At 40.8% G+C, this 72,089-nt stretch overlaps 2 protein-coding genes and 1 long non-coding RNA gene across 5 annotated transcripts; 2 read left to right on the top strand and 1 right to left on the bottom strand.

The window, feature by feature from the left end:
* Positions 1-22,452: 22,452 nt before the first annotated feature.
* Positions 22,453-27,526, top strand: selenow2a (selenoprotein W, 2a). The gene is made up of 4 exons (XM_069185729.1): positions 22,453-22,576; positions 23,802-23,899; positions 25,572-25,648; positions 26,280-27,526. Exons 1-4 carry the CDS (start codon positions 22,548-22,550, stop codon positions 26,361-26,363), a joined length of 288 nt encoding a protein of 95 aa, XP_069041830.1. The 5' UTR covers positions 22,453-22,547; the 3' UTR covers positions 26,364-27,526.
* A 2,898-nt stretch (positions 27,527-30,424) lies between these two features.
* LOC102689627 (MAGUK p55 subfamily member 3) lies at positions 30,425-71,871 on the bottom strand. Of its 3 annotated transcripts, XM_006638096.3 has the most exons (19): positions 71,574-71,871; positions 59,930-60,040; positions 59,367-59,485; positions 58,239-58,316; positions 55,006-55,086; positions 54,039-54,176; positions 52,644-52,725; positions 50,670-50,755; positions 49,187-49,261; positions 48,561-48,757; positions 47,933-47,997; positions 46,470-46,490; positions 44,312-44,353; positions 41,338-41,493; positions 40,660-40,740; positions 37,353-37,446; positions 35,984-36,092; positions 34,452-34,577; positions 30,425-33,950 (listed from the first exon to the last, which is right to left on the bottom strand). In XM_006638096.3, the coding sequence occupies exons 2-19, from the start codon at positions 59,964-59,966 to the stop codon at positions 33,771-33,773; spliced, it is 1,767 nt and encodes a 588-aa protein (XP_006638159.1). In that variant the 5' UTR covers positions 59,967-60,040; positions 71,574-71,871; the 3' UTR covers positions 30,425-33,770. The 3 variants fall into 3 exon arrangements, with proteins under 3 accessions (XP_006638159.1, XP_015217493.1, XP_015217494.1); XM_015362007.2 differs by lacking the exon at positions 44,312-44,353; XM_015362008.2 differs by lacking the exons at positions 44,312-44,353; positions 46,470-46,490.
* On the top strand, positions 47,678-48,610 carry LOC138225483 (uncharacterized). Its single transcript, XR_011183914.1, has 3 exons — positions 47,678-47,763; positions 47,845-47,984; positions 48,528-48,610. It is a non-coding gene; the product is annotated as an uncharacterized lncRNA (long non-coding RNA).
* Positions 71,872-72,089: the final 218 nt, after the last annotated feature.

Below are 72,089 nucleotides of genomic sequence, written 5' to 3'. Positions count from 1 at the left end.
CTATTACAGTAGCCCACACCACATCACAGTTTCTCTTCTCTAGACCACACTGCCCTTTCCTGCTCTTTCCAAATAGATTGAGCCCATTAATTTATAAAAGGCTGCTCTGAACAAATGTGCTACTGTTAGGGATAAGAAGTAAGGCAGCAGATCCTTTGGTTTATTGGGGTTATATTTTGCTGGAGAAAAGCAATCAAATAAATGTCACTGCAGAAGGAATTGAAGTGCTCAGAAAATTGTGATATCTCGGTCATTTCATCCCCTTTCAGAAGACTACTGCTTTTCCGAGAGATAATTTAGTTTAGGCCACGTATGACCTATCACTTCTTAGACAAATAGGAAGTAACCTTAAACTACTACAGTGAAAATGGTAGACGAAAGAGAACAGAAGAAAAGCAACACTGAGAGTTCTATAATACATTTCCTGATAATAAGTATTAAATTTATTTAGCAGTCTAATAGTACATAGAAATCTCTTAATACATGCATTGAATTTGTTGGTATAGTCTGAGAATCTTGTTCTTAATGAAAAATGCAATTCTGCCAATAAGAATTGGGATAAACATGAAATACTGTAGTGTTTCAGATGAGGAAAGGAAAACAATGACTTAGCTTTTTCTTCAATAAAACAACTTCTGTTTTTAAACAATACTCACCAATGCAATTACACCCACCAGTGTCATCATTATCAATTGTCAGTGTATTCCTGTATTCCTTATATTACTACTGTGCTTTGTGAAAAAAGAGCTCCGGCCAGGAGCTGGGCTGAATGACAGCACTGTGTCTGTGTCTGTCTGGCGAGGGGTGTTCCAGCACTCAGAAGCCCTGCGGACGGATGACAGCCTGTCTGCTGCCCTGCCTGTCAGGGGCTGATGGCTCACTGACAGGGATCAAGGCCTCTCCGTCTGGTGAGCAGAGGAAGGTTGAGACAGTGCTCCACTTGACACACATGGTTGGCAGTCAATGCCCTGGAAATCCCCTCTCAAAGCCTCAGAAAGTATTTCACACCAGACGACCCTCTCAGCAGGGAGCGTTGTGGATGCATCGGCCCTGGTTCTGGCATCGGGGTCCCTGAGCTGACGCAGTTGCCAGACCTCTGAGTTTCACATGAGCTTAGAAATGTGAGGAGTCTTATTGGCCTGTCTTGCTCATCTACTCATTTAGCAGCTGAACAATCTGAAACCTTGTCCAGCTGTCCAGCCGTTTCTGCAAAGGAACTCTGTTGAGATAGCTACAGTATTTCTTAGTTTGAAGAAGTGTTACCTATTCACCATCCTAGATGTATTCTAGATGTAACCTTCTTCCCCCTTTTCACTACTGACCTTAATTTCTTCCATGTCATTTATATCATTCAGCTCAATTTTCAGATGCAGATCCATTAGAGCATGCACTACATTTATTCTCCTTTTTCTGAAAGGACTGGTAATTGTGAAAGCAATAAAAAGACAAATGCAGCTAAAGACAGTACGGAAATGAATAACCCTATATTTCACCTCCAATAGCCATTCATTTCAGATCATGCTGTCTTGTTGTTTATTTGCAACATTTGTAAGTAGCACAGGAGTTAGCACTGGTCTCTTGGGTCCTGGACTGGCTTCTAGCCTGGGACACATATTGCAAATCCCCTTCCTGCAACTGCCTGGGTTTTTAATGGGTGCTCTGGTTTTTTGCTCCATTAACAGGAGGTGGCACAGTAGTACAGTGGTTAGCATTGCTGTCTTGCAGTACTATGACCCTGGGTTTCCTCCAGGTGCTCCAGTGTCCTCCCACAGTAATAAAAAAACCATACTGGTAGGTTAATTGGCTCCTGGGAAAATTGGGTTTGGTGTGTGTGTGTTTGTGCCTGTGTGTGCCCTGAGACACACTGGCGTCCCTTCCAGAGTCTATCCCACCTTGCGCTTGTTGCTTGTCATATAGGCTCTGGCTCCTTGGTGACCCTGAGTTGAATGAAGTGGTTGGAAAATGTTTGCTTGGTGTGTCTAACTAGTCACTATGTCTGTGAGTGTCCTGCAAAGCACAGGCATCCCATGCAGGGTATACTATTGCCCTTTTCTGCCAGGAGAGACTCCGGGTTTCTGTGGTCCATCCAGGAATAGGCAGCTTTCAGATATCGGAGGGACAGAATTAATGTTACTAGTCATATAAGACATCTAACATAAAGCTATTAACATACAATAGGACATATAATAAATAAATCTTCAGTTTTTCACATCATGATAAGGAAGAAATGGTACTCTTGAAGTGAATACTTCTTTCTTACTATCTTTCAAAATGGGGGGTAGACTTTAACCTGGAGCAAAAAGGCTTTGAAAGATCACTCAAATTTTTGCTGTTTTGTGATTAAACAAATCTGTAATAAACACATATTCATCTTACAGTACATCTAATTTATTCATACATCTAACTTCTGGAACTGTAGAAGTGGTCAAGTGCAAATTTAAATCTCAATTTGCATTGAGCCTGTTTCCATTTTAGAACTGCTGTCCGATTATTTATTGAACGTTGGTGACTGTGGGACTGCTGGGTGCATTTTATGCAGTATTTGTACTTTAACCTTGACCCTGATTTGCAAAGTTAACAGTTCTACTTCAATCAGAGATGTTAAAAGCAGTGGCTTTTTGGGTCACAATGGAGCATATGTGGAGTAGCAGGGAGCTCAATGCCATCTGTTATGGTTCCTGTGTCAGCTGGCAAAAGAGGCCATGTCTAGAATACCCAGTCCTTCCCAGTTTCCTTACACTTCTCCAAGCTTCTGGAAATTTACTCAACATTCCAGCACCAAAGGCTATTGCATTTACATTTGAATTTTCAGATATTTTTATACCAGTTAAAAGATGCTTTTTTTAATTAGAAAGTAATTATATAGTCACAGGATGGGCTCTGATAACAGGTGGTTAAAATAATCTAGTATTTCTAGTAATCTAGTATCTCTGGTTGAATCCATGCCAGCAGATAGCAATCTTGTCAGTTCGTGGACGTGTGGTCTTATCCTGTTTTTGATGAGCAAAAAAGGAATTCACCCCCAGGTTGTAGGACAGTAATGCACCCAAACAGTTTTGGATTTTGGACCAATTTATGAAGCACATAATAATTAATTTTGCTCTTCATGAATAACAAACACATGCCCTCATGTATTTCAGATGCTAAGGCAAGTGAGCTTTTTATGTTTAAATATATTAGCATATTATATTTTAAGGAAACAGATTAACACCATGTCTGGAGGACACAAATGGACACAAATGTCAACTCACACTTCAGTATAAGAAATACTACAATTGGATTACACATAACACAGTTAGTAGCGATACACTTTACCTCATGTTTTGATTTACCCTCATAAAGGATAGCGAGCTGGTAGGATTAGGTGATTTTAGGTGACAGGGGTCCTATTAGGCCTGGAATTTAGAGATGCTGACCTAGAAATCCGAATGGAAAACTTAGACCCTTTCCCTGTGCTGGACTATGTCCATCGTCCCTCTCCGAACATCCTTAGGTCCCAGGCATTCAGGAGCTGTACTTGAAGTGACCTGGGTGTGCTGATCACAGTGCCTCACTGAGCTCTTGATTTCAAAGCGGTCCGGGTCTCCACAGGTCACTCACACTGTAAATCCTGCTGCCTGTCCCTCGTGCTGCAACTAAATCAACTGAACAGCCATCTGCTAACAGGAGGCACTTCAAATAACCCCAGAACCATGTCCAGATCCTGATGTGTATGCACGCTTCCTGAAAGAAAGCAAGCTCCAAATAAAAAATCCTTGTAAAATGTCTTTCAGAATAGAATAGTGTGCCTGCTTATTGCTTTCAATGCACAGACGTTTTCTGTTCTCATGTCAAAGCTTATTACCCTAGAGTGACCTGAAATAAACATCACAGTTTAGAACAGTGAAGAATATTTCTGATCCTCCAATTTTATTTACAGAAATGATAGAAATCAGACTGATGTCTCTGAGACAAAGGTAAAATTATGAAAATAGTGATGGCAGAAACATGCCAGACATCAAAAATACATTATAATACCTGTCCTCAGGATAGGGGACAACACTGTGAACCAGAAAATTACAGATCAACCAGGTCAATATGTATTGTAATATACTAATCATAAGAGGATTTGCCATAGTACAGTATGTCTATATAGGACTTGCTACAGTATTGTTTTTGTGAAATCTTAAACTTTGCACACAAAGGTACAGTATGCTACCTACTGTCCATCATATTGCGTTGTTGTATAGAGTTCTACAACACTGCAACACTATAGGAGAGTATAGAATGCAACATAAAAGGATACTAATGGATAATACAGTATGCAGTGAAATTGGTATGCTTTACTATGGTGTTATTCATAGCTTTAAGATTTTCACAAAAAAACTGTAGTACAGTATAAAATCTTGAATAAGCTATTTATTATTTTTAATATACTACAAAATATCAGTCAGTCTGATTACTATTACATGTAATAGTTTCAAGTGTAGCAGTAAAAGCATCACAGGATACAGTGAGCACAAATTGAGACAATGCAGGATATGATAGAAAGCAGTAAAGCAGCAGGAAAAGGCAGCAGATTGATCGTCTGCCTTCTGATGATTTAGAAACCTGTCAGAGCCACACAGTTGACCGTACTTTTCAGGATAATAGTATATCTCTTTCTCAGCCCAGTGAGGCTCAGAAAGGAGAGCGTCCTGACCCCACTTCCTCCTCCATACACAGCCTTCCTACTCCGAGGTGACTAACCAAATTAGGGCTCCAATTATGTTGCTGTTGCCTTCAAACTGAGCTTTGCCACATAATGAAAATGTGTTGGTATAGCTGGCGATCATTTTCTGACATCACTGGGAACAATAAAGAAAAGACGTGTTTTGGAGGCTAGGTCTCAATTCCTGTTTATCTAAGGTTCCTAATTAATTTAATTTGGAACAGAGTGAGAGAGCATCATTGCCTCTTTTCTTTTTTTCACAGCTGCTATGACAACCAGCCTGCAGTGCTGGGACTGATGCAGTACACAGCTCTCTGAGTTTGTATGTGTATCTCATTCTTTACCTAACACATCAGGTCAGGCTCTGGCTGGCTCTTAGAAAGGTGGGACAGGAGCAAACAAATACTACGCTGTGCTTAGGGACTGATCACTTAGGGGCTGATCACCAGATGAGCGCCCATAAACACTGGATGAGGTTTATCACCAGGTAATGTGCTTATCACTAGGCAAGCTTAATGGCCTTCCTCAATGTTCAGCACCTGAAGCCCTTTTGAATGGTCATATCTACTGTTCATTCACAAGTGAACTCAGTTTGCTGAGCTTTTGCAATGCACAACTTATCCAGAGCCTCTAAATAACTTAGAATTACAGAAAAAGATGTAGAGCATTTAAATGCAGACTGATGTGCTTCGTTGATTCGTTGTTTCTGTGACAAAAATGGGTTTGAATGTCACCAGTGAAAGATCATCAAATGTGAAGGGAAAATCTTTTTGAAGGAAATAGCCACATCTATTTTAACAGGCACAGTTGTTTTTTTTTAAGTATGGCTTGGAAGACTTTGGTAATATAAAATAAAATGCACGAGTCTGCTTTATACAATATTGTGATCACTGTAAGGGCATTGATTATGGAAAAAATGTCCGACTTCTGTATAAACAAATCCAAGAAACCCAAACACTAGAATAGGCCATTAAACATATCCTAGTTACCACTGGTTTTATGACATTAAATTATGCTGCTCTTATTTTATTTTTTAATATGAATCTAATCTTCATATTATACTTGAATCTTTACCTTTATAGGAATCTTTATATTATTCTTTAGTGTTGCTACATGAGTGGTTCAGACCTTTAATATTATGAAAGGGGGCAGAATAGGGTGAAACAGGAAAACATGCAGAGCAGTTTTATTCCAGGACACTATTTAATAGTCTGTCTTGTTCCTTGCGTTTTGTACAATGGGGAGCATCACCATCTCGACCTCCAGCTGTAACATTATTCCATGCACAGTTCTGCAGCTGTGCCATGGCAGGGCTTGGCTAATGTCTTGTGATTTGTTCGGATGTCACTCACTTGCTGAATGAGTTCAGCGGCCATGGTGAGGGCTGTGCTCACTTAATCTGCAATTTTATTGTTTTTAGTCATTATCTCAATCAAGCAGATGAAAATGATGTCATCGTATCATCAGATCAACAGCATAATGAAAATAATACAAGACAAAATCCCCAGTGTGGAATTTTATTTTGGGGGAGGTAGTTGAATTGAGTTTTGGAAATGATTTCCTTCAATCCACAGACACAAGACACTCAAATTGTTCAACAGTTGGACCCAAGCAGTAGCCATCCTACAATAAATATGTTCTTAAGTGAAGATTAAAGGATCTACTTCACAGGAGCTACAGTCAATCTTTCAATAATCTGATCTGCAATGTTCTACATACTCTACTGTTCTATAGTAGATACATGTTCTACTGTTTGTAATGGTCTGATACTTAAGGCAGTATAAGCAGTGGTATGTTTTCGCAAGATAAACCCAAGAGTTGACAGCAAGGTGTGTGCAGCAAGCAGGGGAGAGCAGGCGAAACAGCGGAGGGAAACAGGCAGAGGCCATAAAATTAAGAGACACAACACAAAGCACAGGAGAAGAATCCAAAAACACCTAGCCAGCATGTAGTGAGGGTAAAAAATCCAGGAAACAAACAGCGAGAACTAGTAACTCAGAGCAAAGCAAAAACCGTAGCAAACTCCATGACCGTTCCTGAGCACTAACAGATTAAAGTTTAAGTAGCCTGAACTACCTGAGGCGGGCGCAATAGTAAGGTGCTTCCAGGTGGCACAAGACTCTTGTTAGATTAGTGAGTGTAAGAATTCCTGGCTGCCATGTAAATACTATCTGTCCCGCAGAGCACCAGCACCCACCAGAGCACCAGAGACGATCATTACACTTTTGCTAGAGGATTGAATCCCAGTATTCTGCCTTCTTAAGCATTAAAATAAGATGTCAATTGAAATGTCTCTTGCCCACCTGTTTTCTCATGTCAGTTTTTTAGATCTAGCTTTTTAGTGAATTGTTCATTCCCTCTTCAGCTTCTTCTATTATAGAACTATTACAGAACTCCTCAGTCTTGAATCTTACGTAAGCTTATCATTATGAATTTATCATAGTAATATCAATGCTTACATCTCAGTTTCCTCATTTGGTTTCATTTTGCTCGGCTTTGAACAAATCCAGCCCAGTAAATGATTCCATCCCCCCTACCAAACACACAAACGCAGAGAAAATCTGGGTTATGTTGTGTCAATTCTGTTTTTTTGAGCACAGGCGCTATCCAGATGTAAGATACATCACATTCCCAAATACTTTGTGTTTAACAACTTTTTTTCTCATATGTCTAACCTAAACCAGAACAATGGAAATATACATATTTAAATAAATTATTTTCCTAAGGAAAACTGAAAGACTTCAAAAGCTCTGATCCCTCAGTTCTATTTTGCAAAGTCAACACAAACTTCCAATCTGGCAGCACACGTTCCAGAATATGATTCATCACAGTCTTGCACCCCTGATGCTGAAGATGTGTCATTAAAAAATACACATTAATTACACATGAACTACCTCTTCTAAATATCTGATGATACTATTAATACTGATTTGCAAGAGAGCAATGTATTAATAATATCACATGAAATCTGGAAATATTCTGACAATTGAAAATGCAGGAAATCACTTTGCCTATCAGGCTAGTTATTCTTGTGAAAGAATGTTGATCTAAGAATACCACCCAGGCATGAAAGATTAAAAAAAATCAACTTCAACGATGTGGTTGGGCATTGTATTGTATTGCAGAAAACTGTGACTCCAGGCATAAAGAAGTGCCTAAAGTGGATTATATCATAATAATGATAATGAATAATAATTTCGGATGTCAGTGTACAGTATGTAGACAGTGGAGAAAGAAAGACTTCCCATTCTCTGTTTCCATAAATGATGAAGCACTTTCTTAGGGAAAAACATTCTCCTTTTTAAGCATCTGTTCTCAATGTAAACTGTCTTTGCCAGCTTCTGACTTTAGCTGTTTGTAAACCACAGGTCCTTTTCGACAGCCACTATACTGGTCTTTATCTGGCTTTACCTGCTGCTGGTTCTTACACAAGCTCTACTGAATGCACAGGTAAAGCCATAGTCTTATTTTTTTATATTCATGCCTGTATATTCAAATCTACTAGTAAAAGACAAGAGAGTACCATCCAGTTCCAATTGGAGAGCACTCAGAGAGGATTAATTTTATGGACAAGATGCAGCCTTTCAGTGAAGCTGTCTGGGAAGCGACTCTCCTGCAGGAGGAGCCTGTAAGTGGCTGTGTTGATATCCAATTTCAGAGCTACAGGTACAGGGTACATCCCATCATGCTTAGGGTCCTGTGCAGCCTACGCATGCTGATGCAGCTACCCACCTGAACTATTAATCAGATAGGCACCTTTAGCAGTTGAGCTACAGTTACACTTTTAAAGGGCTTCCTTTAATGGATGGAAGTTTAAAATCTCAAGAATGACAAGCATTTTTAGCCTGGTCCAAGCTCATTAATGACGACACAAATCAGTATGCACATTAGCCTCAATGTCCAAGAGCACTGCTGTAAACTGCTGTAAAGGGGGATGTAAACTGCATTATTCAAATGCAGTAATTCATTATTAATTATGATTTTCCAAGGCAGTTTGTCCAGAAGCCCTGATCGAATAAATATGGTCTCACAACCTCTAATTGATTCAAATTATTGGGAGGTCTTGGCAGTGGACAGTGAGTGCACTGTCTGGAATGGAATCCAACATCATGATTGAAACCAGCTTCTGCAACTGCACCAAAAAAGGACCAGCACATAATAGCAGAGAAGAGATATTGCATCCTCATCTGTTTCAATATACATCTATGATATTTATCTTAAGTGTAAATCTAGAATTGGATGACACAACCATCACAGGAAATATAGTACATTCCTCTAAATTGTACATTTGAAAAGAAACATATCACAATATCCACTTCTCTATTATCAAATACTGGTCCCCCAATAAAACCCTTGGTATAGAGACATTTGCTGGAAGCCTGCATTCCATAACTCATCTCTTCACGAAATTAGATCAATTTATCAGAGCCTTGAGTCTGTGCTGCAGATGGAATTTCCCCTGTTCACATACTGTATTCCATCATAATTGCCTCTTTGGCAGAACATCTTGTTCTGTATAAAATGTTCACTTTCTATCCTGAGAAACGGGAGCAGAAGTAATAGAAATTCAACCTCCTTTTATTCTACTCTCACCCCCTGTTTCCGGTTGATCTATTATACAACCTGACACCAGTGGTCCTTCTTAAAATGCCTTCCCAGAACTTCACCACCAGCTAGTAGGCCAGTCACTCTCTTCCTTTTAAGATGCAATCTGCAATTCTATCGATTTTAATTTTCAATTGCTAACCATCCTGACACAGCTTTCTGAAGAAAAAATGTGTAGCTTGATTGCATCAGGAAATTAAGAAGTGCAGAAAGCAAAGTGCAGAAAGCAAGATCCTGACATTGAAATTAATGATTACATAAAAAACTGTTATGAAGCCATTTGAAGCTTATGAAACTTGTTACACTCAGTTCTGGAACAAGCAGTCATTCAATAATTTCGAACTCTTTTATGCCTTGTTTGAACAGAGCCATATTAAACTGGATCTGTTCCAGGTAGTGGTAGGAGCTTTTATTCCAGGGAAGGATTTACTCCTCTATTTCAGAAAATTTGGCTACAAAATTGTTAAAACTTCCATTCCAGAATGTTTCAGATAAAGACTGAATGAGGTTCTGGGGTCATTTAGCTACCAGCCAACAAACGAACAAGGCATAGGGTTTCCTTCTCAGATTTATGAACAGTTTGTGTGTGTTTTTCTGATCCTGCATTTACATTTTTAAATAAGAAGATATCACTGATGTCACACCATGTTGTGTTGTAAATTGATATATTTAATTACACCACACAGATGCACAGGGACACCATTTTTATTTTTCTAAATAATTGATTGACACTAAATATTTTGTGCAGTGCAAAATTGGTGCTTTGTTTCCAAATCCAGTGACTGATTGCAGAGTTATCATCCTATTACAGTTTCAACTTACTTCAAGCAATTTCAAACAGATAACAGATTCAGCTTGATGTTGAATATGCAATTAAACAAGTTGTTTTGTGTACTTTTGAATTAGTTCATCTTAAATATTTTAAATCTGGAATGAGGAACACGTCTCAGTGGGCCAGTACTGGTAAGGCTTGATCGAAATGAATAAAACACAGATGTAATTGGATTGATCTTGTCCATACAATTCTGTCTATTATTGATAGATACTGTGTGAAATAAAATGTTTTGAAAATGCTCTGGGATTTTCTGTAATTTAATGTTCAAGTTCACTGTGTCTGTAATGATGTGACAAGACATACGATCTGTTTGGCGGCAGAGACTCACACACCATGTTAATATAAACCGATTTTTCACACTGGTACTAATCCTGGCTTGATGAGTGAACCCCATGTCCCTGAGTCATAACCCCAACCCCACCTGTGAAATCCACACTCATCAGGCAGGAAGCATGAGTCTGATCTCATTTCAAATCGACTGCTTTCCATCCGACAGCCACCTGCAAAAATAATCTGGGAGAAATCAGATCAGCTAATGCGAGGGTAATCAAAGGCCAATCTGTGTCCAATAATGGAGACAGATGTAGAACTTTAATTGGTTCTAAAAGGCACCACTAGAGGACTATATTTCCCTTTCACTTTCAGCTGAGCTTCAAATCCGTGCAGTTTCAAGGAACTAGATTGACGTCAAAGTCAAAAAGTAGGGAATCACGTGAAGATCTGTGGGTGTACATTTTAGCTGTGTTTAAACATGCAGACTTCACACAGTGGTAATACAACTACAACACAACACCAAAATAAAAACAGCAGATGCCAACTCAGCCCATGTCTTGTCTTGTGTGTGATGCATCATTAGTTGCAGACAATCAGAGAGACAGATGCTCATCTTTCATCCAAACCTGTTTGTTCTAATTTTACCAACCAATGTGGCTCAGTCCTGTGTCACTACTGTTGTTCACTACTGTCACTACTGTTGTTCACTACTGTCACTACTGTAATGACTGTGCACATTTGTCACTGTGTCAGAAATGAATTAAATTAAAATTCAAGTTTCAACATAATCAATTAGTTTTAGCAGTTAAAAGGTAAAACTCTTCAAATCAGAACAAGGAAAAAATTTAAATAAACAATACAGAAGAATATAGACTATATATAATATGTCTAAATGCAGCTTTAAATGATTTTTCAGAAGGTTTGGATTAGAGTCCCTGGAGAAAAACGTAACTTCCACAGATGGTGTAATAACACTAATAACAATATTACTTCAAGGAAAATGTCTATGCAGGCTAGGATGATATATGAATTAAGAGAGGTTGACAGCAAATTCCTTTTAAATTGAAAGTAAATACTGTACATTTAGATTATAATATAAAGCAGAATGAGCTTTGTGTTTGTATTTCAAGTAGGACTTATATTTATTTTGCCCTCTGCAATAAAGCAGTAGTATCAATTGAGAAAAATAGTACAGCAGAATTCCAAACCTACAGTATTTTAGATGTATCTAACCTCATGTTAGATGTAGAAATTCAAACTTGTTGAATTTGGACTGATGTGATGTGGTGGTACAGTGCATTGCTGCCTTGCAGCTCTGGGGCTCTGGTTTCATTTCCTGGGGTGGTAGAGTACGAGTGTGGAGTTTGTATTTATCCCTGTCTTTGTGTGAGTTTCTCCACGTGCTCCAGTTTCCTCCCACAGACCAAAAAGATGCAGTTTTGAAAATTAGTCCTGGTGTAAGTGTGTCTCTGTCTGTGTCTGTGTGCCCTGTGATGGACTGGTGGACTGGTGTCCAGTCCTGGGTGTATCCTTGCTCCTGTTACTGGTCAGGTTAGGCTCTGGCTGTAATGGTATGATAAGCACATGAGGGTGGGATTTGCTTATCTGGGTAAGTGGATTAGAAAATGGATGGATGAATTCACAGCCTGTGTGAACAGCCATTAACGTACAGGGGAGCAGAGGGGACTGCATTCAGCTTCACCTGGGAACCATTAACCTAGATGACAAATCAATCTGGGACATTACAGACAGGCTCTCCTCATCTTTCACTGACAGATGGAACCAGCATTTCCGACAGGCTGGAGGGCCCACACCAAGGACAGCCCTGTAACCCTGGGCTGAAGCTTCTACCGGGAGCATTCAGAACTCATCATATTTCTCCAGATTAAATAAAAGCAGCAATAAATCGCTCACAGAAGAGGACAATTTGGCACACACCCGTCTATACGCTCCGCAATTTCCAAATTGAGTTGTGCACAGTTTAAACCTTAATCTCTGCAGCTGGAGCATGACCTGCCTCTCCTCATATGTGATTTATAGAAGGACTTTCAAAAGCATTTGACTTTGGAATGACACTTATTGACCTTTTTAAATTCCTGATTGATTCCAAACAATTCCCCAAAAGTGTATCTAAGTAAATAAGGTTTCAATGTTACTTTTCCATGCCTTTGCTGCATTTTGGTAGAGGAAATGTGCTTCTTTCAACTCTTTCTTTTAATGGGGATAATTTTTGTTCTGTAGCAAAATGCTTCACACAAATCTTCTGATGGGCATCTTGAACAGATCTTTTCTTGTGTCTAATGAAAAAATAATCATAGTTTACTGCTTATTCTCTGCTTACTGTTCATCTTTGAGTAAAAGACATACATCAGTGATATTAGTGGAACATTTTACACTGTGAAACCATCAGGATATAACTGTTTATTTTGTAGCTGGACATCTATTGTCAAACTGTTGCTGCACAGAGTGTCTCAGTTCTCCTCTGCTTAGATGTTCATGGTGACAACAGAATTTCAGTGTTGCTAAAACTGGAAACTGAGACAAGCAATACAAGCCTTTCCTTATAACTAAATTGCTTCCATCCCTAGATGCTAGCATGTGTAATATAAGCAATAAGCAACAAATAATAATAAAATGTAAACATACTGATATAAAGCTAGTGCCAGCAATGGAGAGATATGCCCTTTAATGTACATGTCAGTCCATTTTCACACTGTGAGGCCCACAGTAGTGTCAACAGCAGATGTCGCTGAAAACTGTAACTGTGTCACTGGGCAACTGAAGAACTGAAGAATAGTATCATCAGCATCAGGTCGGGGGGAAATATCCATTTTCAGTTCTTGATCAGAACTCATTTGCAATGCTTTACAAAAAATCAGCAAGGGATATAACAGCAAAATGATGTAATTATTGATATTCTTGACAGTTAATTTTATTTTAATCGTATGTGTTCAGATCCATAGAGCCACCTTGTTTAATGGCACAACCTGTGGTACAGAGCTCATCTTTTGCTCCAAGATGTGAACCTGACCCATGTGAGTCTCCCTCTCTTGTGAATAAACAGATCACCACTGCAAAGCTTGAATCACCCTCCTCCCCCACTCTCCTGTGAAAAGGTTAGTCACTTCATCCCACGCGCAGGCCACAGAATGAGCTCTTTCCAGCACATGAGATCTGCCTCCTTTTCCTAATACAATTAAGCCCACGGTACTGTTTTGTCATTGAAATAGAAACTCATTTTTAATCGCATTGAAGATCCTGGCAGGCTCATGCCTTTCAGTACAATGGAGGGATGTTTAGAAACCAGGGGCCCACGGCTCTGGACTCCTAAACACCAGATGCCGATTGTTTTCCTCCTCAGGATGGGTCACCCTACCCTGACCAGATGGAGCTCAATCATGCATTGTGTAAAACAAAGAAAATCGCAATGAATACTGGAATAACATGCTGCTGTAAAGGACAAAAGTGAGTCCCACTTAAAGAGCATGTCTGTCCACCACCCATGGTGCACAAGTCTAATCATCTATTCAGTAGTCTCACACTGATGAGTGTGATGCGGTCGGGATAAGGTTCTGCACCCCCAAACCTGAGGTTATGGTTCTCTCCTGGAGAAGAGTGGATTGGCCTAGGTGACAAGATTTGCCAGTATTTTGTTCTTTTTCCCCTTAGCCTTGCCTTCCTTCCCTGTCCCTGATAATGAGAAACAGTCCCATCACATAATGCTGCCACCATCGTCCTTCACAACACGAACGGTATTGATTGTTTGTTACACTGTGTTGAGTTTGCACCTGCCCTAACACTTCACAGCTCAACCAAAATGTCCCAGTTCTGTCTGACCACAGAACCTTTTGCAACATGTTTTGACTGTTTCACTTAAATGTGTCAGCATCACTTAAATATTTTGTTGCCAATTCCCTGCAACACTCTGACAGCCTTGGCGGAATGACTGCATGAGTACAATGGATATTGTTTGTTTAGTCATGAACATGTTCTCCCACCTCAGCAACTAAGCTCTGTAACTCTTCCAAAGACACCACTGGCCTTAATGGTGGCATCCCTATCCAGTTTTCTTCCTGTTCAGCTGCTCAGTATGTACAGTAGGCTGCCTCTGGGTGGTATGGTATGCTGTCCACATCTAAATGATCGACTTTACCAATGCTAAAAAGTATAATTCTCAGTGTTTCTGAATTTTGTAATACATTTATGGGAGATAGATAACAGCGAGATCTTTATCTAACTGACAGTCAGACCATGATGCCATCACTGCAGATATTGTACCTCAGAAGCTGGATTTATAGAAGCACCAAACATATTCACTTGTGCAACATCGCATATTTAAGAATCCCACATGGAAACCGTTTTATTCTAAAGACTCACGAGAAAAGCAATTTCTCCACATGTGACTGATTCAGATCAGAGATTCAGAATGTAAATCAGGGTTTTGCTTTGTTTATTAATCCTAAGCGTCCAGCCTTCTTGAAACACACAAATTAGAAACTGCTGCTTTGAAAGTCCTTTGGTGGCTGTGACATGAAGAGAATCATTAGTAATTTTGAAGAGCAGTTTTGTGAAATTTGATCCTTCTTATAGACGTTTTCATATTACTGAGAAAATACAATGTGGAATACTGACCCCACAAGTTTTTCTAAACACTTCCCAGCTGCAACCTAATATGAAAATGTGAAGTATTTTGAAATAAGTCCTCACAATAAAGTTTTAACATTTAAAGTACTGTACATAGCTAACATATGGAACACATTGATACAAGTTCATATGGCAGAAACATTGAAAACATGTGGTTGGCTAGTGCTGTTGGAGGCCATGTAATATAAAATGTGTAATGCATATATGTACAGTGAATAAAACATATACACTGTGAGGTTGTAGTAATCAGTGGTGCGTCAAATAGACAAGACTGAATGCATCCACTACAGAATATGCTCCATGTTTTTGAGTTATAAATATGACCTAAAAACTAGCGATCCCTGATTATCACCCAGATGGAGACTGGTGATTGGTGATTAGATTCTGACATCACCTAAACAATGCTGGACTGAGCTTTATACCGTGTTTCAGGATAAGACTGATACTGCATTAGTTCCACAGCATGATTTGTAGATCCAGGGTAAGGTTCAGATGAAAAGTGTCATTCAGTGTGCATCCCACTGTACAGTTTGTTGTTTACTTCTCTCTGCAGGACAGGAGATAAAGCAGATCAGGTCTTGAACTTTGTGAGCTCTTTTTAGGGGAAATTGGGAAACACGTACCGTATGAACATCAGATGAGCTTTCCTTGGGAGTCAGCCAAGGGCTATTGGACTGTATGAAATCCAGAAAAGATTTACAAAGCTTTAGTGAAAGAAATCTGCATTTCTTTAGTACACAACCCTTTGAAATGTTCTTGCAAGCCTAGATCTTTTTCCTGTTATTTTTATAGCTGCCGTTTCAAAATTTTACTGTTCAGCAGATCCAACTTGTGCATAAGAAATATTTGAAGGAGTGCTCAACTTTCATCACAGATCCATTTGGCTTCTGTAGTTTATAATGCAGATGAAATGGAATGACTGTAGCTGAAAATCCTAGAAAACGTCATCAACATTTTATTGATTAATTGCCAATTGTTTATGCCTAGAGTATACCCTACAAACACAGTTCCTTTAAATTAGCAACGGGAACACGCCAACGTAGATGATAAAAACGCTGGGGAATGCAAAATGACATGAAGTATATGATTTAAGACCAAGTTCAGTCATCAATAATAGAAACATACTGTCATTTTACTACAATAGAAATGTCATTTTTATGATTTTGGCTTCTGAACAATAAACTGCTTGTCACATTGTGGATGACTGCAGTCTCAGGAACTAATTGGCGTAAAATGTGAACAATCCTCTCCATTGACTGTTGACACATCGGCATTTAACAAGGGCCTAATTGCACCAGGCACAGAGAAAATATGAGGTTTGTCCTGTATGTGTAGACACAAGTTCAAAAACAGAAAAAATATGCATGGAATTGAATAGATAAAGAGAGCTAATACATTTTTGTTTGTTGATGTAAACTTGTCCATATACTTACAGTAGGCTTCTAACGGGGAGTTAAAGACACATAGGTCCAAATTCCACAATCCAGTGGACAGTTTTAAGAAAATATATTTAGGAATGTTTATTGAGGAATTAGGAATAAAAAGCCTTAGCTTGGGGCTAACCACCTGGCTGTAAGAGAAGGAAATCAGGACCCCCAGTAAGACCCAAGCAGGACCCCAAACCACCAATGTACCATTCCAATACAATAAAAAATGTGACCACCTTTCTTGAAGAACTTTGGGGCTTTATATTTTCAAATTTGGCAAAGTGAAAATATGAGTGAGTAACCAGAAATATGCTCAGTGCAAATTAGTTGCTGACATGGGTGAGCTGTCTCAAAGGGTTCATAAAGTGTGAGTATTTGGAGTGTCCCGATTGATAATGTTTCTCTGTTTTTACTCTGAGTGGAGTCCCTAAAAAGCAACAATGATAATGTGGTACAATTTGCAAATGCGGAAGAAGGTGATAAGATCAAACCTGTGCGCCTGGGGCAGAGGGTTGACAAGCATTCATTTAAAACCATTAGCCGTGTCAACGTTGTGCGCTAGTCATTTCACTTTGCCTCTGTGATTAATTAAAAGGTGTGATTAATGGTTGTTCAACACAGGGAATAGTCGCTTAGGTTGAGCTTGCTGACTTGGAGAAACTGGGAGAAGAGAGCATGTAGCAGGAGCATGTGGGGCAGCACTACAGCTGCAACCATGGAGGAATCAACAAGAAGATTCTGCATCCAAAGGAATTAAAGTTAACAGGGCTTTGACACCCCCTGGAAAGACGAAAATGAGAATGAGAGTTGGGAAGAGAGAAGGAGTAACAGGCAATGAAGCTTGGTGAGGCTGTGTGCAGAAAGAGAAAGAGGGGAAACTATGGCCTTTTGAGTTTCTCCACAAAGTGGCATTCAGAGCTAGAGTAGCAGAGGTGAGGGAGACTATGGTTGTTGTCATCTTGTCATCAAAGGCCTGTTCCATTTTGAATATGAAGAACTTTTTAAAGAATGAAAATCTCACAACCAATGGAAGACTTTAAGAAGAACCATTGTGTCCTGCAGCTTTAAGGTGCAGATTCCAGAGACTCTTATGTGGTTTATCCAGCTCTAAACCATATCACACATAAACACAGAGGCCAGAGGTGTTACTGTTACTCTTGACTGGTACTGTACATACAGTTCGGTTGAGTCTGTTTATGCCACTGTGGAAGAGCTACTATGTGGAATTACCACTACATTAATCCCCAAAATCAACATCCTTCATGACAATCAAAATCTTATGAGGATGTGTAATTGCACTTCTGTGTCAGCTGACCTTAACTTCATATCTACTGACTTTACACAAACAACAAAGAACATGCTGTCTCAACAAAAGGCTCTTCTTCACAAACACCTACTCATGAAGCACAGCTTCCACATCACACGCAGAATGCAAGGAGAGTCGATCTGAAGACTCAGCTCCCAGCATCAGCTGAATGTCCGTTTCTGTCTTTCTTTAATTTCAGTGAGTTTCTCAGTACAGTGTGGGCCAGATGCCAGACAACCACAAAAGGCAAGAAAAAAAAGCCCTGGGTAATGAACTCAGATTCACAAAGGACAAGAGCGTAGATGTCATCCCTCAGGCAGTGTTGGCAAGGCTGCCGGTCCCAAACAAGCACACTGCGGTGAGGGGCAGGGGTCCTGGATATAAAGGCTCACTTCACAGGCCCCTTGGCAGCCCTGCTGACTCAGGCATGATAAACCTGCACTGGCAGAGCAAGAGTTCAAGGGGCAAGGGGGAAGGGTAAACAGGGGAGCATTCCTTGGCTTGCTTCATTCTGAGATCAGGGGGTACAATGGGCTTCATCTGAACAAGTGTCACTCCTGCAAGGCCAGCCTTGTGTGCTGTGAGGAGTACGCTTTGTCTGCAGTCTCCGAGAGGCTGACCACATTGAACCTGACCCAGGGAGCTTTGCACTAAAAAGCAAGGGGTTGAAAGAGCTTGGCTGGTTTTACTAAGCCTGATTGTCACTGATCAATGAATTCTAATGGCTAATACAGCTCAGTAGCTCCCTCGCATAGTGCCAATGAACAACCAATTAAAATGGATTCAACGTAGCTCTTTATTTCCCTTCTCCTCCAACTGAATAAAACCAATTACTATTCAACTAATAAGCACATCCATCCCAAAATCAGGCAATTCACTTGATTCCCAAGAACAGTTGTTTATTCCAGATGTAGCTATTGTATATACAGTATTACAATAGGAATTGTCCAGATTTTCTGGCTGGAGTACCTTTCCAAGGGAAAGTAGCTGAAAAGATGGACAGCTACTCTGTTTACCAGCATAAACAAAACTAAGTTCACTCACACTTCCCCAAAGCTCAGCTGGTCATTCACTTGTTCCCAGTTCTCTTCATTAAGACTGCAGACATGGACTCCACAGTCTGTCATTGAATTGTCACAGGCTGGTCAGGTGACAGAGTGCCGAAGGTTGTTCGCTACAATCATCCGAGGAAGGTAGTCCTGATCTGTCACAGAAATCCATAGCAGCCCCCTCTCCTCTTTCTGCGCCAGGGAGCTCTGAGCACACGGCGTCCTCTTTCGGCTCCCAAACATTCCCACATATCTGGTCCTCTTATGTTATGAATTGTCTCCTTCCTCTTCCGGAGGAGGGAAGTTTGATTCCAAGATTTCCCATGGTAGTTTCAAATACACACAGTCACCAATAATTAGTTTGAGATTCTTAAGTGCAGTTGATGGAGAAACTATCTGATTGCTGCGATTAACAGGCACTGACTGTCCAGCACATTCAAGAGATAACATCTCTGCATAGACTCAAGTATTCCACTATTTTAGGAATGTGAGTTTTCTGCAGGTCAAGGATAATTGAGGCATTAAAATGCAGATTCCTAAATGTTTTCTAGCACAGATGTTTTCAGGTTAGTGGTTGGAGAAACTGATAATATTCTATAAAAGCAAAAATAATTGTCATCAAAATAATCAATGACCCAAATTCTATATACAGCTTTTACACTTAAAGGGCCTATTTTCTCCTGTGACTAGTCATGGGTTGTTCGCCAGAAAGAAAATAACTTATAAAACATTCATTTGAACATAGATCTGGCATTAATTTGCTGTAATTTGCTGGATCTACAGTATGTTGCCCAGTCTCTCGAGTGGGAGAAGTTTATGTTGTGGGAATATGGGGAATTTTAGTAGAATTTTCAGCAGAATTCTGGTCTAGAAGTTAATTTTCAGCAGGAATCTTCACACCTTTCAGTTTTACAAATCTCATTAGAGAAACTACTTGTGGCAGCTAGCCACAGCAGGCTTTGTTGCTGGATAGATACTATAGATTTACACTGTCCTTGTGTTGCATGATGCTCTACGATACAGCATGAAGACAACTGTCCACAAGAAAATTATGTTTGCACTGGATAATTTGAAAGTCACACCACAGCTGAGCCAGAAGAACGTTCCAAAATCAGATAAAGAGATTCAGCAGTCAGATTGGCTCATAGCACCAAAACAGTGCAGAATTCCCCAGGCAAGCTGGGGGTAATAAATAACTCTCTACACAGCCACATGCATAGTTCTTCATCTCTGTCCAAAGAGCCCACCAGATAGGAAGTACACTTGTCCCTTGTCAAAGTGTGTGTGTGGGGCCTCTTTCCCGGGAGGAGGATGAAGTTCATGCTCTGGTCTCATGGGGCCTTGTAGTAAGATAAGCAGAAAGAGGGAGAAACAGATGGAGAGGGGAGAAGATACAGGACCGGGTGAAAAGTGTGAAAAGACAAAGCATCGACTTCACTTCTCCACACACAAGGCTGCTCTCTGTACCCTGAGCCCAGCCTCCAAGACGGCTCGGCACTCCAAGAGAGTGAGTTCTGCCTTCTCCTTTGAAAACGTACAATATCCCTTTTCACTGGATTCTCACAGCAATGCTTCAGGACTGGAAATGGGGGTGGGGATATTCTTGGTCCCATATTCCATGAAATCAGAGGCACTTAACTGAAGCTCTCATTTCCTCGGTTTTGTCGGGTTATTTCTTAGGTGTGGCAGAGGGTGTCAAGGTCTGAGCACAGCTTTATTTTCTTTGTGGATTTCCGATTTAAGCCGAGCACAAACCAACGCACGCAGACTCTTCTGCATCTTGAAACTTGGGCCACAAGCTCTGAGATGCTAAGAGGAAATCGGTCAGTTACACTATTTCAAATGGTCTGTACTAGAACTTTTACTAAGTCATGGGTTAGTGTATAAACCATATAGTGTATATGGTGGTGGGCTTCTATGGGCCACAAGGAAGAAGCCTTTATCAGAAGTGAAACAGCAGGGACGTTTAGATGACTTTGATTTCCATGATAGAGGTAAGCTGGGCTCAGGCTGTAACGAGTAAATTTGTAGGAGATAATCAGAGATTAGTTCCCAAGATGTTTCTCAAGAATATGGGACAAAGTTGAAACTGATCGCTGACACCTTGTATGTTTAGCAGAAAAGCTGTCATAAAGAAATTAGAATCCTTTTCGATGAAGGAAACAAAACAACAGACCCAGACAGTGTGTGGAACCTAACTGCTTGTAAACGCTAGCTGAGATGCAATGCAATTTTCCAAGGAAAAGGCAGCCCTGTCACTGTTTGCATTTCATCATTCAAATAGCTTGTTTTCTTCTGCATTCTTTAATGCTTCATAATGACATCCTGTATAGGGACAGGATGGAATCACAGTAGAACAGCCCAATAATTGTAGCTCTTTCCTTCCTGAAAATGTTGCTTGTCAGTCTTGTGATGGATGATGAACAGCAGGCTATCAGTGGAATATGGCTGAGGTGCTCTTTCCACATCTTCACTTAGACTTGAATTTCATCCACCACTCAGCTACCACAGAGGTTAAATGTGCGGACTGAGCTCTCCACAGATAGCACAAGAGCCCCCTCTAGCGGTCTTTCATCAATTAGACGCTTACTATTTGTATTACATCACGAAGAGCTTCATGCACTTGCTTTTACTGTGTAGGAACATTTAAAATTTGCTCATAGCAAATAAAGAGTGCAGAATGCAAAGTGAGATGTGAAATCCCACCTGTATCTTCACTCAGTAGATAACGAAGTATCTTTATACTTTTTTTATTATCAGTAAACACTACCAATTAGACCAATTAGAACGAGTGGGGTTGTCCACACTTTCCTGGTCCGTCCGTCAGTGCCTGTGGTGTAAATGTCAGCCCTCTGCAGAGGCTCTGGTTCAATTCGCTAGAAATGCCTCATGAACTGTGTTGTGTTGGTGTCTGCTGCATTTTATGCTTGGTGATGTGCCACAGTATTAAATTAGTTTAAACCAAGAAATAGATAATACTTTTCCGTGACACTTCTAGCCATCCAATATAAATGGACAAAAATATAGTTATATATTAGTGGTATTTTTATTTCTAGGCTATACGAAGTGCAGTCTTTGTGCGAGCTGGTGGTAGGAGTGCCAGTGAGGTGGATCTTTTTCATAGTTTTCGCTCTACAAAATACACGAATTGTAGTAAACGAACATGCATTTTACGAGGCTGTTCAAGGGCGAAGAAAATGGAAAAAGTTGTGAGACAATACCATTAAAATGGATTTCTCCGTTAAAATATATTTTCAGTATTTTGTGGAATCATACAAAACTCCCCCCGCCCATTTTGATACATTCAGTCACCTGAACAGGTTCTTCTTCACTAGTAACATTAACTGTATTCCTTGCTAAATGCGAAATCAGAGTCTGTATTCATCATAACAATTCCTTGATTCTTGGACACTCGAAGAAGGCTCCACAGCCGAGACGTCGTGTTTCTTTTCGTCTCGTTTCAGCGGGGGATAAACCTTTACTTGTCCCTTTCCAGCCTGTGCATGCTGACGCAGCTCCCTGCTTGAACTACATCATCACAACCATACTGCTTGTTCACGCGGAATCGTCCCCGGTGGACAGCGCTCAGAGAGCAACGGCAGGTGGCGCCAGGGAGCTGGACTGACGGGCTTGTTTGTGTGCAGCTCGGGTTCCTTCATAACCCCAACCAGGAAGAAAGAGACGGCAAGCAGGTCTGCGCTGCAGGAGAGAAGGCAGAATGGGCGTGCGAATCCGAGTCGAATATTGGTGAGCGACTTTATACTTAATTTCCATTCCGGCAGGAGCAGACAGAAAGGCGAAATGGCATTTCAGGGTAATAATCAGTAGTGAGACAAGGTAACTAGCTAAACCTGCGATTTGGTCGTGTTAAATGTTTACCATCTCGTAGACAACGTCTAGGGGATACGGGCAAATGAATTCCAATTGCGGTTAAAGGTATTCAGATAATGTACTGTATCTCACATGTCTGGTTTCTCAGTGTTTAACTGTCAAGAGAGGGTTTTATATTATATTGCCACCCATGCTTTCCTGCTTTGTCTGCATGCAGCAGCTTCTGTATATCTTTTTCGTGACTACGTACCTCACACCGGTTTGCTATCTTTGATATTTTGTTTCAGCTTCAAAAGTGAGTTTCGTTCAATCTTGAGTTTAAAAATAAGACTAGGAATTGACATTTTACATGCTGTGCAGGTGAACTAGAGTACTGGCCGTGTTAATATAGGGGTCGTTCGGACTCGATCGCCATTGCGGCTCCGAACAGCGGAGCCAAAATGGCGTCTGTGTGATTCTGTAACCTGTTATTAAAGAGGGATTGGTTGGAAGTGATGCAATTGTTTTCTAACAGCTGTAGTACAAGTCAATAGCTAATATCAACAGAAATAAAACTGACTCGATAAGGGAAATTACATTTTTTGTAGAAGTTGTTTTAGATGGGTAGTACTAATATCCCAGTATCCCATATACAGTCTTTGAGGTACAATAATTATATTCCAGTCACTTACTCTACAAAGCGATAATTCCTTATTCCTTTTGCACAATCTGTTGGTCTGGTAAAATGTTACAAGCTCTTATATGTTTTGTTATAGTGCAAGAGCAATGAAGTAGTCATCAGAAATTCATCAATTTCCCTTCGGGATCAATAATGTCTTACAGGGTGCTTGTTGTTTATTGTTTATTACTGTTTATGCTGTCTGTGAGTAGTGTTCTGTAACCCATGCTTGTATCACCTCAGTCAGTTTATCCTTAATTTGTACCAGCTAGACTATGATAGCGCCATTAGAGCATTCAGCATGTTTTCGGTTTCTCTGCCCACTCTCCATTTCAAACTTCTGAGTCTACAGACCCAAGCGGCAGGTCTCTATCCTAGAGAAGCTGCCAGCAACGGCACTGTGGAGTTGAATGTCATTCTGTAGTTTGGCAGACGCTCACAGGATACTTTTCTTCCCCCTCTCCCCCCGCCTGTCTCTCTCAGTGGCTCATGAGGCTACGAGCCCCGCTATCAGGAGCTAGCGCGGGTGGTGACCGCCGAGTTTCCTGATGCGGAGGTGTCTAGCTTCGTTGGAAGAACAGGTAACATCTCTTACTTCCTTTAGGGTTTTGTTTGCATTACATTTGAATAAACACCCAGCACTCCAGTGATCACAGAGTAGCAAGAGAAAGAGGCATGCCGGCATAGTATGCTAAACCTGTCAGAGATCTAATAAGAGTCCCATAGGGCCTGAGCTCATCTAGATTTCTGGAGCTCGAAGCAGGCTGAGAGCAGAAGACTCCCCAAGGGACGAAACACTGGTGAGCTGCAGGTAACCCAAGCAATTACTGATGCGCAAACTGTGAGATAAACAACTAGAGCTCATTAATGTCCCGAGGAAGGCTTGGGTGTGCCACAGCATTGACAGGTTCTGGCACTCTAATGAAAAATATTTATGGAGCAGAGAGAGTGGGTGGTAAGCTCATCAGACAGCTTTTGCTCATTTTTGGGGGCATCCCCTTTACAACTAGTTGAGGTGTGCGGTTCTTCTTCTTTTTTGAAAATACAACTAGTACAACTTTTGGAACAGATGTATGAGAAAGTATTATATTGCACACAAGATCTGCAGCTACTGCTTCAGAGGTATCATTTCTGAAGTTCAAGGTTATGTAGCAGCTTTTTTAATTCCATTTTGATCTTAAATCATTAAAGTGGCTCTTTATCATCAGTGTAGTTCCCAAACTTGCTTAGTCTCTGAGCTCTGATGAAACCAGGGTGCAAGGTAATAACACTTCTGTTCTTTCTGTGTGACCAACCACATGGAGTGGATCAGCAATGTGTCAGTTTTGCCCATACTGGAATTAGTACATTGGTAATAGGCAGATGAGGCATAGTTTTTTATTTGCCCTACTTTTTCCATTCATGGCAAATTGCATTCAAAACTTTTTCTGCACGATTCAAAATAATGCAAAACACACATAGTATAGTTTGGGATAAACAAAAAGTCAAGAATTCTGTATGTAGCAGGTCTAAAGACTCTAAAGGCTCAGTCTTAACAGGTGGGTTTTTCCTTACTGGGCAAAGTAGTCAGAGATGGTAATGATCGTTATCATTTAATGGCCCCAAACCTGATTTTTGTGTAAAAGTAAGAATTATTTATATGTTGTAGTCCTATTTCCTTCTATAGAAAAATAACTATAAATGTCTCATTATTGTATAACTGTTTACAGGCAATGAATCTTTGAAATCCTAATGGGTCTCTCTTAATCTATTTTGAATTAATCCATGTAGAATATTCTAATTTTATTGTGTTATGCAAAGCATGCCTACGTTTTTGTTAGATACATACAAAAATAAGTTGTATGCATTCTTAAGGATGACAAGTTACATTCACAGAATACTGATTCGGCAAAAAAATGGACTTGAGTTCCGTGAGAACAACACCTTTATTAACTTGCAAAGGCATTCTTTGCAGGTTATGCACTTTGAATATGACGAAGAGTCCATTTTTAAATAGCACATAACTCACATCGGGATCTTTGGGCTGGAGTGTCTGGCCAGTGTCAATCTTGATTCTGCATTCTAACGTCTTTTGACATGACTGAAGTTCGGCCAGCATCTAGACACCAGGGTGTCAGATTATGGTGTTTGCAACTTGAAATAAATATATTTCTTTGAGCAACTGTATTTGAATTCCAGCAGAAGTATAACACAGAATGTAGGTGTGTACTTACATAGTCTCTGAGTCATTTGAGCTGCGTTTTGCTGTTGTAGGCAGCTTTGAGATTGAAATCAATGAGCAGCTGGTGTTCTCCAAGCTGGAAACCAGTGGCTTCCCTTATGAGGATGACGTAAGTATTGTTATTCTGGGCTTCGGGATACAAAATGCCTTTAACATTGTGGTAGATCTGAAGTAGCTAATGAAGAACATGCTCTGTATACCACCACGTCTGAAAGTTTGCCAGATCTCTTGTAGAAAATTGTTACAAACTGGAGATGAGATGTTCAAACAGCATGAAATTAAGAATTGTCTGGTCTTTAAACTAGAGTATGAGATGCTGGATGAGAAAAGCTAAATGGTTAGATACTAAGTGGTATTAAAAACATAACAAATGACTATTGGAGATGAAGTGAGAATCGTATCTGGAAATCCAGCTGTGACATCATGCATGTATTCATTTGTTCTTGGAGAGACTGAATTTAGACAAAAAATGCACCAAAGGCCAGTTATCAAGGACGTGGGTAATTACCCATCTCAGATCCAAATTGCTTGAGTATAAAGCAAAAATAACAATTTTCACTTCACTGTCCTAGTACTTGTGGAGGGCACTGTACCTAAATTTAAGATGACTTCTGAAATTATGTTGGAACCCCTGCTTAGTCATGAGCTCGGTGTGAGCAGTGTGTGAATTTGGTGTAGTCGGGGTCATGTCTCGAGATTTACTGGGATGGTGTCTGGCTGTTATGTCCCTTTCTATTCAGATCATGAACGCGGTGCAGAGGGCGCACGATGGGGAGCCGGTAGAGAAAATCACCAAAAGCCGGCCCCCCTGCGTCATCCTGTAACCGGGACAGCAGCATCTCAGCCTGGTCCAACCCCCTCTTCCCCACTGAGACCTCCAGCATCCAGGGCAGAAACCCCACTGACCTCCACCATGCCTCCACATTGCAGCCCAGTGGAGGAAGAAGGAAACGGGAGAACATCGCAAATACTGCATCTTATGCAAGAGAACTTCTCACACCATTAAAATATTCAAGCCCTTTGCGCTCTGTTGTCCAAAAGGGTGTAGTGAACAGATCAACACCTTTTGTGAATGCTTAGCTATTCCTATCCACCTCTGTGCCGTGACAGAATGCATAAACAAACCTTTCAGATTAATTAGACACAGTTTTCCTTATGCGACAGAATTGCTGGTGCAGGCTTCTGAAGGGAAAAGAGACTTCGATTAAATTGTTTTTCTAGATCAATGGGGCTAGTCAAAGGCGTTTCTTTGTAATCATAATTTATTTTTTCTCCTGAAGGTCAGATCTCTGGTCTTTTTCTGAGTTTTACTGAAGTGTTGGTCTTGCAGGGTTTTGATAGGTAGAATTTACATCCAGCCATTGTTTAACCGTGAAATGGAAGGACACCTCTGTTCTTAAGTTAACTGCTAAGTGTCCAAAAGGTATTGTAAAATTTAATTTTCTAAAAACGTCCAAAACGATACGAACTTGGTAGAGTAAATGGCAAAGATACCTGGAGATATTTGAATGGAAGATGGATAACAATAGCAAAAGGGTGATACAATGCTGGTGAATTGTTGTTGTATAATAGATGCAGTGTAGCCACCTGTTTGTGTCTTTAAAGAGAAGATGTTACTGAACGGAACACAGTGGGAGGTTTCAGTGACTCTCCTGGGTCCGGTCCTCTGGATGTCAAGTCATTCATGATTACTTTAGCTGAAACATGGAAGTTAAGGTATGAAATTGCCAGACCTGGTACCCTTAGATCAGGAACAGACCCAGGAGAGGCCAGAGTGGATCCTTTCCTCAAACACTCAGACTGAGTGGCAGTCCAGACCCTGTGAGACAAGTCTGTTCTGCATGGCTAAACACAGCCCGAGGCCAAGCTAGGAGCACATGCCTGTCTTGGAGAGTAATATGCTGTATGTGTTTAAAGAGTTTGTTACCACAGTTATCTTTATGAATGATGGCATGAAGTAATAAATGTCTTTTCTGAGCAACACAAACTGTCTTCCAATTTTTTAAAGCATGAAGATTTGTACAGAGATACGCACACCCATACTCTAGCCCCCAGCCCTATATTGTGTGGATATTCAGCTGGTATCTGTGCAGCGTAGTGACAGCTGTGCTTTTTATCGAGATAACATGTCCTCCCACTGTAAAGTCAGCAAGGTGATATTTGTAAAAGGAACACTAGATGTCAGTAGCAGATTGCTTGCTTGTGTGACTGAAGGGGAGCCTGGGAAGTTATTTAATAAAATTATTGTGCAAAGGATACACATACTGTTAACTAGAGGGAGGACTGAAATATTGGGACCTATATAGCCATTAGTTTTTTACTCCATAATGGACACAAACCTGCAACTGTAGTGACCCCAAAATCTAGTCCCTCCTCCCACTTCTTGAATGATACCTTGTAGAAGTATGTGTGTGTGGGGGAGGGTGTTTACTAGGTTTTTCCTTGCTCAGACACCCTGTTCTGCCTCTTTTCATTCCATTTTTCCAAGAATGCTGTATGGCACATCTCGTGATCCCACTTTGAAGTCTGCCTGCTTCTTCATGCTGTCTCTGTGATTGCTAAAGGTGCTGCAGTTCAGGAAACAAGAAATATCGTGCTGTGCTCTCAAACATGCCAGCCACTTCACCAGGATGTTCAGTAAGCTTTTACAAAATGTCAAAATTACAGAGAACTGTTGTGCCCACTGAGAGGAAGAAACAAGAAGTCAAATAACTGACAATTCAAATATTTCTAAAATAGAAAATAATTTTGATGCTGTAGGACCTACCACCCCTTACATCTTTTTATTAGCCTGCTTAAATTACAGAAAAAGTAACAAGGAAAATCCGATAGAATAGGGGGAAGACAAACTGCTGTGTCAGAGGCGCTGAGATGGGTGATTGGATACCCTGGCCAAACAGGATCAGCCACGTAGGTTTGCTTAAAACAGGGGAAACAACTGCTTCCAATTAAATAATGGTTTCTGGTTAAATGTAAATCGGGAAGAGGGAGAAGGGTTTGCTCTCCCTCCCCAGAAGGGTATGGTATTGTAGAGCTCACAGATCCCAAAGCTGAGGGAGAATCTGCACCTGTATGGTATGATTCCACTTACCGCCTCCTGTGCAAAAACCCTCCAGCGAGAAGGGAAGTGGTAGCCTGGGTTAAGAAAAACATTTTATTTCAGGGTGCGCATTGGTGGTATAGTGGTAAGCAAAGCTACCTTCCAAGCAGTTGACCCGGGTTCGATTCCCAGCCAACGCATGGGCAACTGTTTTAAAGAAATTTAATTGACAGCAACTACTGCCGCTTGCTGTATTGTTGTGCATTTGATAAATAAATGTTGATTGGGTTGCCTGGGGAAAGGAGCCCAGTTTCAACCTGGTTACTGATAGGTTTCCCTGCAGGGAAAATGTCGTTATCAATCCCAGAGGTGGTCACGGTAGGAGAAAAAAGATGATTATACAGAGAGAAAATACAATGCTATTGATATAATGAGAGAAACAAATGGTTTATGGTTCAAGAGGAAATGAAACTCTCCTTGGACTGTCTGTTTTCCTCTGTTATTTCACTAATGGGAGTACAGACAATGTCAATATGTACAGCATGTATGGTTTGTTCATCTTCAGGAAATCCTGATGAAAAGCTGTTTAAGGTGTGGTATCTGAAGTACAGAGAAAATTCAGCTTTAATTTACAGTCCTAATCCTGTAAAAAGGGATGAGCAATATGTAAACATAATATTTTAAAGAAAAATACTGTATTGACTGAATATACTGACATCAGAACTGCCAGGCGGCTCTAGAAAGTGTTCTGAAGAATTTAATTGGTTTTGAAGAAAAAAGGGTAGATTTATTCGTATTAAATGATATTACATAATCATATTTTTACAGTAATTCTGTATAATTATACAGAATAACCAATTGTTTCACAACATAATATCTTCACTCTTTCCTTATTTCTCTTAAGAGGCACCAAAAAGTTCTGGTTCCTCGTGATTTAGTGGGTATTTACAATAATAATTATAAGAAGTAGTACGAATGGAAAACTAATCTGGGAATACAGAAAAGCAAAACATCACTGTTGTGAAAATTTTATGCCACTGATATTTTACTACAGCTGTTCTCACAATCACTTTACAAGTCCCACATGGAAGATCATTTTACAAGCTACAGTACAGGTTTACTAAAACATTTTCTTTCAGGTCTTATTTTATTACAACACAGGGTAAGCTTGAAGATCAGGCATCCAGTAGCCACATCAAAACGCATTCATACAATGTGGCAGACTAGGTTGTATAGTACTAATATACTGTAAGGGGAACGAGTAGAATTCCACTGATAAGCTTGTGATGACTGAGACCCCTGCTGGCCAAGATTTATCACTGTATAAAGATGAGAAGAGAAAACCTATTCTGGAAGTGGACTGGCATATCTGATTTACAAGAAAGCGAGATCTGATCTTTAGCTCAGATTACAATTATAGTATGGGCTAATAGTTGTACAGCTTCTTCATGTTTGCCTTTATAGCAAGGTCTCTCAGTATTTTGCCTTTTGCATCTTTTTTCACTTTCCAAAAAGTTTTTTTTTCCTAAAGATCAAATATCTGGGATATACAGTAACTATTCAGATTAAGTTACCCCCTGATGGCTTGAGAGCTATATGGTACACATGCCTGATTGTGAAATTAATGCCTCCAGATTTTGTTAAAAGAGAATTTGGTCTTCAGCAGGTAGTGTATCTGAGGAAGCAGAGGTAATGAGTCATCATCCAGGGTGGAAAACAGCTAGAATCCTCATACAGGCCAGTGTTAGCACTGGTGAAACCCTAAAGGGAGGTCTTGGCCAGCGTGCTGACTTAGTTATTTGTTAGTTCTGGTTATTTAAATGTTATTCCTTTTTAACAATGCAATAATCAGGGTCTGTTTTTCTGAGTTCTCTGTATTTTTGTTTCCTTATCCCCATCAATCATGGGTTTGGGTATAGGGAATTTTTATCTGCATGAATGAGCCCCTGAGTTGCCACTGGACATCATGAACCCTAGTCAACAGTCTCCACACATCTAGAAATCCATATACAGTAAATGACAGGGGCCCCTGTGGTATCAAGTCAGAAAATGGCTTACCTACACAGTTTTCCATTGCATTTTTACCATCATTTCATATGGCTAAACAGAAGTAATGTGTGTGTTTTTCCCTGTTCACTGGGTAGCTTGTTCCATTTTTACCCTGAATGTCCCGGAGGTAAGGAAGCACCACATGGTTGAGGATCTCGTGTTAATAGCAGACTAGCACGGATGTCACATGAGGACTACTGATGCAACCAGGATCCACACTACTGCACGTCTTTAATCAGAAAGCAATTATTTATCTTTCATTCAGTCCTGTTACCCATCCATTATCAGAAACCTGCTTATTCCCAGCAAAGGTCACATGAGAGTATAGGGCACATGGCAGGACTACACCCTGGACAAGACACCAGTCTATCACTGGGCACATGGCAGGACCACACCCTGGACAGGACACCAGTCTATTATTGGACACATGGCAGGACTACACCCTGGACAAGACACCAGTCTATCACTGGGCACATGGCAGGACCACACCCTGGATAGGACACCAGTCTATCACTGGGCATACCCATGTTGATAAATTACAGACACAAGATAATCTAGTGTATCTTTTGGAGGTACAAAGAAACTGGGGCACCTGGAGAAAATCCACACAGACACAAGGAGACCATACAAACTCCACTGAGAAGGTGCCCCAGTCTGGGATCCTACCCAGGCTGCAAGATCCACATTCGTATTGCAATTAGTAATCCAGCATTTCTGAAGTCATGATTCTAGAGGTCTGAAATTGTTCTGTAAATGAGATACTGTACATACACAAACAAGAAAACAAGTGAAGTCCGTTTTTCTCACTCTGATTGGTCGGTAAACTAAAAGCTAAGTGATTCTTTGTACAAAGACACATCCCCTATTCTCTATCCTAAATTCCCTTGCTCTATCACTATCCCCTGAACCTGGGATAAGTTTTTCTTCGTAAAACTATAATGTTATTTTTATGGCATAAAGTTTATGGTTCTGGACTCAGAACTGGAAGGTTGTGGGTTCAATTCCCAGGTGAATCTTCTGATAAAAAAACAAATAAATTGGTAACTTCCCTTGAAATAAATATAATTTCTGCTGTATACTTCTCTATTCTGTCTGCACAAAGTCCTCTTTATTAGATTAAAGACAAATGTATGGGCTATGGTTCTCTTTTAGAGCTTGTCAGTAAGATATATAAAAATTCACACTGAGAACTGACCTCAATCTATTTCCCACTGGGAATGTTGCTGGAAATCTGGTTCAGAGTTTTTTTATTTAAAGTTATTAGGGTGAAGACAAGTGCAGTTTGGCCAACGCATTATGTCACACCTTTCCCCAAGAGATACAGAATAAGAATAAATTCCCAGTTGCAGTTTTGGCAAGGCCTGCATGCAACTACTGGAGCAGTCAAACAGCTTTCTGTCTCAAAGGAAATTTTCCTGTCCACCTTATGAAAGTCACCATAAAAGATGAAGATGATGATGCCATTAGCCAGCTGTGAGCAATATCCAACAGACCTTGGCGTACTATTGGCTTAGTGCCACCAGGACGTGACAAACTTAAACCAGTCTGGTATCATCTTGCTTCTCAACACAAAGCTGCCTGGTTATCAGTGACAGCTTCATCTATCTATTATCCAGCACTCTCACTATTGCAGTTGTAATAAGAACATAAGCTTTCTTATGAAAAGAGGAATCAAATATTTCATCAGCCCATCTAACCCATAAGGTTGTTAAGCAGCGAACTGATTTGAGCGTCCCATCCAGTTTGAAATAAGCCAGTGTATCAGCTTCAACAAAATGGCTGGGTTCCATACCGCCAGATTCCTTTGAATGAAGAAGTGCCTCCTCTCCTAGGTTATTCCCTGTAGTCTTCACTTGTGTCCCATGGTTAATGTTACACTGTTCATTCTGAAGAAGTCCACTAGGTGGACTGTCAGTGCCTTTGATTTTGAATTCTTGGGAAAGGTCCTCTCTTTACTGTGGGGTTTACAGAGGTAGAAAAGGCAGATGACAGGATGCATTATCTTCATCCTCTGAGTGTTGGCATGAGCATTGCTGCAGTGGGGTCTGCTTTCGGCTGGGGGGAGCAGTTTCTCATTATGCCCAGTAGTCACCTGATGTACAGAAAAAGTCATTCGCTCACCCGGTCGGATCACAGATTCTACACCCAAAGAACAGAGTACAAACTCCAAACAAACTGTGCAGTTTTGTTCCAGATGAGATTTCATTTTTCATTAATGAACCCAATTTTTTCGGGATACTTTTAAAAATTAGTTTAAAAATCGATATGTGGTTGTTCTGAGGTTATTTAATCCCTTAAAGCAGATTCATCAAACTCAAAAATTGGACACAATCAAGTGTGGGCCTCTAACTGGGGTTTAGTAATTGTTGTTTGGATTGTTAAAATAAGCCACTGTTATTTCTTGTTTTTGCACTTAAAAAGCAGGAAACACTTTATGGCTTTTTCCAACCGTCCTGATATAAAAACACATTTCAATAGGGACAATGAAACCTGATGAAAATAAGAATCATCCCCTTTTTTCTGTTTTAACATCAGACTCTGGCTACACCACTGCAAGAGACAGCAGTTAAGGAAGATCCGTTCTGCCTGGTCTAGGTCCAGTCGAGGTCCTCTGGGAGTACACCTGTCCTTCTTTTTACTCTACAGATAACACTTCAGCCAAAGTGAACAGACCTGGGATTGTAAAGAGGCTGTGTGGAGGAGAGTACAGTATATTCCTGTCGATCGGCAGTTTCAGATCACATGCCTAAGCAGACAAATCCATTTTCAGACCAGTTTGATTTGGCTTCTGCTGAAGAAAAGGTATTTATATCTCAGATCCCATATAAGCCCAGATGTGTGGAAACCTGGACATACTGTATATTAGGCCTGGAGTGCGTAGATCTGCCACCTCTTTTTGAGGTGAGCTAGGAGGTGCAGGAGTGCATATCTGGATGTCTGAATGGTCTCTCCATGTTGTTACTCAAGCTTTCCATCATCATTCAAAGTGACATTTCCCCTCCAGTTACCCAGAGGTCACTCTTGCAGCTGGTCTCTAATAGGGCTACAGCATGCGTACTGCTCCCAGCTTCACAGCACCAGTCAGAGATGAGGCCCAGGGCGCCTCCTGTACAGAGTCAATGGGATCCCTAGGAGCAGCTGGCTAGGTCCGCACCCAGCTGACTGGCACCCAGAAGGCCTCCCGCTCCAGCCTCTCCAGGATGGACTTGAGCTCGGCGCAGGCACTCTGCGTGTCCTCCTTGATGAGCACTCTGTCCACCAGATGGCCGTACTGCTGGTCAATCAGGATGGCTGACTGTCGCATCTCCTGCAGGTCTTCATCCTAAGGGGGTCAATACGATTGTCAAAGGGACATGGCACTAAGAACTAACCAGGCGGGCACAAGCACGGTGCTGTGTGACAGCTAGATGAGGTAAACAAGCCTCCAGATGTTTGATACACTCACTTACCAGAACAGTAGGAACTCCCCATTCAACTAGTAGAACCTCAGGGGTTCCTCCGAGGTTTGTATAATACATATTGCACTAGTTTCGTGCTTTATCATTTGGGCACTATTGCACCCAGTACAAAACGTTGTCTAAGAAAGTGGAAGTTGGAAAGAGAAGGCAGGGAGGGAAAGAGAAGGAAGGGAGGCAGCTGCAAGAGTGTAGCTGGGGTGGAGGGAGGGGGTCTGCAGAGTTGGGGGTAACTAGCGAGTATTTATACACAGGAGAGCAGGTGTGCGAGATTAGAATTTGACCTTGTCCAGAACTTCTGTTAATTTACATCATTAGCCAGGCATCAAGCAGATGTGAGAATTCGAGACTGGGTTCAGGTCCCTTACCGTGATCCTGCCGTGTTCCCCAGCCCCTGGGGAGGTTGCACTCCGGCGGTGGCGGCTCTCTGGGATGCGCGGCTTGACGGAGATCACGTAGGGTTTGAACTCTGGCGTGCGCAGGCTCCTCAGTGCCTGTGGGACACGAGAGTGTGTGAGAGGACCAGACAGAGAGCAAGAGAGAACAGGGAGAGCAGGAGTTAGCTTTATCAAGCGGCACCTGATTAGAAAACAATGAAATATCAGCCAGAAATGTCATTTTCAGCTAAGGGGCAGCACAACTGCTACCCTGTCAAATAGTTCTGGTTTTGATCCTTGACTAGAAACAACAAATCCACCCATCTGTTTGATTACCACATCATCCAGTTCGGGTCATGGGAGAGCCGGAGCCTATCCTGGCAAGCAAAGGGCAACAAGGCAGCATACAGTCTGGATGGGACGTCAGTCCACACACACAAAAACAGACACGCACACACTCCCACCAGGACCAATTTTCCCAGAAGCCAATAAACCAACCAGCATGCCATTGGACTGTGGGAGGAAACTGGAGCACCCAGAGGAAACCCACATGAACAAAGGGGAAACAGACAAACTCCACGAGAATAGTACCCCCAGGAATTGAACCCAGGGTTGCATGGCAACAATGCTGACCACTGTGCCACCATGTTACCCCAAACCCACAAATCAGAAAACTACAATTCTATCTTTTCAAAACACTGCAGATATTGTGTATTGTATTTCATTTCACTCCAGGATTATGCAGATAATGAAGATGCAGATTAATTCTCCGTGCAGAAACAGACACTGAAGATGGTAAATGCCTTTGTTTATGTCAATGTTATCCCTGTGGAACATCTCAAGTCAAGACATTTGTTCTTTATTAGCATACAATACCCTAGTGAATCATTCTGTAATTCCAAACAGTTGATGATCTGAGTGGAGCATTAGTAAGAGAGATCGCTGTGAGGTGAGCATAAGAGGATGAGACAATGACACAATTATTTAAGTACCCTTGGGTAAGACGGTAAACAACAGAATACAACAAATGACCCTTACACAGTTTTGCATTCTAGACCTCAAGTTTTCTCTGCTGATCCAGCAATAAAATTAAGTAATTTGTAGTATTCCTAATCCACCCAACTCTCTACTGAAACCCTCATACTAGATAGCATAGATCAAAGATGACAACAAGTTCTCGTCTGCCAAAATGAATGCTCAAAGGCTTAGAACAGATGCAACTCTCACTGACAGTACCACAGGTGCTGTCAATCCACAAAGGGTACTGTTGTACAGCAAAGCACAGGAAATCAGGTCAATGTCTAAACCCAGTGCTGGGTCAACTCACAAACGAAAACTGGAAGCCCCAGTTACCTATGACAATGACATAGCTCAGATTCAACCTTACAACCCCTGCAATGCCTACCCTCCAGGTGGAACCCAAATCACGTTAAAGGCCCCTTCCAGGTCTGAGTTTTCAGAATAAAATGTCCCGGGGCGGTCTTCACCCTGCTGCCGATTTCTGTTTGGGAGAGGTTCCTTACCTCTGGCTGTACATCCACCAGACAAAGTTTGTTCTTCGCTTGAACAGACCGAATGGCCTCCAGGCTGGTTCCGTACTGGTTCTCCTTATACTCCCCATGCTCGATGAACCTGAACAAATACAGGAATGACAGCAAGACGCAAGCTGATCCTTGGATTTGTGGAGGGCAACAGCGAACAAGAGTCTGCTCAGGCTAGCCTGATACAGGGTTAGCACTGAAATGATGAACACTTGTCAGATGGACTCCTTCTGTGTGTATGAGTTATATCATAATAAAATGGTATGTGCTAGTACTGCATGCGTGCTCCATCTTTTCTGTCTTAAGGAAAACAAAAAGAATTTGCTTTGGTCGGAAGAAGACAATTAAGTCGCAATTCTGTTGTCTTACATTTCCTAAACTGTATTTGGAGTTTTGTTTTTTTTGAACAACAGGATGAAAAAAACATGAAAGACATGAAAGACATGAAAGCTCCTATTCCTGGTTATCCGTGTGTGACTCACAAAACCATTCGCATGTGTGGGAAAAAATCTGAGCCTCCTTTCAAAGGGAGCCATTTATCACAGAATAGTTGTTTTTCTTGAGCTGTAAAACTTGATTCATGATTGATTATGCTTTTCTCTTAATTTTTTTACATAACGTCTTTCAGTAGACAAACCATAATTGATGACAAAGGCGCTCCAGTGAGCTGCAATCTGACTGTGCAAACAACACAGGCTGTGAGCACAGGAGCTGCAGTGGTGAAGATTCTGGGTTTGAAATTCAGAATATTTTAAACCAAAACACACGACACATCAAAACCTTGCAGGACTTACCAGAGGTCTATCAATCCCTATAGTAATTACTATCATCTTAATAAATCTTATTACTGAGGGGTCCCCCATATACAGGACAGGATGTATATACGGTACGGGTGGCACTATTTGCACCAAGATAGTCATGAAATAAGGCATTGTGCCGTGACAACTGAATAACGCCTTTTACTTTACTAAAAGCACTCTGTTTTCACAATTCATTATTGGCCTGGTAATCAAAACACACGTTTTCCTTTGCTCTCCAAAGAAGCATGTAGCATGTGCTGTTACCCTCAACACAATGGAAGATGGTTGTGAAAATGTGGTCAGACATAATGTAGGGATAACAAAGCAGAGTAGCCAGGAGGAGAAACAAGGATGAATGGGATTTTTTTTCCTCCATTTGTTGTGGGAGGGAGTCTGCCAGAGGCAACAGGGTTTTAAATTCTAGTACTACAAACATGACAGGCTGAAACTGAAATAATCCCCAGGTCTCTGGAGATAATGCTGTGCAGAACCGATGGATGCTTTGCTTCTTCATGCAAGCATACCTAACGGGATTAATTGATCAAACCCACTTGTTATTCTGAGCGTCTGCTTCAAACATCTGCTTGGAGACAAAGTGATACTCCACGCCTTCTTTCTCGTGGCTTTTTTTGGGTCTTGTGGTATCTGGAAATGCAAGGCAGATGCCAGGGGCTCCTTTAGTGACTGCAGGTACTGGACAATGGGGGTCAGGGTCTCAGACAAGAGAGGAAGAGCTCAGGCAGGTTTCTTCGACACGAGCACTAGCTGAACTGCTGAGTGCATTACAGTGCAGCTTTCCCGCAACACCAGCAGGGATGGAATCAAGACTCCCCTTGCACAGCAGGCTGTTCCAAAACTCCACAACAATCTCTCCCAACCGAATGTTTTGCAGCTCTGCGCCGAGGATATGAAAATATCAGCCTTTTGATGTCAGCCCCTGTAGGATGCCCAAGGCTAAGTTAACGGACACTGCTGTGTTTGTGTTTGTTCCATTTGGTGCTTTGTGTCATGACACTTTTTATGCAGCATATTAAAGACACCTGCTGCTTTATTCACAACGCTGTACTGCGGAAGTCTTGCTTTCATCCCTTACTTCAACACAGTAAATATGGCACATGGGTCACTCAATATAGAAGGCAATTGAAATGTAGTTTAAAACTATTTAGAAATCATTGCTTACATACAGACAATAAGCACATTTACCCAATAGAACAAAAAAAAAAAGACTGGAGACAGCCGCAATCCGGAACAACACAGTACTAGAAAACATTTTCTTCCTAACACTGACAACTTAAGAGACCCTCAGCTACTGCTTCAGGGGAATTCTGGATTTGTTCATTTATTGCCAAGGCCATTTGCTAGGGGTCTATTCATATTGCTGGTGCATTAATTTTCTTCAGATTGTGTTTGGAGTATAACTGGAGTGAGCTAAATCGTGTACTGCTACTGTTGTTCAGGCTATACCTAAACTATATTATATTACGTTATGTTTTCTGAAATCTTTTCTTAAAGCTTGCAAAAAGAATTTCAACCTTAAACATTTTGTCACAGTCCAGTGCAAATAGCAATGTTTGCTTCAATTGTGCACACTACAGGTAATTTCCCTGTTGTGCTAAACAGCCTGATGTTGCAGGAGGAGAGTGAAGTAAGAAGTGGATTTAAATCACTGAAACTCTCACATAGCTGAAACCATCTCAGTTTGACCAGCATTTTTACTGACCAGCAGTTTTCACATTTCTGGACACATTTCTGAAAATCAATTTTCTAACAGTTTCATCCAATTCAGCGTCATGGAGGAACTGGAGTCTAACCTGGTTAGCAACGGGCACTAGGGAGGGCAGACCCTGGATGGGACGCCACTGCCTCACAGAACACACACAGACACACACACACACACTCACCACAGGGCCAATTCCTACAGAAGCCAATTAACACACCAGCATGTCTTGGACTGTGGGAGAAAACCCATGCAAACAAGGGAGGAACATGCAAACATGCAGATACTGCAGTACCCCAGGATTCGAACCCAGGACCCCAGGGCTGCAAGGCGACCTTCTTTTGCTTTATTGCTGGCAATTCAACAGAGGTTGAAAGTGCATTCTGTTTACTGCAGTTCCACTGAGCCAGACTTTTCATAAAACAGAATCATCTCGAAACAAGCTAAACTCCCACCTCCTCCTTTCACACTGTCTCCATTTATCAAGTCAGCACGAGTGACAACGTCACCCCCTAATCTTTAATCTCTTCTCTCACATGGGTACAAAACTCTTTTGTACTTTTCAAATATCACTAAGCATCTTACTGTGATGAGCGGTTAGTCACGTTGTATACACACATGGTAAGTTTCCATTTTAAGGACATTTTTTCACACAAAGCCAAGAGGGTCTGCTGTTGAAGCAGCCGTCCCTGAGACGTGATGATCAAGCTGCCCACTGTGAATTTAATTAGAAAAGGAAACATGCTGGAAATGTTTACTAGTTGACCTGGGTAGACAATATGGACAGTAAATATTGGATATTAGCATATGCAGCATGTTGATTTTAATTAAAATGTTGATTTTAATTTTAAATGCTTTTAAATTTAAAAGTTTTACATAAACTTGATTCTCAGTTTTGCTTGGAACATATGGTATTTTTTAGCTCAAGACACAAAATGGTTCTGATATCTCAAAAACCAAGAGATTTATACACTTGTTTTAAAAATCTAGACCAGGTGTTTCAAATACAATTCAAGAAGGGTATTTTTTGCCAGCCTGATTAGTCAATTAAATGATTAAACCTAATCATTTTCTAAAAACAAATATACAGGAACGTTCACATAATCCTTTCACGTTTCCTTTCAGTAAATTACACAAGGCATTCACTTCATTATACAGAAGGGACAATTACCTGTAAAAAGTCCTGAAGGAGAAGTATTATATTTATGCAGCTAATTATATAAGTAGACCAAATATGGAACAGAGAATGTGGGTGGACCAAAACCCAGAAGACCACTTGAACCAATTGAGCTTAAGACCGCTGTTATAGAAGTTTTCAATGGATTTCTACAGGCAGACTTATTGCTACTGCTGTTATTGAAAGTGAATTCATTGCGTATGTAAAAACTGTCAAAAACATATATTTCATATGGTGTATAGATAAAATCAATCGTCTAGTAACATTCATTTTAATGTGCAGCTGTTCTTTGGGAAAAGGTTTCTATACAACATTTTTGTGACTAGCTTATTGATGCAGCCTTCACAAAGAAGTATCACATCTCCAAAACTCCTCATTCAGTTTTTATTCTTATAATCTGGACATGCAGCATTTTAAACAGCAGTGGAAAGCAGATATTCTCTAAATTAAAATTGCTACTTTAAATTACAATTACCACTGTTTTCTGTAGGTATGCTTAATAACAAAAATGATTAATTATTAAAAATGAATAACTTATTACCAGTACATGTCAGGTTTTTATTGATATTTATGACGGCTTAATATTTGTTAATATTTCATGTTAGTTATGAATAGTAACGTCATTGTTATTCCTATTGCTGTGTAATAATACATGGAATGAAACATTCATGTCTCATAGAAATTGTAAGATTTGATCATCATGATTAAGGGATTATAATGTTGCATTACATAATAAACTGTTTCTAAGTAACAGTTCTATCCACACTGATACTTACAAAAGAGGGGCTTGCAGTATCTGTTTTTATTATTACCTTTCCTTGTGGTAGAAGTGTTATGAGGGCGATCAGCAGCAGTAATGAGCTGAACACAGGAGGCTCAGGTCTCCTGTGCTCATGCTTCACTGTGTTATACAACTCTCTCAGCATGTGCTTTCTCTCTGAAACAAGGCCACAGCATGACTCACGTGGAACTGCTACTCCATAGCGCTGAGGGTTCTCTGCAATGACCTTCTGCTTCAGCTCATTGATCCGAGCTCCCAAAGACCCTGCAGTATTACAGGCACAGATCAACATGTCTTCAGTAGGTGCTCAGGTATACAGTATGCGTCTTTCCATAAAGATGAGAACTGCACTTTATCTTCAGCTGCACAGACTACACCTGTAGATCCTGCCTTATACTTATAGATTACTATCCCAATTTGCTATGTTTCTACTGCACATCTTTTATTCTTTTAACTTGAAAGCTGTGGAAAAGGTATTCTGTGATAACACTATATAGGCATCCATATTCTGCATCATTAAAAAAAAACTTCTGCAGCTCTGCTCTCAAAGCTCCTTCAGAAATTAAATGTTTAACAGCTCCATCCAGGAGGGTGAAGTCCTGAACTGCAGAGCAAAGTCACCAAGAATCTCACAAACTGTCAGCTGAACCTGCATTAACCAATCCTCTCAGGCAGTGATTGTGTGCAGTTTACAGACCAGAGACCTCTACTATTAACCTTCATGATAAACTTCTGTCATTGACCTTTTACATGTTGTTGAAAGCAACAGAATGACTTTCCCTGCAGTGAAATCCCCACACCTCTCCTGTTTCCAGTAATGATATCAGTAACGTGGAAATAACAGTGGGCCTACTGGCTTACCAATGAGCACAACAAGCCTGGGCCTCTCATTAGGCTTCTGCTGGTACCGTGTAACCTCTTCATAAGTGAGGAACTCCGGCTCGCTGGGATCGGGCAGCCTGGCCTCTGCATTTTGCCGGTCCTTGCGACTCAGACGGAAACTCCTCCGAAGGCCAGCTAGCAGAGAGACATCCAGACACAGTTTAGAAGACTTAAGCCAGCGGGGTTCTGCTACAAATACAAAGGACAAATCAAGTTCATTCACTTCTGTTATTTTAATGTAGATGTATGGACCAAAATGACGACATTTTAGTTCCAGTTAACTACTTTACAGGCCAGAGTTAGGCCACACACATTATATGTATAGTACATATGTTAGGCAAAGCCAGAGTATTGGCTTCAACATTTATGGTTGGGTATCTTTCATACATCTTCAAACTCTTTATTCAAAGGGTTGTGAACAACCTTTGTATGGCACACACACAACACAGCCATGGTCCTGAAGCTGATTCCCTGGCCTTCAAGAGACGGCTGGAGGGCTCTGCCTCCTCTCGTTTATAACCTTTCTTGTGTTTTTATGCTCTTTAACACTATTAATCTCGTGCTGTAATAACCACATGGTTTGAAAAAATCTAAGATGCTCTTTATGTCACAAATCCAATCTTAACTATGAGTACTGTGTGCTAGTGGGAGATGGGGAGAAAGAAGTGTTTCTAACAAAAAACAAATTAAACACAAAGAGACTCGTGTCATAATGGTCCACCTGATACAATCTTCAGACAAAAATCCAAAACATATTTAACTACGAGGTTAATACTGGTTTCTCTATAGATTATAAAACCAAGGGAGATAATCCCATTTCTTAATTACTTTTCTTATCAATTTAATATTTGTATCTGCTATGGTTGATCTACTGTATTTGAAGACCTCGATAACAGTTTATGTTTCATTAGTTCCACCCACATCATCAGTCAGGTCACACTGCAAAGCTGCATTGAAATGCTGTGTTTTGGGTCTCCTTCCCTTCCATGAGCATTTAGGAGCTGGGGGGGATTTGTGTATAGAGATTATTAAAATGTAAATTTATAAAAATCAGGAATTCTTGACTGCAGTCCAGCTTTCTGCCTATTTTAAATTTTCTGTCTGTATGCCAACTGACACTGAACCACTCCTTTGTGAATCTCACCAAGTGATTAACATAAAATATGGCTGAAGTTTGACCGGCACAGTCGATCAGAAGGTCAGGTTTTGGCAAACATCAATGAGTGAAAATGCTGTCTCGCACAAATTAACACAAAAATCAAATCCATAAGGATCCTCGGATCCACATCGCGAAAGGGTAAAAAAAAACAAAAAACAAGCACATATGAGCATCCTTGAGAGCAAATTAGGCTGAAGGTGATTGTAAAATAAGAGCAAAACCTGTATTTCCTGGGAAACAAATTAAAATCAAGCAATGAGACAACTGGGCCTAAATAAAATGGTAACCGTACCTGTGTAAAATTCCCAGGAAAAAGCTTGTCCACAGGACGGCGCAACTGGTTTACACTTTGGAGAAACTATAACTAGTATTAGACCATTAGACCAACTTTACACCTCCAGGAAAACGTGCATTATATGTGCAGCGCTTCCAGACTCAGAGCCTTATTCTTTCCATTCAAGTGCACAGTGTTATTTTTCCACACAGCTCACACAAGCAGGAGCAGGGCCTGTTTCATGATCTAAACAGAAGTATTTTGCCAAATAAACTGCAGTCTATGTACAGTGTAATACATATTATTATACTGTATGTTTATCTGCCTTAATTAGATAATGTCTTCCTCTCACATGATCTATCATTTGTGACTTTATTGACACAAACATTAGATTTGTGATTGATTGCTTTTTAGTGCTTACAGCTTAGCTTTATTTTTTACAGTCTTATTAGAATGTCTCACATTTTTCAAAATTATTTAGCAGCGTGAGAGCAGGAGAACTGGTGATATACAGGTATCCAAATATGCCAAATTTAAAATTGATTTCACATACAGAGTTGTTGATCAGGATGGATGGAGGTCAGCTCAGAGAGGCTCAGTCTGCACAGTAGAAATGCTGTGATGAGGACTACTGAACTCAGCTTCCTTTTTCCCAAGTCTGGGAGAAAGGTCAGCTGCCACTACTCTGAAGAGCTCTACCAATGACAGCAACAGCTGCAACTATAATAAGTGATCTCAGGGAAACTCTTGTTCAAGGTTCCCTGTCAGCAAGCCCTATTGTCCAAAATGTTTTGTCAGCTCAGATCTTGTTTAGATCATCTTAAAAGACCCATGAAGTATTGTACCAGGGAAGGAACACAGGATAGGATATGAGCAAAGGAGAGAGGGAAAAGTGCATTCTGTCCTTTATTTTTATTCGATTTAAAATCATTATTTAGGTGTCCAAATTTTAAAAAAGAGATCCATAGGGATCGGTGATATTCCAAATGAAGCTAAGCCACTTAAACTCTTAGTCACATCAATGTCTGTTGAAATATGCAGGACACAATTTGATGAGTCTAGTTTCATGTCAAATAAATTTTAGGTCAGTAAATAGTTGTTCCAAGGTCCCATTGGACTGGATGAAACTAAAGTAAACTTCAAGATTTTTATACAGGAGGACAAATGCCAAAATGAAGGTAGCACTCATTGAAGGGCATTTAGTACAGAGTTCTGTCCTGTCCACGATTCATCAGCCAATTAATTAATTTGCCAGTGCATTTTATCATCAAGCTCCTCATTCACACACAGGGAGTTAAATGATTTTTCAGATTATATTTCTTTATTTTACAGTTCTTTGAAAATGGTGATCTGTGCTAAACCTCACAATGAATTCAATTCTCTCTTATTGTAATACTTATTGGAGACCACCCCACCCCCTTTCCCACAATTCCCTTCTCCCCTTGCGCCCCGGGTTGGCCGCACTTGCTCAAGACCGCTGAGCTGCTTTTGGCAAAGAAGCTAAGAAGGCATGCGCTCACCTATGTACTGTCCATTGAAATAGCCCTCACAGTCACAGTCTTCTGTAAGGAAGCAAGCAGGGAGATAAGTGGGGTAAGCAGAGGGAGAGAGGTTCTGGAGTCACTGTGGGAAGCTGGGAGGTGGTTTCAGGGTGCTGGTGCAGGCAGGCAGGTGGGCAGGCAGGCGGGCAGAGAGGCGGCCAGGTAGCCTCAGCTTAAAAGCAGGAGGAGACCATTACAGAGATGCCAACAGGACTGCAGAATCTGTCCTGGCCTGAGGAAGGAAAACAGGCAGCACCACAGGCACAGGGCCCCCTCATCAGATAAGCTCCTTCCCTTGAAACCCGGCGATCTCACCGCCAGGATACCAAGGACCTCCTCACCGACACCAGGGATCACCAAATGTTGTGTAATCAGCTCAGCGTGCAATTGTCAGGCTTGGCAATTATTGCACTGTGATCGCGGAGCCTTCCTGCACTGTTTATATAATCAACACATGCTCAATTTTGCATTTTAATCTCTTTCTGGGTGACCCATTGCTTTTCCTTAGGATGGTCCTGGACACACATCGTGGGGGAGGGGAGGGGGATTTTAAAAACATAGCATAATTTGAACAAATACAAACACAGCAATGACAACTTGAATAGCAAGAGACTTTCAACCACAAATCAATATGATAAGGAATTGGAAACAAGTCAGTGAAGTCGATACAGAACGAACTGTGTAGAAAATACAGGCCTGGATCCTACTACAGACTACAGGCTACCTGCATCACTCCCTTTGTCAGTGACTCTGTGGTGGGCTTGCGTTACCAGAGGTCTCGAATAACTTAACTCTTCAGATCGTTTACTTCATGATACTTCATGTTTTTATTTCTTATACTCTGCTAACAGCCGATGGATATGGTGGGCTCTGTTTTTAATATTAGGCTTAACCTTCTTAGAAGTACTGTAGCTTTTAGATATTTATTATATAAAGATTGTTTTTTTACTTTGGCTGAGCATACTTACATACAATGTACCAGGGAAATACCAAGCACCAGCGGGGAGCCACACTGAGACACGCCCCTCAGACTGGAAGAGCTCCTGTCACTTTATGTCCGGTTGTGTAATTAATTTCCCTGGGTGCCCTTTCCTTTCGTTCACGGGTTTGTCTTCCGTGCAAATAGCAGTGTGAGCCTCTTGGTCGGTGCAGGTTTATAGCCTCTCGACCATTCTCATTTCCACTCCCAACATTAAACATAAGAATCAAATGATGGAGTTACGTGATTAGGTTAGGTCTTGGTACCTGTTTCACGTAGGGAATCTAAATTCTTGTTTACCTGTGTTTACCTGAGCAGGAGCTGTTGCTGAATTGTGTAAGAGTGCCCCTGAAGGAGAACTGCTGATCCTACATGCTGTATACAGGATACATATGGTCATGATCCATTCCGGCCTGATGGAACTGTGCACTTAGTAGCCACACACTTTGTTAAAAATGGGAAACAGGTTCCCGTGGGCACTGCCCGAGGACACTGAACAGTTTCACGCTGTTCTGCTCCATGGTGACGCGCTCATGCAAGCTGTCACAGACTCCGACGATGCCCCCATGAGTGGATGCGGCGCCCTGTGGTGTGTGGTGGCACTGTCCATCAGAACAGCACAGCTGCTGGAAGAGTCAGGCTAATTTTCTAAACGACGTTAGAGAAGGAAGCTGAAAAGGGAGAGGCAGAGGACAATCCTAGGCTGCAAAGCAGAAAGAAAGTGTGAAGCACACAATGCTTCAGTTGCCGAGCCTTTTCGGTGGGCTTGAAGAGCACTTAGCAACAGAAAAGCTGTGTACAGTATAGTTCTTTTTTTTGTAATTTTCAATGTGAATCAATTTCTGCTTCTTGATAAAAGCCCTGCATATTAAATGTTCTAATGAGTAATCAAGTGCTTTTCCAAGGATGTCCAGTCAGAATTGTTCCCTGCTGTTCACCAGGAACATAAAAATGATTATATAATGTAAGACTTACTGTAATGAATCAACCAGCGGGGTGTTAGTTACAATTACTGGATACACCGTTCTTAATACAAAACATTGATTTTCTCCATAATTCTTTATATCAAAGCAGAACTTTGAGCTCCATAACTATGTTTAAATAAATTGATAGTTAAAATTAATTACAGTTATGTATTTTAAGAATGTCACTACCCACCTTTGTCACAAGCCTGATCATCTAAAGTTTGCAGTAAAGGAAGAAAAGCACACACTTGTCATTGATTAAGACATTGTACACAATTAGAAATATCCATCGTCACCTCAAGTTATTATTATAACCCTGCTTTCCTCTAAAAAGAAACAAAGGCAAATATCCTCCAGTACATGAGGAGGACAGTACAGCACAGAAATCCAGAGCAATCAACAGAAACATACACAAATAAAGGGATATACTGTACAGTGAAAACCACAAGTACTGGGACAGTGAAGTGAAATTTGTCATTTTTGCATTGCACTAATGACATTTTTCTTCAAGAACCAAAGTTTAAAATGAGGAAGTATATAGAATTTCAATGTTTTGCGTACAGTCATAAACCTTTGCACCTAATTTAGAAAGAGCATTGAGTGCACTCAAACAGGAGATGACTGCTGTTACAGTTACTGATGCCCAGCTGAGTGTACACAGATGGTTACATTGCATTCTTAATGACTCTGTTCTATATTTAAACTTTGCTGTCTGCAGGTAGGCAATGAGTATCACAAATACAACACCTGGAGTTTGTCATTTTCACCATCGACTATGGCCTACATGCAGAAGAAAAGGGGTATGTATAGAGTAACCCTGACATTGGGCTGTTTGTTTCAGCACAGACTTTAAAGATCTGCAAGGGCAGTGGTCACTGGTCTTTTCTTTTACAGTATAGATAGATAAGACTTTATTGATCCCGAAGGGAAATTGATATAGAAGGCTTTGAGTGGATGTCATGTGTTTTTTTTAGAAGGGGGTTGTTGACCTTTACCTCCATCACCAATAGTATTGCAAATGAAATGCAGAACAAGAATGATTATGTCACGCTGTAAAATATGAGGAGAAAAATGTAAAACACAAAAGCAATAATTTCCTGTTTATCTGGTATTTTTTCAAAAGCCATACAGCCATAATGTCTGCTACTGTTATATTACATGGCAGAGAATAAATTCAACTTAAGCTTTCCCCCTTTTTAAAGGCTGTCTGGGCCTGATCTGACAGAATTTCCATTGGCATCAGGCTTGGTGCTGTAGTACAAATGCATACTGCTAAACAACTGCAAGATGACATATTGCTTAGCTATGGTTTTCTCCACTGGCTTTAGCTAATCGGATGGGAATCAGATTAATGCAGGATAATGATCCTAGAATTAAACAGTCAAGTCCTTTTGCTTACTCCTCCCGACTGCTTGACAGCAGATGACACACCACTGCGGATTGAAAACACCACATTTCCTATCACAAATGTCCTTTTATACTTTCAGGTTAGACTTTTTTGGCTGGACATCTGGATCAGCAGCGAAGCCGCTTAACTGATATCACTGGAATTGTTCTGTTTTTTTCAGGTCATAATATAGGAGCAGATGAGGAGAAACGAAGAGGACACTTCACAGCAACAACAGCAATCATAATTATAATGAAAAGAAGACTTACAAAGGGGTCTTTTGGGTGATTTGGGATTCTGCAGTGTTCCCATTTTTATCCGGTAAGCTAGACGCCTAAAAAGATATATTGAAAAATAAGTACATATCCAGTGATCATCAGAAAAATAAGAAAGAAGCAGTACAATAACATTCAGCACCAAGCTGACTGGCACAATTACAGGACTGGCTGCTTTAGAAGAATATCTATGACTCCATCCAGCCAGCACTGCACCTGCTGGTCCTCCTCTGGTCCTGCTGAGGGCTGAGGCACGGCCTCATCCATTCATCCAGGGCTGAACTGGCTGCTCGGGATTTTGGGAGCCTTTGCTTGGTAGAAACCTGCCAGAATAACTGCTTCCAAGCCTTGTTCCTTTAACAGTTATTTGATGCTATGGTCAACATTAAATTCACAAATTGAAAGTGCTTCTTAGGAGTTTTAGGTTTCTCTCACCTTCTTTGAAACCTAAAAACTTTTTCCAAAACAATCTGACCTCATTTCGAACCCTTTTTTAATGTTAAAGCTGAGAATTATTGAGAATCTCTTGTAATTCCAATGTAATTCCAGTTTAATTCCCCTTTCTTTCTACTGTGCATTTCAATTAAAGCACATCTCCTTCTGGTTGACCTTGATGTCTTACCGTTCCTGAAACTGCTTGGAGGGGACGAGTCCGGCCCGCAGATTGCTGTCCCCCACTCGCTTGGCCTGCCACCACGTGGGGTCGTCCTGGCTGACCACCTGCAGGATGTCGCCACGCATGAAGGGAAGTCCCGCCTCCTGGCAGGGCGTAGCCTTATCCTCCGAAGGGATGTAGTCGAAGAGAGCTCTCATGTACACCTGCGGCAGAAAGTCACTATGATCTTTAGCGACACGGTCTGCTGCTGCTCTGTGGTGTAGCGTGCTTTTCTAATTCTACCCTGCATTTGAAATAGTCTAGTGTTTCTGCCACTGATCCGTATCATGCTTTATCATCATCTGTAAAAGGACTATTTCGTCTTTCGGAATTCCAAGGCTCCTTCGCTTCTCAATTACCAACTGATTAAGACCTGTAAAAGAAGGTTATTTCACTTCCTAATGAGATAACTAGTTGAAATAATGCAGAACAGAAGCTGAGAGCCACAGGACCCTTGGATGGCGCTGAAGAATCAGCTTTGCCCATGGCTGATATACAGTATATGCTAAATTCAGTGTTTTTAACATGGGCAGACTGGTTTTTATACACTGTTGCTTCCCTTTGTAACTCAGAGGAAGAGAAAAGGGCCTCACCTTGCTTTCCTTCAGACGATCCTCCTCCTTTATTGCAGGGATTATTTTCAATGTTATTGACCCCTGAGACTGGGACTGAAAGAGAGAGAAATCTTTGAAGGGATTTGGCAAGCAATCCATTTCAACACAAGAAATTGGATAGAACCTCAGTTTAATAGAAGCCTGTGACTCCACAAAATTCAGCTGTCACGTATACTGGCACTGAATGAATAAAAATAAATCAATCCTTTGAATTATTTTGGACCCTGACTGTATCATAGGAGGAATGTATCCTCCTATGAGAAATCTATCAAAATCCATCCCTCAAAAAGTAAAAGATTTGACAGATAATTTGACAGATAATGTTCAGAATGAGCCAATTTAAAACCCAAGAATTACTTATAATAAGTGAATATTTTATTTATGGCTTCCACGTCTATATTTTGTCTATGTTTCTAAGTAGAAGGAGAAGAACTGGAAGCAGATGTAGAAGAGAACAAAAAGAATTAGAATAGGGGAGGAACACAAGCAAATTAGGAGCAAATTCAGCCATGGGATGAAATGCTTTGAAAATCCAGAACTACAAAACAGCAAACTACAGATTCTGTTTTTGTTTGTGTATCAAAAACTACAGTAAGATTAAAAAATATCTATTTTCCATGCATTTCATGTTATTCTGATTGTGTTTAGACTTTTTATAAGATAATTTTAACTTAGGGATACTGGAAGATGATGTTGTTGAATGTTGTTTTACATTATGGTATTGTAGTAGTATTGTATTATTTTCATATATGTTATATGTTTATGAGCTTTTTGAAGTGCAAGACATCCATTTATTCCCTTAGGGGCAATAAAGGTTAATTTAATTCAATTAATTCAATTCAATTATCCTGTTGTATTTGTTGACAAAAGACATTTTTGAATCTCCAACCAGACTCCCCTCCATCATAATAGCATGTAAATTGCCTTATTCTTATATACGGTAAGATAAAGAATTTTAACTACAATGAAAGTCTGCTGCTTGATTAGTAATGGTAGAAATGTCAGAGTAGGTAAAATGTTTAACTTAATCTAAATTTGACACAGGTTTTAGTAAAACAAACACAAAAGCAGGACTGATTTTTATAATATCTTGAGTTCCGAAACAGCTGTGACACGAATGTACAAGAGCAGTCCAAGAAGTTTTCCTGATACCATTTAAACAATTAATTTAGCAATTAATGAGGTCCTAGAAATATAGGTGACTTTTTGCTTGATTTGTTCCCATTATCAGGTGTTTTATTCCATCCTACAATTTTCCTTTCAATTTCAGCTCATCTCATTCTCTATTTCGAACTCTTTAAAGAGTCAACAAGCCTACAGCTTGTGGTTGCTTTAAAGCAGACTAGCCTGTTTCAGCACAATCATGTTTAACATCACATGCATCCCATTCTAGATCCAATCCAATATACTGGAGCACAGGAAAACAAAAGGAAAAAGCAAAACGGAATTCCAGCTCCCATACCAAAATCTGACTGATTTCATCTGGCCTTTTGTGGATAATAGAAATTCCATTGACCTCTCTCAGCTCATCCCCGACGTGCACGAGACCTGGAAACACAAAACAAATGCAAAAGATTTCATTTCACACTCTTCCCCAGAGGCAAAAGCTGCACCTCTGTCCTCATGGAGGATACGGCAGGTGAATTCTGTGATGGCAAGTCATGTTGTGCTACAACAGAAAGGACGACAGGGGAGCCTGATGCAAGTATTCAAAATCTCAACAAGACTCTGACAAAAGTCAAGCAGGCAGGTTTCTTCAGAATGTACATGAGGACACAAGTGGATAATATGTGCAATTGCATTTCAAACCAAGAATAGAAGGCCTTTCTTTGCCCAAATGGTTGTGAGAGTTACCCAGCCATGTTGAAGGTATTAACCTGGCATCTTTCAAGAAATGGCTGGCTGAGATCCTTGAATTAATTAGCTACTAACTACCACATGCTAAAAGAGCCAAATGGTCTAGTTGTAACCCGACACAGCAATGAATATTAGGACCCCACCTAGTCTAGAAATCTCCAAGCACAGTGAAAGGAGCTGAGGATGTTCAAGGCTGTGTCAGCAACTTTGCTCAATAGATGCTGGTTTATTGTCTGTCCCCCAAACTAGGAACCATTGGAGATTACAACTTGTTTTGCCATAATGCTCCACAACTTTGAAATGCTCTTCCTAATAAATGCTGTAGAAGATTCCGAGTCTTTATAGGTTTTTAAACTCATTAAAGTTGCTTTTTATTTCTTTTGATATAGCTTGTCATGTCTTTCTATGTTTGTATTACTGCCTGTGTAGTGCCGTTTCTTAAGTCTTTGTAATTTGTAAAGCTTTGAGATGTCTTGGCATACAGAATAATGAACTATAGAAAATTACATCTCAGCAAAGGGTGAAAAAGCAGAGTCAAGTTTAAGGGCATGTATAATGAATATTGATAAATATATTTTATACGAGTATTTTTTTTCCCATTTACTGATGAAACGCATTGTCCACTCGCAGTCTCTGGTCCCAAACACTTAGTATAACTAAAGATCCTTCACACTCCTTCCAGTACCGGAGCGCATAGAATCACCATGGTTACCACACTCTGCTCAACATCCACATTTTAATCGTCAGGTCATGTGACAGAGGCTGAATGGCAGAAAATCTTTTCTCTTCACAGTGGGGGGGTTGTTGCAGTATTAGCATCCAATTGCATCCTGTGATATTTTACTCAGTGTACCTACAGTATTTATAAGTACATTATATTCTGTTCTTAATTCTGTTCCATTAATACTTGAAAAACCTTTTCACTAGAGTCATTTGTTTGAACGGTAAATCTAAACACGAAAAATTAGTCTGAACAATAAATAATGATATAGAATAAATGAGATCATCCTCTAGGATTTGGATCACAGAGAATGTCAGAAGAATGCAAAAAATAAATGTAAAAAACATCGTAATTTCACATTTGTGGCATGGATGCATTTTGCTTATTTTTAATTTTCTTTTCGTTTGGGGTTCTTGAGCTTCTGTCATCTTTTCTCTCACCCATCTTGCATATCTACTCTAAGATCTACAGTGGACATGAAGCACCATCAGGCCCACAGAGCACAACACTGGCACATGGCAGTATAGTGTGGTCTATATATGGTATCGTTGGTCAGGGAGGTGGATTATGAGTGACTCAGCGCAATCAGTTTTCTTGGTTTGATAAGCAAAGTGATGCTGAGTCAACACCAACTTCTGATATTGGACCTTCAGTCTGTGTTCTGCTGGTCCGACACGGCTGTGCAACCTGGGGATTCTTTCCTATGCCTTGGAGAGCAGTTTAGATTTTCAAATCAGCAGAACAAAGCCCTGGGTTTGTGAGACCAGCAGAGGAGACAATGGGTAGTGATGACCTTTTCAGCCACCCAGGAGGAATGAGCCACACCGGAGAGAAAGAGTCGCGTTTGGGGACACCCACCACTCCGGTCCGCAGCTCCACCCCGCATGATCCTGGCCACCACCACAGCGCCTGTGTTCTCATCCCGCCGGATCGTCGCTCCCTGAAACACATCGGAGTCTTACATGGGCTCTGCACTGTGGGTCCTCAGGGACACTCCAGGGATATGTGTATCGTGGCTCTGAGGTCTGAACTATTAACTCATATCTGATGTTAAGAAAGAGCATGGAGCTGAGCAAATTGCAGAAAGGATGGATGTGCACATGGATGGATGGCTATCAATACTCATTCCCACAATTCATGGCACCCGCATGCTCTTGTTTTCAATGGTCTGTGTGATTGTTTGAGAGAATGTTCATTTAATTCTGTCGGGGCCCTGTTCCAAATTAGATTGGATTACTACATAGCTAAACAAGAACTCATCTATCAGCCTGTGGTCTTGATTAATCTGATAGGCTTTTCCACTGAAATGCATACTTATGCCTATTTTTACTGGTCAGGGTTAGCAATGTCAGACTGATGAGCCCTAATTAGTGACAAACAACTGTGCCCAGCTGCTACATTTAACTTTATAAATGGAAGAGACACAATTTCTTTAGATGGTTCTGCAATCCTGTTACGAAATGGAAAGCCTAATTAACATTCATTCCCATAATAGGTAGAATAATAGTCAAATCTATGTGGACTCACAAATACTGTACATATGATTTAGTACTTTCAACACCAGTTTCAAGCAAAATGAATATTTGCATTTTCAGCCATGTACAATTTTTACTCATATCGCAAAACTGTTTGTAAGATTTGAAATTTCAACACACCAACTCAGTCTCAACATTTTTATCCCTATAACACAGCCCTTAGGCCTGAAAGGCAGCAGTGATGTCTTAAAAAGAGAGAGCTCTCTTTTTTTGGAGGTACCTCACTTTAAAAAAAAGCAAAGCCGTGCCACCTCCATTAACTAATTACTGCAGGAAAGAGACAGGGCAGCTTTTTGAAAAAAACTGCTTGAGAAAGTGTTTCCAGCTCCACAGAGCTGGAAACTTGGCAGTGGTAATGTCTGCCTTGGCACAGGCCACAGTCTGATAGATGAGTTCTTATTTAGCATTGTAGAAATCCATTCTAATTTGGAACAGTGCCCTGACATAATTAAAAGAATATTCTCTGAAACATTCAAACAGCCCACTAAAAACAAAAATATTTTGTACAAAACAGGCAGTTTTAATCACACCCTTCCTCTTTCTCTGGTGGTAATGTCAGATGTCATGTACATTGCATATATGGAGAGGGGGCAATCTGACTCATGTCACGATCAGAGGCACGTGGCAAGAGATCCTGGCATTTCTCAAGCTTATGTGCATATCGCCAGGCAGACCCCGGACCTCCTGGGATCTAGAATCCTCCATGGGCACCACTCACCAGGGGCTCCTTGTTCTTGACCAACCGGACGATCTTCACAGACTCCTCTTCCAGCTCATCCTCAAAGTCATCTGGCAGTGGGGGCAGGACGGGGTCGAAATTCTTCTGCGCCACTGTGTCGTGGACCACCAGAACAGCCTGCCAGGGAGACCAACAGGGACGACTTGTACGGAAAAAGATGAGCAAAAGAAAACTGCCACCCTACATGGCCGTCTAATTGTATAGTGCACACCAAAAGAGTGTACACATATACAGTACACACGCACACTTACAAAGCTGCATCCCACATCACAATCATATCGCACATTCCCTTTTTTTATGTGGGCCATTTTCATTCCTGCTTTCCTGTTAGTTTTATGTTTAGTTATTATTGTAGTTGTTATCATTATTTTAAGCAATGTATATTGAATTTAACCACAGAGTTTCCCTTTATTTACATCCTGTTCAGTCTTATATTGTCCTGTTAGTCCTGCTCTGCTTTATTCTTCAGTACGTGTCTGACCGACCTAACAGCTAAGTTTTTACTTACCGACCTACATTTTTACATTTTTGTTGAATTTGCATGATGAAAATAAAGTTAAAAAATAGAGCTTGCAAAAAATAAACCATACCAGACAGGATTCACGAGAAAACAAAGACTTCTTACAGAAACACACTCAAAAGTTCTGAATTAATTTGTATGTTCTGTATTAACAGATAGCCAGTCACATTTCTGAAATACTGAATGTCTCCTTAGTGAAGTTCTATTTATGTAGGTTAATTGATTTAATTCGTAGATGGGGGCAGAAACACTGATTTGTGTTTTTGTAATGTTTTGTCTTAAACATTAAAACTAGAAATGAAGGGAGACCTTGCTTGTTAAATCAGCAGGACTAGACTTGCTTTTCGATGAGTAGTTCGAATAGTAAGGAAGCCAGACCAGTCAGAGAAGGAGTGAAGGAGCACGAGTGTGCCACAGGGACAGTACCTTGAGGTGGGGAGCTGTCAGTAACTGTAGCAGCTCCTTCTCTTCACTGCTCATCGGCCCACTCTGGAGCTCCTCAGCCACCTATAAGTGAACAGAACAAACTCCTCATTTTAAAGACTTCATGCCCCTTTTCTGACATCCACAGGTACTCTAATATATGAGCTTGATGGCACTATTTAGAGCTGAAGCCAGGTGAGGGAGATTCCCAGCTCAAGCTGTGTCTCACCCCGATACTCACCCCGATGTTCTGCCTTGGGCATGTTATTGAACGGTTTGCTCCATCCATGAGAATGTTATTGATTTTACTCATCCCACTCTTTGGCAGAGTTTCTGCTCCTAAGTGAATACAATTATTTATACATATATAATGAAGGAGCTGGACATCTCCAGTTTTAAATAGAGAATACTGCATGGGGACCTCAAACCTGTCATCAAAAGCCATTGTCAACCTGGTAGATTTGGAACCAGAGTGTAAAGTACATGAAAGTGCATTTACTGTACTACAAAACTGAAAACAGGAGGCACTTCTCCACACAAAGAGTTATGGGAGAGTGGAACAGGCTACCCAACCTTCAAGTTGTCGAAGCTGAGGCCCTGGCTTCTTTCAAGAAAAGGCTGGTTGGAATAATAGGATCAATTAACTATCTACTGGGCAAGATGGTCCAAATGGCCTCCTCTTGTTTGTCCCCATTCTTATAAAGATGAAATTATAAGCTCTCAGCCAGTGCACCTTTTTGTGTCCATTGTCAGGTTAAGCAGATGAATTAATACTCAGTTTAGAAAAGAAATGGCAGGATAACAAATTGAGATGAGGGAAATTTCTTCTGAGTCATCCCTTCTCTACATGCATTAAAATCCATTATCTCTCTTGTCCAACAAAGCACTTTATCCCTCAATCTAATTTACTGCCTGTCTTTGTTACGGGTGTATTCTCAGAATCATCATCTCCTCTCTGAAAATGGACACTGGCTTTGTTTCCATGCAGTACAGCTCCACATGACAGTAACATCTACAAGAAAAGTGCAATCAGTAGCTTAACAGAGGTGTAGCATTCCCGTTGTGTTTTCTTTCTGAAAAGAAGGCTGAAGGTGTGAGCACCTGAAGAAGGCTCCATCGCTGTAAATATTGTGTCTCTTTTCCTTTCAGCGTGGAATAAGCCTTTACCTGTTCCTTTGCAGCCCACGCGTGCTGACGCAGATCCCTAGTTGAATTGTACTTCTATATTTCTTGCCTTCTGGACTTGTCTTCGCACATTTTTCTCGCACCCCTCCTGCCTGCTTTACAATCAAGCTGCCATTCCCCCAGCTAGGAGAGTCACATCAAATAGCTTCTAAAACATTCTTCCCTCTGCCGCTCTCATGAGGATCAAACCGAACCACGGAGATCAGCGTGACACTTACGACGAGCGCAGCTCTGCTCCGCCCACCCAGGGCCCAGCCACAGTCCAGAGGGCCCAGAGGCACACAAAGCTACTCTAGAACACGCTGAGAATTCCGATGAGCTCTGGAGTCCGACACTGTCTAGATTTCAAAAGAGGGTGACGTCACTTCTGTAACTGGCTCGGCGCGCTGAGCCCTGTGACATACTGTATACAGTACACCTGTATCTGCAGGGTACTGTCCTGTCCTGTACAAGCAGCAATTTATTCTTACCTCACAGATTCATGAACACTGCCATGGCCACATAAATCAATTGACAATATGAAGCAGCTATAATGGTGACAATAATATGAATGGGAGCTATAACTGCCATATGGAATCAAGGGTGTAAAACCGTATCTGCCCTGCATAGAGGCTGCACAAAGGAAAAATACATTTAAGTTATTAAATAAAGAAAGAGAGAGAAAGAAATACATGCACAACTTTCTACTTCTGTGTTTTCATTTATTTGTATGCAGTAGCTATCTTGTTTTCAGCTGCTGTAAGAATAATGCTTATTTCATTCACTGAGTCACTCAGGCCTCTGAGAATTGTTTTCTGATTCATGGCTCACTGACATTATTTGAAATACGGGCTACTTTTTCACAACATGAGTGTTGAGATGTGCTGTCTTATGACTAATAGACCTAATTATTTATACCACCAACCTGATATACCTGCAGCACCACGGCTATCACGGTCCAATATACCAGCGTAAACGTTTGTTATAAATCATGTACGGGCATTATTACTCATTTCATTGCAGAACTTCCAGACACACCTTCAAAGGTTTCTGTGTAAAACCTGAAAATAAATCATAAATAATATTGGAGCTAGAAGTATGACTTGCTACAGAGATGCAGCTATTCAGTTCTGACTTTCTGAATAATCTTTCTGATTACGAAACCCGGATTCTACCCATCTTCCTATCAAGAGGTCTGTTGAGATGTTTCTGTTATCTAACCTTATGAAATACCAGATCTCATTAATATTCACATGCCATTATATCTCAGCGCCTGCTGCCTCTTAACACCATGATCCAGAAAAGTGTTTCATGCTTTCTGGTTTCCTCTTTCTGGCAGGGGGTGGACAATTTTGCCATAAAAAAAAATCAGTTGAAAGCTTGCAAGTTTTTCCTTCTTACCTATTTTTCAGCTCTCAAAGTATGGTAAAAATACAGATAACATTTTTTTTTAAGTTAGGATTCCCGTTAAAGACCTTATTTATGGAAGCACTCCAGGAAAATGAGAGACAGTTATGTCGTGCTGATTAGTTCTAATAAGACAAAGCAGCTGTCTGAGGCTGCTAAGCCTGACTTTATACACAGGACACTAATCAGAATGTCATGTCTCGTTAGATGGTTGTGCTTTCTTGGTTCTCTTTAAATGGTTCTGTAAGCTAATTAACATTCACATTCCTATAATCTCTTTTAAAGAAAGCACAAGAAGAAAGAAAGAAGAATTTAAATGAATGGCTTAATTTATTGTGTTAACAGCTTAGGTAAGTACAAGTCAGACTTGCTTTATCCTTTCTAGAATAACAGCTGACATGTGATTTACTTTATGCTATAAAGAAGAAAAAATAAGTAAAGGACAAGTAAGGCAAGTGGAAATACGGTAGAGAGCAATTTCATGAAAACAAAAAATACCAACACAGGCACTATTGTATAAGCTGGAAACTCATACAGCAGTGGTATAGCTTAGTGCAGTATTTGTTGTGCCACTCGGTAATGCAAGAAAAAAATCCATATTCTTTTTTTAAAAAATGTGGTTCCTGAAACAGCCATGAGCTGAGCTCCATTGTTGAGATACTTACATCCTCAGCCAGGGATGAGGCGCTGTGAAGGATGGGAGTTGGGCTCTGACGCTCATACTGGCGAAGCTTCTCGTGAATCTGGAACACAGGGACAACAGTAAGGGTGGCTTTCAGAAGACCATGACATTAACTCATCCTGGTCTGACACAGAGGACACAGGAGGGATGGCTGGGGTTCTTCTCAAACTACCACAGCTTGGGCCTGAAAAAATAAGAGCTTAAGCCTTTCAATTAAAGTGCAATTCACACCAAAGTTTGAAGCATGTTCCACGCACAGGCAACTTGAACAAGAAGAGCCTGTCTTAGACACCTTCTGATGTTACAGTACAGTGCTTGGCCAACAGTCAGACCTTTGCACACTTTTCATATTGCATTGCTTTAAAGCTTGTAGTCATGATTGTTTGAAGTATAAATTAAAATGTGTTATATACTGTACATCACCTGTTCCACACATTAAAAGCAAAAAAACAACATAAAAAAAGAGAAAGCAGTAAATAGATAATTATTTTGAAAGAAAAATGGAAATGTATAAATTGGATAAGTGTTCCAAACTTTGCTGTGTCAAATCTAAAGTGATTTTGATACACAAGATTAAATCAATGAGCCACACAATGTATTTGTTAAAACCCAAGGTAAACTAAACATAAACAGCTAGTACACTGTACATTTAACATTCCCTAATCAAATTATTGTGAGGGGTTGCTCATCAAAATGTGTTCTTCTCAGCACCTTCATAATGCTAAACAGTCACTTACTGCACCACAGAAGACATATCCATCTGTAGTAATCTGCCACAGAAGTAATGTTTCTACCAGAAATAAGAAACACAGAGGGAAAAGAGCAGAACACACCATGTATGTGCAGAAATGACAGCCTTAAAGATGCAAAAGCAGCTGCAATAAAACACCACGCACCAAGCAGAGCAGGGACAAGCATATTCACGACTGCTGGCCTGCTTCTGAGCCCCACACAGGTGCTCATACCGATGTCCATGAAAAAGACAGACACGTATCCCAGAGGGTTGTCCCTGTTGTTTACGATATCGATGCGTGGTGGGGCCGAGTGCAGACATGTCTCCAACTGTAGAGTGGCCAGACTTTGGCTCTGGAGTCTTTCAGTCCCCACTCACCTTCATCAGGTAGCCCAGGCTCTTCTCGCTGAAGACATCTCTGAGGAAGACCATGTCTTCTGTGTGGTTGGCATCTGGACGGAGCTGGGAGGTGAGCAGGGCCAGCGTCTCATGCAATCCTGCACAGAAGAGCACCCCCTGCTGGTCATACCACTTGACTCCTCGCCTGAGAGGCACTGCTGTGAGACTGCCTGGTAAAGGCGCTCTGTGGCATTACTTCACTTTGTATCTTTTCTTTAATTCGTCACAATAAAATGATGCGTAGTGGAGGGTTAAAATATAAATTTATCTAATCGAAAACTACAAATTTAATGACTGGCTCTCTGTATGCTCTGCCTGCATCTAAACTGTTACTGATATTGTGTGAGGATCTTAAGATACGTAAAATAACACACCTACATGGAAAAACCAACATACATGCCAGGTGTACAGAACTGTACTAACCTCACAAAAGGTTTTGCATATCAGCGTTGCTCTCATACAGTGAGGTCAATCTTTTGTCTGCTAAAGAGCAGCCTAATTGAAGGAGGAGGAGCACTCGTCTGCACGGTTTCTAAACTTACCTGTGCCCGCGGTTAGGACAGGCATGGCTTCTTTCATCGACTGGCCGAGGAGCTGTGTTCGGCAAACGGGACGAGCGCCCTGCACGGCTGACGGCTCCCGAAGCGGCGGCCCTGCGCAAAGGACACGCGTAGTAAAAGTTTCTGCTGCATATTTCAGTCTCGGGTTAGTGTGCGAAAAAAAATCATCCTGGTTTTGCTTCAGCTGCTATTAGCGTTGCGTTAATGTACAGTGCCTGCAGTTATCCTGCACTAAAATCATAATCAGCGTGCTGTAACTCGTCTGGAATGGGGATGATTTACTGCACTCATTTAAAAGCTATGCTCAAGGTAAACCTGCACTGGCTTCCCACATATCCCGGTATCCTGTGTTTCAGGTGGTGGAATTTCCTGATCTGTAATTCATCTTAATGATCTACACCCTACTTTTCCTGGCCACCAATGAAAGCAATGAAGGCATGTACAGTACCAATTCCATATTGTTTTATATATTTTTGTTTCTCTCCAAACTCAGCGTTTCTTTACAAAACCACTTCAAATTCCTGTTCTGCTGTGATTGATTGCTTTCCCTGAATGATTGCTTTCGGCGATTTACTCCCTATGAAATTATATACATATCTAGTACCACTCTTCCGTCTCAGTGTTACTGTCTTATTTTTTTCCATTAAAGATCGATAGTTTTAAGTAAAAATAACTATACGATATGATAGTATTGAAAACGCCCACGTGGGGCGCTCTAACCATGCGAACGCAAGGCAGGCTGGGAACGGCAGCTGAGGGGCGGGACTACCCGCCGGTATATAAAGGGACAAGGGCTGGAGACACCATCAGCGTCTGTAATAAATGTCCTGTCAACCCGTGCCAGAGCCTCCGGCCTGTTTCGTTACAGGTTTATTGTGTCAAAACCACCAGCTACTAATCCAGGTGCAAGTTTGTGCAGCTTTCTTTATCCCAACAAATACTGCTTTGTGTTTCTGGTCCACTTCAGCACTTCAGATCTTTGCTCTGGGGTGTGTGATGGTTCACAGAGACCAGACTCTCCTGTGCACTGTATGAACAAGTCTCCCTTACGCTCAGACTCTAGATGTGCCACAGCTTCTGCAGATTCCCTGATTCCCGCACAGCAGAAATCTCCACCCTCCTCAGTGCAGCAAAACACATCACACTTTTCTTGAAAATACAAAAAACAGAGTAAGCCAGCTGTTCAGTACAATGATTGATGAGGATGAAGAGCTTCAGTGTTGTTTATAAAACTGGTACACTGCGCAGACCACTGATTCAGCACCATGGCCTTCTGCTTACTGCAACACATGCAGTATTCTCCCCGCTCTATTTTTAGTGAAGGACCCTTTTAAGGTTTTAAATGAGATGCAAAAGTAACAACACAGTCTGTGTTATGCCACATTAAGGAAAGAAGAGTACTCTGATGTATCTCTGATGAAGAAGAAATACAATTCCTGATACAAGGAGCAGCTGAATTGCTACTTTCATCTCTTGAAAAGTTTTTGTCAGCTGCTGTTGGCTGAGTGCTCATGTATCTCCACAGACATCTGTGAGCCTGTATGATCTGAGTTATCAGCTGTAATCACTGGTGGGGGATGGCTGAGTATGGATATTCTCTAATTATTTGGAGGGGTAGTGCAAATAAAAGCAAAAATGTATCACTTCAGGAACACAAATATTGTATACATTTTGTCCAACTTGAAACTGAACAGTACAGGTACTGTATATAACCAATATAAAATAGCCACATAACCAACTAATACTACTATTGTAGAAAATGATATACTGTATACTTGAGTTATCACAGTATACATTAAGTAGTAACCAGACAGTGTATTCCACCCACAGAAGAGCTCAACTTCAGATTCCCAGATATCAGACCTTTGACTCCATTGCAATTTGCTGCCACCACTTGCTTAATCCATCAATCTAGGGAAAGATTGAGTCTAATTGTTGATAAGAAATTAAATGTATTCCCCACATCACCTGTATGGACATTAGTATGCCAAGACTCTTGCCTTCCTACACCCCTCTCACCCCTTAGCATGAGGGGAACAGCTCTCTCCACACTCCACCGAGCAAACTCAGCTACTTGCGTCATCTCCGTGGACCAGATGACAAACAGGCAGCATATTTCAGTTTGTCTGATAGTGTCCCCAGGCAGAGCATCAGATTTGGTCTGATGCCAGAAAAGCTGCACAGAAGCGTACAGCAGCACTCCAAGAGGATTGCCAGAGCCTTCCCCCTTTCAGCCTTTGATACGATTTGAGTAGCAATAAATCTATGCCATTTTGCTCCCTGAATGGGGAAGAAAGCTGTCCTACATTCTGGAAAAATCTCAATCGCAACATCTACAGCTGCACAGGAATACATGCAAATACATAACTTGTATCAATCAACCGATTGTGCTGAGCAGAATGAAATGTAAATTTTACAGAATAAATTCTAACACTTAAAAGCAAAATGGTGATGAAGAGCTAACTTCATTATGCAGTCATAACTTGTGTGGTTGGTTTAATCTGCTTTCGCATGTACTCATCCGAGCACCAGAGGCAAAGAGTTGGATCAAACCTGCTGGAATGAAAGACTGGTAATTTGACACAGAGGGTTTACAGACTTGTGACAGACTAGAGCAGTGAGTGACAGCACCTCAGCAGATACTGTACAACATCAGTCCACATACTCATGTTTTTACAACTCTGAACTAAATCTACAACGAGAGCTCCAGAGGAGAAACCTTTTATAGAATTCATTCAGAATTACCAAAGGTTCCCTAGATGATATAATGAAAAATGTATGCACAGAAAAGCCTGTCCTGTATTTCAACATACAACAAATCACTGCAAGACAATGTTTGTGTTAGCAATGCAATTTGTAATTGTAATTTGTAACTTGTAACTCAAATATCTTGATTCAAGTGCAATTGTCATTACCTTAAATTGTATTAAAAATGCCATTAGATCACTTCAGTTGATCAAAAGCTTTAGTGCTTACTTCATTGTGAATGTCAGTTCACAACACCTGACTGGGTTCTATACATCTACATGGTTAGTATTGCTGTCTAACCATGTACATGTAGCATGCATCATGCAGTTTCTATGGTCTCTCCCTGTTCACATGTGTTTCCTCCTGAAGCTCCGGTTTCCTCCACAATCCTGGGACATGCTGGTAGGTTATGTGGCTTCCGAAAAAATTGGCCCTGGCATGAATGGGTCTGTGTCTGTGTGTGCCCTGCAATGGACTGATGTCCCATCCAGGCTGTGTCCCTCTCTGTGCCCATAGCTTGTCAAGTTAGTCTCTGACTCCCTCATGTATGAAGCAGGTTTGAAAACGGATGGATGGATGGATTCCTTTAGAATAGGTCCCAGGAGCTCTGAAGACTGGTTTCTTCCACAGCTCAGAGAAAGGACCACATGTCCTAACAGGAACATTCACACCTCTTACACCACACTCCCTCACCACTCTCAGTATAAAAATGGGAAATGAGGGGAAAGACTCAATTATAATAAAATATTCTAGATGTTATCCTGTGGGGAAAAGCTACATTAGCATCTCTTTTGTGAATAGTGATTTATGCCTGCAATCCTTTTACTTGGAGCGTAGAGATGATTAATATGCTTCTGTTGGTGTAGCTGAAAAAATCTTGTCAACACGCTGATAGTCAATCAAGATGAAAAGCAAAAATAAAACAGGCACTAACTGGATGTGATTTACTCAATACAGAGATTGTATTATACTTATTCTGCCTGTCCTGATTAACCGTTACCAACACGAGCATACTTATTAAACCTGTAGTATTGTATTAATTATATGTGGCATCATAATAAAGAATAGCTGTATGCTGGTCTCAGGGATTTTTGGGTAACATCCATCCTTTTCAAACCAGCAACTCTATCACCCTGCAACTCAGAACAGGCAGCCCACTGAAGCTCAGCAGGTGTGAGTCTGGTCAGTACCTGGATGGGAGACCTCCTGGGAAAGCTAAGGCTGCTGCTTGAAGAGGTGTTAGTAGGACCAGTAGGGGGTGCTCACCCTGCAGTCTTTGGGTCTAATGCCCCAACATAGTGATGGGGACATTATACTATAAAAAGGTGCCATCCTTCAGATTAAATAAACTGAGGCCCTGAGGGTGTGGTCAAGAAATGTGGGTGTTTCTTCACCAATCATACCCACCTAATAATAACCAATTATGAATTGGCTACATCAGTCTGTTCTCCTCCCGACTAATAGCTGATGTGTGGTGAATGCATTTTAGATATCGTCTCATCATCCTGGTGAACATTGCACATAGGTGGTGGTGGTGGTGGAGGGGAGTCACCATTACCTGTAAAGTGCTTTGAGTGCAGTGTCCAGAAAAGCGCTATATACTGTAAGCATAAGTTATTATTAACTACTTCATCCAATACAGGGTAACAGGGGAGAAGTAACCCATTTTTTGGGTAATGTTGTGAGATTTAAATAAAAACACAAGAAATTCATATTTTGCCTTTTCAAAGGAATAATGACAGAGCCCAAAACCTGCTACTAAAGTATCGCCACATTCGCAGGGTGTGCTTTTAACCAACTGTTATTTAGCTCAGCGTAAAGCTCTGTAATTACAATGGGATTAACCTCTCTTGTGATAACGTTGAACTCATGAATAATGCAGAAGGAGAGGTTCTTGCTACAGCTTCAACAGGAAGGAATGTGATCAGAGAATGAGCTCAGTGTTTACAACTTTGTGGCAATTCTGTATCTTGGCACTCACCCGGCCTCACACCTTCACTGTGATTTACTGTAGCATGGTACTGTCTCACAGTGGAGCTTGACAAAAGCACTGGCCTGTACTGTATATTGTGGTGACCTTCGAGGTGGTAAAATTAAATCTACTGCATATTTTTTACCAAGGTGCAGAGATGCACAACTGGCTCTTGAGAATGTACTGTACTAAATGATCTGTGCCTGCACCTATAAGGTAAATCTTACATCAATTTCACATGCAAATTCATTCAGAAAACAACACACAATAATTTGTTTTTCCTCCTTGACAGACCATTATAACATATTAGAAAATCTCAGATTCTAAGGTCAGTTTCATCCCATGTAACCACATATACTAGAAACCCTATTCTAATGCCTTACTGCTCACTTGAAATATTAATTAACCAAGATGAAGTAATTTTAGAGTCAAATTCATAGGCAGTCATTCATCATGCAGTAGCTGAGCCCGTTTGACATGACTTTGCACGGCAGTATGGAGATGGAAGTCGTTGCAATGAAACTGTGAATTATGTTTTATCCTGAGCTTGATACATAATCCTTATTCCCTAATCCCAATGTGTCTCTACCAGCCAACAAGCCTACATCTCAGCCAAACATTTTACAGATTCAGATCTAATGTAACAAACCTCTGCAGATTTACTACTGTGTAGCAATTACTGTATAAGACTCATAGTTTCCTGCAATAACTCTACAGATTGCTGATTCAGGTCTTTTTTCAAAATCAATTTATCAAATTCTGGCATACCTAGGTTTTTTTCCTTTTCTATTTCTTCTCTACAATGTCAACTACCTTGGATAGAAAGTGATTGAACAAATATAAAAAAAAACTACATTTGGACCTGGATTGGTTTTCTCAGGCTTCCAAAAAATGTAAATTAGGTGAAAATAATTATTATTTACTATTTTTAGTTGTATTTCATGACAACAAACTTCTTATTATGATAGTTCAGGTGGATACCTGCGTCGGTATGCGTAGGCTGCGCAAAGTAAAGGTTTATTCCTTGCTGAAAAACAAAGAAGAAAGAAAACAACGTTTCCGCTGTGGAGGTGCACCCGAAGAAGGCTCCACAGCCGAAACATTGTGTTTTCTTTCATCTCTTTTCAGCAGGAATAAACATATTACTTGTTCCTTCTTATTAGGATGACAGTTAAAATAAATGTCTTTACAGAAAAAAAAGGTTTAGTAAAATAAAAAATACTATTCATGTATTCTATAGAGAGGAGGCTTTAAGTCTCTGAGTGGTCAGAATTCGCTGAATGACGGCTATTTTAACCTATTAGGTGAGCCTTTTCTATAGCTGGTCTATTTGAACGTATAGTGCTGCTTCAGCGTTGTTTATATAAAATAGTGAATTTGCACAGTACAATGAACCTTTTTAAAGGTAAGGCAAAACTTTATTGTAACGCTCTGGTACGCCGGCTCTTAGTTACATTATGCATTTCAGTGTTTTTTGCTTTTGCGCTTGCATTTTGCTGGAGAATCGAAAAATTATCAATATACGTTAGTGCTTCTCTAAACTGAAAGACGAGAATATTCCTATGAAAAAAAGGTAGTTTGCTTTATGCTGGTGTTATCTAGTTATGAAACGCAGTTCTGAAAAGCTTAGGATGTGTTGTGTCATATGTAGTCCGTGGTGTTGTGTTTTTCTTTTGCTGGTAAAAGTACATATTATCTCAACCGGTGTGCAGTTTCTGTGTAATGTGACGTTGTCAGTATTAATTTATTACAAAACAGTTTTACTGCATTGAAAACAGTTAATGGTCATGCTTACAGGATGTTCGAGATCGCTTTGCTATATTTTGAGAAACGATAAATAAATGTTGCTTTTGTTAAGGAAAACTGTAATGTTTAAAAGCAAATACGCACGTTTAGGTGGATATGCCTACCCCTGGGTCTACTGTATATAAAGAAGATAACAATGAACACTTCTACTCGTACCGTATCTGCAGTGCTATTAGTGCTTAAAGATTTGAATACCATGCACTATCCTTTAAGCACCATCTGCCCCACCCCTCAGGGAAATCACAACAGGTTACTGATTGCTCAGGCCAATGGGTATTCATGCATTGTCTAAAAAAAGAGAAGCTCTTCATTTATATCAGGGTGCCTGGCAAAGATCTGGGATTCCACAATTAATCACCTCTGAATTGGTATCCAGGACACCAGTCTTTACAATGTATGTCTTGTCAATAAGATATAAAGCTTATTTAATGTAATTATCATCATTTGTATTAAGTTTTTTTATATAAACAGTATAATATGCTTTGCATTTCTACAGCAGTTTTGATATCAAAGGACTTCAGGATGTTCACACACTGGAGCCACTTTTCCCACCAGTGACCTGGCACACAGCAGCCAAGCAGTGCAGGCCTAGCCACAGCATGGAGCAGTGGGGCTGGGGGGCTCTGGACTTGTTACAGGAAAGCTGTGGGTTCAAACCCAGAGAGACCACTGCTTATATACCCCTGAGATTCCACTCAAGGTGCTTCAGCAATTGTTGAAATACAAACCAGATGTAAATGGACTTGGAATTTTAAGCGTCACCCAAATAGGTGGGTTAATTATGGGAGGAATTTAAGATGAGCGTGTTATGTAAAATCCCAAATTATTCAAATAGAATCCAGTCAGGACACTGGTATAACACTCCTTTTTTTGTAGACATTGCCATGATTTTGTTATAGAACAAGTAGACATATCCAAAGAATGGTATATCCTATAGTATGTGCCCTGTCATCATACAATTTTAGAAACAAAGGTACAGACAGAATAGCACCACTTGCTGGTCCATCAACACCACTTACAGTAGCAACCTGGTTTTACTTAGAGACTTTCCATCCTATTACTGAACACACATCAAATCAAACTTGGGCTCGTCCTGGGTGACTAAGCAAATTGACTTCAAATAACCCCCACAATACTGCAAGCCAGTATGTGTAAAGTACTGTACACCTATAGGTCACGCATTATGGAAAGATCGCATTTTACATAGACAACACTGTACTTCAACATTCAACTGAAACTTCTGAACTTCTGAACTTCTTGTTCCAAGACCGAATGCAGTGACAGAAAAAAATGGATCCTTGAGTGAACTTTTAATGGCTTCCATTAAATAAACCGAGACTTGTCCCACAAAGGTGGCACTTTTTGAAGTGTTTGTTATTCTGTCATCTCTGTCTTGTGATTCATAAATCTAAGTGAAATCCACTGGACACGAGGCTTTAGGATGGAAACAAAAGGGAAGGTGTGTTTGGTTGAGGCAGGCAGAGAGAGTCAGCCCGTCTCCTGAGCGCGGACTGAGCTGTCTGTGAACACGGCAGGCTGGCAGAGTGTTTCCCAGCAGGGGAGACAGGAGGCGAAGCACATTTCCCTCAGGGTCAAAGGTCACTAAATTGCCAACTGGGCTTTTTTTCTCCATTATTGTTCTGCTCCCACCGCAACTCCAAACAGCACCTGAGTGACTACAGTAGGTGGATGGAGAGTTGTTCTCTCGCTGGTTAATTTCAGTCAACTGTAATCACAGATTTATTTTCCTTTCTTTTGCTGCCTATTTCCTTTTTTGTTGGGTTTTTTTATTTTAGAAGGGAATGCTGCGTTTTCAGATCGGAAGAAATGGACTTTCCTGTGGGAGGCCAATAGGGCCGGGGTTCCCAATACTGCTGCCGAAGGCCCACACACCCACAGGTTCACTTCTGAACTGGACTGCCACAGTCTCTTTATTGTAACACTGTATGAGCAAATTGTTCCCAGCTCACACATTTGGGATTTTAATGAGCAAATTGTTCCCAGCTCACACATTTGGGATTTTGTTTTACTTGAGAAATGCAATGGTTACAAGGCAGCCTCTGAAATATGCTGAAAACAGTCAAACAGTTGAATACTATTTTTAAGTCGGTCAGGTGCTCAGCTGTGTAACTAAGAGCTAGGCTCAAGATTGGAAATGGCTCTGGCCTGAACTGCTTTAACGGCCCAGAGCTGAAGAAAACGAGGGATGATCTGAATGGCCATCGAGGTGTTGAGAGAAATTAACCCCTGCATTTTTTTGCAAAATTAAAGGGATCTGGCTTCCACTTCTTCAGAATCATGTCAGCCTTGTGCTTTTGTTTTGCTGCGGCCCATTGACCAGAGGCTGAACTGCATGGAGCAATGATTAAGAGCTATCTGATTATGTCATATTCGTGACTGCTGCCATGGAAACCAGGGATATGACCACTCGCTGTGACTCATGGAGCAAACAGTGCAAACGACTGGTTACACAGGAGACCTAGAGTTTCGAATAGTTGAAGATTGAGAATCCACAAATTTAATCTACTGTATGTAAAGTCACAGCCATCCCTCTGCCCATTTGTAGATCCTGTAGGAGTGTGACTTATTTCTTCTTCAATGAGAACTGAGTGACTGAAAGACACACATCTTCTGAAGGCTGTTTGTAGCTCCACTGTGCCTGATTCTCATTTCAGAGCCTTTTCTTTCCCAATTCAAAGACAGAGAGGCAAGAGGACTTTGTGGAAAATGAGTACTTCCAAGACAGGACACTTTTATCCCAGTGGTGATAAACCTCACTAGAAAACCCTAAGAAACAGATGTGGCTGTGGGATCAGTAAAGTACTGTAACAGAAAAAACAGTCAGTAGAGACAGGCTGTCATTTCTGTGTTCCCACAACAGTCTGTTCCTTGAGATTATTAGGACCGTTGTTTTGAGATTGTTCCAACATCACTAATTTCCAGGTACTATTTATGATTCATAGAATGCTGCCGTAGACCATTTGGAATGTGGATTAGTTCTCATGGACAATATGAATTATACAGATACATTTACTCCTCCAGTCAGAAGAGGAATTATAAAATGTTGGAATTATGAAATGCTTAGTACTTGCAGCACAAACAGCTGTTTTTTTGTATTTTAAGGGAACATGTTTTGCTCAGGGTAAGTAGGTATTACAGACTTAGGAAGGTATTATCGTTGTATGAGCACAATTTTATGATGTATTAGTATTTCATATACTTTGTCGGTTAGAATAACTTTGTCAACTGTCGGTAGAGATAAATTGCAGATAGCCTGTCAGAGACACTGTGAGATGGTCAGATCTGCCTAAGGCAAAAAGACAGACTTGATACCTGAATGCTATCTTACATTTAAGTAGGTGAAAATGGAAAATTGGAGTTGCTAAAGACATCATCTTTATTTTCATTTTGACTAGAATAGGTTTCAGAATATAAGATATTGGAATGTACAGGTTTAGGTTGGTTTTGATGTAAGCAAGGGCCCAATTTATGTGATACAATTTATCAATGTAAGTGTCTAACTAGACTCACCTTCAGATAGATTACAGACACAATGGGGAACCTGGACACATCAGGATACATATGAATATGTAGTTCAATCTTTGAAAAAAGTCTAATAAACTAGGCAGTCATGGGCATATGACAACATGGTCACAGAATGGCAAACTGCATGACCATATGGACTGTATTTGACATTTTAATCCTGGCTTTAGGACACAGACTTAGGTTTGTATCTCAGCAACATCTGCCAGAAAGGTGATGAAACAGGTCTAGTAGCTATGAAGATCAAGATGTAGATGATATCGCTGGTAAATAATTATCAACAGCAGCATGTATGTCTGTTAGTGAATGACACATAGTACAAATATGACAGCTGTTCATTATTTTTCTTTTCCAATTTCATTTTTTCATCATTTTCATTTTTCCATTGTCCATTGCATAAGACTGTTCATGGCAAAATTAATTTCTGTAGAAAGAAGTCAACGGATTAATCTTGGGACTGCCTTCATTTTTCCAAACTTATTTCATGCCAGTAAAATTAGTATACTTATAGTAGTCTGCTACTAAATTACAGGAAAGCTTTCAAATTTACACTGAAAGCTCAAGAGTGGCACCAAAGCCAGACTGAACAAACTCCAAGCAATTAATTACGAGCTGTACAATACCAGAAATTAAGCATGCAAAGTGCAATCAGTGTTTCAGCAGAAGTCAAGGAGCTCAGTAGTATTTAGGTAGCTGAGCAGGAGACCACAATACCAATGGTTTTGTGACCTCAGTACAAACCCGGTAATTGAATGCAGTAACTTTTAATTAACCAAAGAGAGGAAAGTCCAGGCGCATGCAAAACTTCCAAAGCTAGATCATTAGTGGTCCCACCATCAAATCCAGCAGATGCGGAAAGGAATCTGTAGAAGTCAGACATGGGGCATGTCCGAGGAGATGAACTAAATAATGAACAGACATCCCTGCCAGCTAAAGCCCTTGTATCACAGAGCTCACATTGAAGACAATAAAAATAGACTGTTGGATTTAGGGCTTGGGAATTACAAATGGTTTCTCTTTTAAATGAGCTGCCCTTCTTTCTTTTAAATCCCCTTTCTGGTCCGAGCGAAGGGATCGGAAGTGGTACGGAGCTGTCATGCGGGCTGCGTAAGCAGAATTCCATTAATGAGCGAGTGGATTCAAGAATCGGAGGGTAAAAGTCAAAGTCAGATCATTAGACATGTTGAGCCACAATACAGTGCTGTAGTAACGCATACGATGCTGGACTTGATCACCCCACACCCACTCCAGCAGCGTCTCGCTCATTTATCAAGCAAAAGGAACGTGCCGTCACAAACAAAGCTTTTTAATTAATATTAATAGAAAAAACACAGAAACACGCTACAGACCCCCTTCCTGCTGCACACACTCCCTTTTCTTAAAATGGGGGCATCTTATTCAGATACATCCTCTGCATTCCTCTCCATAGCCTCACAGCATTCCTATGTTATTGTTGTCTGCACACCGTGTAACAGCATCAAATCAAGTACCTTTGCAAGGCTGGTCCAAGCACAACCCCTGCTTCAGATTGTGAAAATATCAAGTCAGAACCCTTACCTTTTTTACAAGAAAATGCTGTGGATATCCGCTGGTATGCTCTTCTCTGCTCGGCGGATTCCCTGTCCTCTGGCAGTGTGAATCTGCTGCTCGGCTTGCCGCTCTCTCTCCGCGCTCCTCAGCATCACCGTTTCCAACTGAACAATTTTCTAATGTGTTGGACCTGATAGCGGCAGACCTGCGCCGGGGCTGTTCCCCCACATTGCCACCCCCCTCCCTCACAACCCCTCCCCTCTGGTTAATTACGATTCCTAGGAAAGCCCAAAGAGGAGCACATTCAGGCAGGGGGAAGAAGAAAACAGATAGCAGACGTACTGTACAGTATGTAGCCTTGTTTTTGTTCTCTCTCAGGACCCTTTCCCGTGTGCCTGTGTGTGGTGAGAAGGAAATGAATTGTTAAAGCTGGAGCCTGCCATTCAGATGGTAATGGGCACGGATGCTGTGAGTGTTTCTTTTGTGCTACATTGAGATTTCCCTGGGGTCTCGGGGGCTAACAAGTGAACCGTGCATCGGCGC

This window comes from Lepisosteus oculatus, chromosome 28 (genome assembly GCF_040954835.1).
Source record: "Lepisosteus oculatus isolate fLepOcu1 chromosome 28, fLepOcu1.hap2, whole genome shotgun sequence".
NCBI lineage: Eukaryota > Metazoa > Chordata > Actinopteri > Semionotiformes > Lepisosteidae > Lepisosteus > Lepisosteus oculatus.
Note: the sequence above shows the minus strand (reverse complement) of the source record. Positions and strands in the feature narration are given on the sequence as shown.

Bases quoted from the DNA above. Each gene is read 5' to 3' on its own strand.
- LOC102689627 (XM_006638096.3), bottom strand. From the start codon at position 59,966: ATGAAAGAAGCCATGCCTGTCCTAACCGCGGGCACAG. The intron at 55,087-58,238 runs GTAAGTATCTCA...GTTCACTTATAG, and splicing joins CCTCATCCCTGGCTGAGGAT to GTGGCTGAGGAGCTCCAGAG. The intron at 47,998-48,560 runs GTAAGACATCAA...ATATCTTTTTAG, and splicing joins TCCAAGCAGTTTCAGGAACG to GCGTCTAGCTTACCGGATAA.